General features: G+C 38.8%; 1 protein-coding gene and 1 long non-coding RNA gene across 3 annotated transcripts; both read right to left on the reverse strand.

The window, feature by feature from the left end:
• Positions 1-20,100: 20,100 nt before the first annotated feature.
• On the reverse strand, positions 20,101-27,966 carry LOC114820691 (uncharacterized). Of its 2 annotated transcripts, none has more exons than XM_029091859.2 (3): positions 27,637-27,966; positions 26,738-26,804; positions 20,101-21,853 (listed from the first exon to the last, which is right to left on the reverse strand). In XM_029091859.2, exon 3 carries the CDS (start codon positions 21,841-21,843, stop codon positions 20,827-20,829), a length of 1,017 nt encoding a protein of 338 aa, XP_028947692.1. In that variant the 5' UTR covers positions 21,844-21,853; positions 26,738-26,804; positions 27,637-27,966; the 3' UTR covers positions 20,101-20,826. The 2 variants fall into 2 exon arrangements, with proteins under 2 accessions (XP_028947692.1, XP_070667056.1); XM_070810955.1 differs by having other exon boundaries at positions 26,738-26,824; positions 27,637-27,912.
• Positions 27,967-57,372: 29,406 nt separating this feature from the next.
• Positions 57,373-58,522, reverse strand: LOC114820325 (uncharacterized). The gene is made up of 2 exons (XR_003767801.2): positions 58,322-58,522; positions 57,373-58,195 (listed from the first exon to the last, which is right to left on the reverse strand). It is a non-coding gene; the product is annotated as an uncharacterized lncRNA (long non-coding RNA).
• Between the last annotated feature and the right edge of the window lie 13,567 nt (positions 58,523-72,089).

Consider the following 72,089-nt stretch of genomic DNA (forward strand, 5'->3'; position numbering starts at 1 on the left):
GAAGTTAATTTTTCCCAGTAACCTCTGGAGTTGCACCTTGTTGGTGGGTGAAGGTGACTCCATTATTGCCCGAGATTTGTTCTTATCCACTTCTACACCTCTTTGATGCACCAGGAATCCCAAGAAGTTGCCCGCTCTTACTCCAAACGCATACTTCTTTGGATTCATCTTCAATTTGTGGATCCTCATCCTTGCTAATGTCTGTTTGAGATCTTCCAGATGCTGTTCTTCTGTCTTGGACTTCACCATTATGTCATCTATGTATACCTCCATACTCTGGCCAATCAGATCATGAAAGATGGCATTCATTGCCCTCTGGTAAGTTGCACCAGCGTTCTTGAGCCCGAATGGCATGATCAGATATTCATATGCCCCCACATGACCGGGACACCTAAAAGCTGTTTTATGTATATCTTCTGGAGCCATCTTTATCTGATTATACCCGGCATTCCCATCCATAAAAGATAGGACTTTATGCTTTGCTACTGCATCTATGGATAAATCGGCCATTGGCATGGGATACTCATCCTTTGGTGTAGCGCCATTAATATTTCTGTAATCCACACAACATCGTACCGCTTTTGTTATAGCTTTTAAAACGGGTACAATGTTGGCCAACCACTCCACATATTTGGCTGGTCTGATAAAGCCAGCTTTCACTAGCCTTTCAATCTCTTCTTTGACCTTTTCTTCTATCTCCTTTGACATCCTCCATGGTGCTTGCTTGACAGGTTTATATCCTTCCTTGATGGGCATTCTATGTTCCACCAAGGTTGGATCTAACCCTGGCATCTCGGTATAATGCCAAGCAAAACAGTTTTTGAATTCTTGTAAAAGACAAATAATCATTGCCCGATCATCAACCCCCAATAAACCACTGATCTGTATTGGTCTCGGATCCTCCTCTGTTCCTAAATTAATAACTTCCAGAGGATCCTGGACTTCTGGTGGTGGCTTATCTGGTTCTGTACACAAAAATTCGACCAGCTCCGGGCTTTCGGGCAAGTCGTCTAGCCCGTCTAGATCATATATGCACTCGGCCATTTGAATGGCCCTATCCAGTTCTTCTCTGCAAGATTCCTCCTTGCTTTCATGCTAGCTGGTTGAAGTTCCCACCTGCCATTCCTGCTCTTCCCTGTCTAAGAGCTCCCATTCTTGTCTTCTTCCCTTCCCATATATCAGCAGTCTTTTAATCAGGGATCTAACTGCCATTACCTGATCTCTCTTCTTTTGTTCAGTCATTGATGGTGTAGGGGATTTGGGAGGATACAAGGTCTATCCCACTCCTCTCTAGTAAGGAGCATTCCTTGTTCCAAAAGCTTTTGGGCCGTCACTTTGGTAGGGCGGCCGTTCTCGTCAGCTCCTGAACACTTCAAGATTCCTACATTGGGGTTGTAGAAACTTGCTTCCGTAACATTGGCGGTGAGGAGAAATGGCCGTGATTCGGCCTCTACCATCTCCCAAAAGCCTGGTCCTTCTGTGCCCGCTTCATGATAAACAGCCACTTGTTGATGAAGAGTAGACGGTATTGCCAAACTTTAGTGGATCCAATCTCTTCCGAGTAAGGCCCCATAAGTGGAAGTGAAGTCCACCACAAAGAATGCCAGCATTATCTGTTTAGATCCCAAATTCACTTCTAGAGGCAATATCCCATGAGTCCTGGTGATAGCGCCTGAGAAGCTAGAGACCGTGAGGTCTGTGGGAATAAGGTCCTCCGTGCCTCTTCCTATTTTCTTCATCTGCTTGGCTGGTAACACATTAACAGCTGCTCCTTCATCAATTATAATTCTTTTGAAGGGCACACCTTCTAAGTGAGCTGTAACATATATGGGTTTTAGATGATTGTCCAACGAGCTGTTCGGGCGGCTAAACACCATTTCGTCTGTGTAAATCCTTAGAGGACCACATTTGGATGCTTCTGAAGATTCAGCCTTGTCCGAGTTTTCTTCTTCAACTACATCTACATTGACATGTGCCATCATTGGCTCAGTTGTCAAGTAATCACCCTCCATAGTAGCGGGTTGATCAGGTCTGGCACCAAACGTGGCGGACAACACATATGTCATGTTGATATGGAAATTATTAGGCTCGGGCGGACTTTCTTTATTGCCCCCAATCTAGCCCATAAATTTGTCCAACCAGGCCATCGCATCAGCTGGAAGTAATGGTTCTGGTGCCCCCTCCTGTTGCTGTTGATTCATGCCCGCATACAGTGTTTGTTTTGGAACTTCACTAAAAGGATCCACCAATGGCAGGGAAGGTGGTCTCCTTTCAGATGAAATAGCTCCAGCACAAATAGGATCTGGCTTCCACCCAGGGGTTGGCACCATGATTAGATCTTCTTGAGCTCTCCTCAAGATCCTATACTTCCCAGGGTGTTGGCTCTGCGGCACGTGATCCCCCTCGCCTTCTGTCTTGCTGTTGGCCTTTTCTACCTCTTTCTTACTTCTCCAACGGAGCTGACTACTTCCCCCAGATGCTGTTTTCTCCAACTTTTGATTTTTGGAGGCTTCGGATGTTGTGGGGGTCTTCAGGGAATTCATGTAGGCTTTGTGCTGCCTTTGAACCCTCCTGACCATGGAGGCTCCCATCGGTTTGGTAGGCTGTCCGTTCTTCCCGACTACGTACCATTTTCGCCCGAGGTGGGCAGGATTTCCTTTTCTAACAGGATTGGTCATGCCATCAATCCTCTTGATTTCCCTCCCCATCTGGCCACATTGAGGATGATCTGCACCCCTTCGTATTTTGGCCTCCATGTCTTTTGCTTCTTCAGAAACTTCATGGTTTCGAAATACTTCTGACAAAGCTTTGGGTTAGGAATCACCTCCTAGTCGTTGAAAAACGCTCCAGGAAGTGTCCTTTTTTGTTGCCTGCTTAATCTTTTCGCGGGCTTCTCTTCTGACGTCTTCTTCCTTTCTCCTGATCAGTTCATGATCAATGAGGATTCCAGCCGGGGGAATTTCAAGCTCACACTCGCATTGGCACTTACTACACATAACCATCCCCTTGATTATGGCTGTTTTTGGATATCCGGGTGTTTTAATCACACCTACTGTAGGTTTTTCAGCCAATCTTTCCTCCTCTGGTTCCCATGTAATTCTTTCTTTTCCCTTCTCAACCCATGTCATATTGATCATATTTACAGGGGCTTCTGTGAAAGGAACTGCAGGTTTGGTCATCACCAACTCTTTTGGCTGGCTGGCTCTACGTCTCTTTCCTTCGGGAGGAACCAAGTCTGTATCATTTCTGGAGCTTGTGGAGGCTTTCCCCAATCTTTGTAACATTTGTAGTAACGTGGTTTGCACATCTTCTGGCATTTTAACATATATCTTCTGATCAAATGATTGGTCCCACTGGGCGTGCCAAAACTATGTTCGCGTCAGGAATTTCCGTCGGGGATGTTTCCTGGCCGACGAGCACACAGCTCCCCTGGAGGTTGGCGCCGGTTGAGGGCTGCTATCGGGCTTCTGCTTCGCTGTCGGGCTTTGTCGGGCAAGTTTTGTTGGGCAAGTCTCGTCGGGCAAGACTCTTCGGGCAAGGTTTGTCGGGCAAGGCTGAAAGAGAAGGACAGAGTTAACTTTGACAGGTGCCTTTGTGGGGCCTTAGGTGTAGGCCTTGAGGCTCACAATCAAGGTTAACTTCTTAGGTGCTCAGGCGTGCCACTGCTATCTTCAGCATGGCAGATGTAAAATGGATGTCGAGTTTTAGTTGTATATATGTATATATCCGAGAAACCGTGTTAGTTATAACAGGTGCCTTCGTGGGGCCTTAGGTGGAGGCCTTGAGGCTTCCCATAAATAACTAAACCAGTGCTCGAACACATCATATTTGTTCTCGTGATTGCCGAAGTTTTCTAACTATTATACTTCTGATTACCCGAGTCCAAGAAGTAGAATGAACCCAAATAGGTGCCTTTGTGGGGCCTTAGGTGTAGGCCTTGAGGCTTCCCATCAGAGTTCATTCTTATACTTAGACTCTCTAAATCGCAGAACAGAATGAATCCAAATGGATGCCTTTGTGGGGCCTTAGGTGTAGGCCTTGAGGCTTTCCATCAGAATCCACTCCATGCTCAAGCGTTATATGGTAATCATAACATAATAGAAATAAAACTAGAGGGTAGGTCGATTACTTGCGCCCCAAGTAACTTCGGATTTCTCGTTTATCAAGGACTGTCGTGGATGGGTTAAGTCCACATAAAGTTCTTTTTTATGCCTTGAGGCTAAGGACTTTTAACTGATCAGATTTACATGCCCGAGGGCTTAGGACTTGGATCTGGTTTGAACACTGAAGATATATTCAAATCGGATTCAAGTATTGAGAAAGCCTTTTAATAGTTATATTACTAGAAATAACTTGCATATAACTGGATGTATACAACATATTGAAAAGACAAAAACAAAGCAAAGAAGGTCGGGCAAGGTTAAACCTTATTGGGTAAGGCTGCTCGTCTTGTAGGTTCCTATCTTTGTAGTTTTGTCAAGGGTCTGAAAGCTTAGAGGGATAGAGAGAGAGATTACAAAAGATGAATCGATACTACAGCAAGGTTGAACAGGGTAGCAGAGCTATTACAAAGGTTTGGAGGGAGAGTTATCCCGCGAGGGATGAAGGCTTGTCCCGAGAGGGATGAAGGCTGACTACAGCTTTGTTTTGAAGGCAAATCTGGCTTTGAGCAGAGTTTGGGCTTGCATTTGTTTGTTTGATTGAGTGTCCCTATTCCTGGTTTTTCTTTCTTCTTATATAGACAACTCGGCTTGGCCTTCTGTAGCAGCAGCCTTGCCCGAATGCGGTTTGAGGGTGATGACTCATCAGCTATTTTACATGTAATGCCATCATAAAGTGCTTTATGGGCTGTGTAGCTGATCAGTCTACACCACTTGGCCTTTGGGTAGGTAAGCAAGTGGTCTTCATGAGCTGCACCAAGTCAGGAAAGCCCTTTTTCTGCCTTCTGGGCTTTGACTGGGTTCTGACTACCTTTCCCTTTGGTCCTCCTTTCGGGCCAGCTCCTTCCTTGAGCCCAAAGTTCAAGTTTTGATCCAAAAAGTATGTGTGTGTGTGTGTGTGTGTGTGTGTGTGTGTGTGTATGTCTATTAAAATAAAAAAAATAAAAATGGTGAGGTTAAGTGGAATTTCCTCGAAAATAATGTTCTGTTATATTTAGGTAACTGAACTTGAATTGAGTTTAAAATGAGAAATATATGAATGGTTTGAGATGTTTCAAGTGTATATTTTTATTTTTTAAGAGAATTAAGTTGACTGTTTTCTTGTCCAAACACTTGAAGTCTTGGTTGTTTTCCTAATCTCTTACATGACTATTATACAATAAGGTTATACAATCCATTATCAAATGGTGGTTGTTTATGTTTCTTGCCCAAAGGTGTAACATAAACGTGCATGAATGATGGACATGAAAGATTTGTCTATGAAAGAAGAGGTGAGAAAGGGGTCGAAGTTGATTGAGCACGTTGATACGAAACTGATGTTAGCTAATCCTTTGACAAAACCACTAGTTTTGGGAATTTTCAAGGTACATGTCGTAGACATGGGTGTTCATGATGATTTTGGTTTTGAGTAATTAGTATTATTTATGTTGATTACACGACTAGAAAAGTTCTCTTGATTCATGCTGTTTTCTTTGCATTGTGTCCGTAATTAGATTTTGACTGGTACTAGTAAAAAAACACTTTGCGCGACATACGTACATTCGTCGCGGTAAGGCAGTGACGTTAGGGTTTGCGCGACGAAGAAATAACGTGCGTCGTGCAAAGTGACTTTGCGCGACACACACCTACGTCGTGCAAAGTGACTTTGCGCGACGCGCGTAGTACGTCGTGCAAAGTCACTTTGTGCGACGCGCGTCCTACGTCGTGCAAAGATATTTTGTGCGACGCACATTCTAGGGCGTGCGTCGCGCAAACCCTTTTTTTTATTTAGTGAAAAATAATTTTTTTGTTTTAGTGAAAAATATTTGTTTTAATTTTTGATAAATATTGTAATGAAATTCTAAAGAATAATTAATTAACCAAGCAAAAGTATTTAATTATAAAATATATGAAAATGTGCATACCAGATGTCCAAACAAAAAAGAAAAAATTACAAGTGAACTAGGTTTAATACATCAGGCTACTAGGTATCGGCATGGCAAGATGGTTCTGAGGTCAAAGGTGGAGCAAGATGAGGTGATGGTAGCGAGATTTGGAGGCCGGACATTTGTATGGCTTGTACAAGTTCTTGCACCCTCCCGACACAGGTCTTCATCTGCGCCTTCATCTGCTCACCCTGGGCCCTCAGCTGCGCCTTCATCTGCTCACCCTGGACATTTGTATGGCTTGTACAAGTTCTTGCCCTGGGCCCTCAGTTGCGCCTTCATCTGCTCACCCTCGGCCCTCAGGTGCATCACTTCCACCTTCAATGCATCGACCAAAGGTCCTGAAGTCACTAGGTTTACTGCTGGATTTGCAAAAGGCAAAGGAATTGGACGCTGGACTTTATCAGTGTAATACACAGAAAAACCAAAACAATGCTTTAACTAGGAAATGAAACAATCTGCAATATAATGTTTCAACTACAAGGGTTTTCTTTAAATTCCGTACTAATGTAAGTTACCTCTGGTATGGATTGTCTATATTGTAAAATTGAAACTTAGCACAACTTGAGGGCCAGGTGAGACAATCAACCAGCAGTAGGAAATGCTTGTGATTTCATCAAGCGCTGATGCTGCCACAACCCATATCAAGAAGCCATGATATCCAAAGTTGCACTAACTATTGTTGTAGAAAGGAAGATCACAACTACCTATTCATCCAAAATACCATGTTGTCCTATTTTCCGAATTGGCGAATTTATCCTTTAGAAATAAGTAATAGTTGGAAAGTAGGTGAATCCTATAATCTCGTTTGGACCATTTAACCTGATAGGTTGTTTGCTAAACTAGTTTGTTTAAACTAAGATATAACCCTAAGAACAATACTGACAACAACAACAACAACGACAACAAAGCCTTTTCCCACTAAGTGGGGTCGGCTATATGAATCCTAGAACGCCATTGCGCGCGGTTTTGTGTCATATTCTCTGTTAGATCCAAGTACTCTAAGTCTTTTCTTAGGGTCTCTTCCAAAGTTTTCCTAGGTCTACCTCTACCCCTTCGGCCTTGAACCTCTATCCCGTAGTCACATCTTCGAACCGGAGCGTCCGTAGGCCTTCTTTGTACATGTCCAAACCCATTTTGTGTACGTGTTGATGCTTCACCACCCAACATTCTGTGCCTTACAGCATCGCCGGCCTTATTGCCGTCCTATAAAATTTTCCCTTGAGCTTTAGTGGCCTACGACGGTCACACAACACGCCGGAAGCACTTTTCCACTTCATCCATCCAGCTTGTATTCTATGGTTGAGATCTCCATCTAATTCTCCTTTCTTTTGCAAGATAGATCCTAGGTAGCGAAAACGGTCGCTCTTTGGTATTTCCTGATCTCGGATCCTCACCCCTAATTCATTTTGGCCTCCATTTGCAATGAACTTGCACTCCATATATTCTATCTTTGATCGGCTTAGGCGAAAACCTTTAGATTTCAACACTTCTCTCCAAAAGTTAAGCTTCGCATTTACCCCTCCTGAGTTTCATCTATCAACATTATATCGTGTGCGAAAAGCATACACTAAGGAATATCATCTTGAATATGTCCTGTTAACTCATCCATTACCAACGCAAAAAGGTAAGGACTTAAGGATTGTTGATGCACAAAATCAGTGAGAACTTTGGTACAACAGAAAGTATTAAGTTTGTGATATTCACTAGATTGCTCTGGTCATTAGTGTGGATAAGTATGTAAATGGATAGAGACATGAAAGCAAACACAAGATGTACGTGGTTCACCCAGATTGGCTACGTCCACGGAGTAGAGGAGTTCTCATTAATTGTGAAGGGTTTACGCAAGTACATAGGTTCAAGCTCTTTTTTAGTGAGTACAAGTGAATGATTTAGTACAAATGACATAGGTGCAAGCTCTCGTCTTCACTTGCCTTAACTGTCTCATAGGTAGATGTGGCATCTTCTCTGGAAGTACGCTTCCTCCATCCAGGGGTGGTATCTTTAACTGGTGGAGATGCACAAGGTAATGTATCAATTTCACTTGAAGCTTACTTGTAGTTTCAGGCTTGGTCAAGCGCGATACAAACCATGTAGTAGGAGTCCCCTAAGTCGCCGAGCTAGGGGATCTGCTGAAAGAGGTGACAGACAAGGTAAGCAATCAGAGCTCCTAGCAATTAGTCCCAGATCAGAAGTTTGATTTCGAGTTCCGGCTGATTGTTCTTATTCTCCCTATCTTGCAAGCAGCATGAAGGATAAAGAGAAGAAAAGGAGAATAGATGATACGAGATACTTTTGCTTTTGAAGAAGTAACTTTCCACAGGCTTATTCTTGAACTGGGCTGGAGGATTTTCTGGTGTCCTCAAGAGTATAAGGCCGACTGAAGAATTTGAGGGTCAAAACACGTCCATCAAATCTAGAGTACGTTTGACCCTGCTGATATGGGATACTTTTGCTGTTGGCAAAGTAGTGGATGTATCTGCACGTGTTCTGTTACGCTTGTCTCCACATGCTTCCTTGTATCCTTCTCACTTTCCCTATCTGTTCCTCAGGCAGATGTGGTATCTTCTCTGGAAGCATAAGATGTTGAAGATGGGTACTCGAGAGCAATGCCAGGTAAGTAATCAGGTAAGGGGTTCCAAGCAGTCAGTTCCTGACTGGAAGCTTGATTCCAAGTGCTGACTGATTGCTCTCTTTCTTCTTGTCTTACAGGTAAGAACAAGACCAAAGGAAAAGACAGGGAAAAAGCATGATATGGGGTACTCTTGCTTTTAACCCTGATGATATGAGATATTCTTGCTCTGGTATACCTTGTTTGCAGAGGTATTATCGGGGGGAAAGAAAGATGAATATTTCGAGAGGCTTCGTTGGGAGTGCCCCCTTAGATATGAGGAAGGGTTGAGCATTTTTGCAGGTCTGCCTGTCCGTTGAGGATGGAGGTCGACATATATAGGAGTTTCCCTAACAACAAGTAGTAATGATATTCCTTTACCCTGCTTGGTCATAGCATGGTAGTGGGAGCTGCCAGCTTCACGTGTGTCAGAGCACTTTGAAAAAATGGTATGTTGTTTCTGGAAAGCTGATGTTGCGTGTGAAGATTACAGACAAGCTTTATCCAAGGAGATCTGGCTCTCGAAGTTGAGAAAGCAACGCCACTTCGGTTTTCGTACAAGCAATCCTGTCGGGGATCTAGCTCTCGAGATTCGGAAAACGGTGCCTCTTCGATTTTTGAGAGAGCAATCCTGCTGGGAGTCTAGCTCTCGAGATTCGGAGAGCGGTGTCTCTTCTATTTTTGAGAAAGTAATCATGTTAGGAGTCTGGCTCTCGAGATTCGGAGGACGGTGCCTCTTCGATTTTGGAGCAAGCAATCTTGTTGGGAGTGTTTTCTCGAATGTAAGTAAAGGTTGGGCATGTTTGCTAGTCTACCTTGCCACAGAGCACAGAGGTTGACACACAAGGACTTTCCAATAATCCAGCAGCGGTGCTGTTCCTTTACCCTTGTAGGTAATAATATGGTAGCTAGACCTTCAAAATTTATGTGTATAAACTTTGTTAGTGCTGTTTCTTTGCTATTCTTTTACCCTTCTTGGTCATAGCGATGTAGTGGGAGCTGCAAGCTTCACGTGTCTAAACTCTGTCAGAGATCTTTGGCAAAGTTATCTGTGGTACCCATGAGCTGATGGTACGTGTGGAAAGTGGATGATTGAACAGTAAGATTCACGTGCTTTCTACTTCACCACAAATCTTCAACAAAATGCCCGTAATTTCAGCAAAGTTGAGTGTGCATGTGACAGGTGCTGACAAGGCTGAAAAAAGCAGGTGCCTCTTCGATTTCTGAGATCGGCCCTCTTGGTCTCTGAGTAGCCCAGCTTTTGAGAAAGCAGGCGCCTCTCCAATTTCTGAGATTGGCCTTCGTGGTCTTTGAGTAGCCCAGCTTTTGAGAAAGCAAACGCCTCTTCGATTTCTGAGATCGGCCCTCGTGGTCTCTGAGCAGCCTAGCTTTTGAGAAAGCAAACGCTTCTTCGATTTCTGGGCAGGCGCCTCTTCGATTTCTGAAGCTCCGTCGAGTGCAGATTTTTATAGAGGCTGGCATTAAGTTCCAAAGCACACTTGAATCTTCACCAGTACAAGCTCCCTTCTTGCACTTCTAAGATCTTGATTTGTCCAACCTCTTTTCTCTTCAACACCTTTGAAAATGTCTGGCCCCTTCGACCGTCGTTTTGACTTGAACCTCGTTGAAGAGGCAGCCACGCCTTCTCCAGACAACATATGACGCTCATCCTTCTTATCCCCTACTGGTCCGCTTACCGTTGGGGATTCCGTGATGAAGAATGATATGACTGATGCGGTGGTGGCCAAGAACCTTCTCACTACCAAAGATAACAGACTACTTTCCAAACGGTCTGATGAGTTGGCTGTTAAGGATTCTCTGGCTCTAAGTGTTCAATGTGCAGGTTTTGTGTCTAATATGGCCCAGCGCCTATTTGCTCGAACCCGCCAAGTTGAATCATTGGCGGCTGAAGTGATAAGTCTCAAACAGGAGATTAGAGGGCTCAAGCATGAGAATAAACAGTTGCACCGGTTCGCACATGACTATGCTACAAACATGAAGAGGAAGCTTGACCAGATGAAGGAATCTGATGGTCAGGTTTTACTTGATCATCAGCGGTTTGTGGGTTTGTTCCAAAGGCATTTATTGCCTTCGTCTTCTAGGGCTGTACCGCGTAATGAAGCTCCAAATGATCAACCTTCGATGCCTCCTCCTTCTAGGGTTCTGTCCAGTACTGAGGCTCCGAATGATCCCCCTCCGGTGCCTTCTCTTTCTGGGGCTCTACCGACTGCTGAGACTTCTCCTAAGCAACCTTTGTGAAAGCTCCCTCTTGTTTGTTTATTTTGACTCATGTATATGTACATATTTGTAACTTATCGAAGATATCAAGAAATAAGCTTTGCTTCATTTCAACGTATTGTGTTAAATACACCAAAGCCTTCTTCACTGAGTGGGGTCGGCTATATGAATCTTAGAACGCCATTGTGCTCGGTCCTGTGTCATGTCCTCCGTTAGATCCAAATACTCTTAAGTCTTTTCTTAGAGTCTTTTCCAAAGTGTTCCTAGGTCTTCCTCTACCCCTCCGGCCCTGATCATCTGTCCCGTGGTCGCATCTTCTAACCGGAGCGTCAGTAGGCCTTCTTTGCACATGTCCAAACCACCGTAACTGATTTTCTCTCAATTTTCCTACAATTTCGGCTACTCCTACTTTACCCCGGATATCCTAATTCCTAATCTTATCCTTTCTCGTGTGCCCACACATCCAACGAAGCATCCTCATCTCCGCTACACCCATTTTGTGTACGTGTTGATGCTTCACCGCCCAACATTCTGTGCCATACAGCATCGCCGGCCTTATTGCCGTCCTATAAAATTTTCCCTTAAGCTTCAGTGGCATACGGCGGTCACACAACACGCTGGATGCACTCTTCCACTTCATCCATCCAGCTTGTATTCTATGGTTGAGATCTCCATCTAATTCTCCGTTCTTTTGCAAGATAGATCCTAACTAACGAAAACGATCGCTCTTTGGTATTTCCTGATCTCCGATCCTCACCCCCAACTCATTTTGGCCTCCATTTGCACTGAACTTGCACTCCATATATTCTATCTTTGATCGGCTTAGGCGAAGACCTTTAGATTCTAACACTTCTCTCCAAAGGTTAAGCTTCGCATTTACCCCTTCCTGAGTTTCATCTATCAACACTATATCGTCTGCGAAAAGCATACACCAAGGAATATCATCTTGAATATGTCCTGTTAACTCATCCATTACCAACGCAAAAAGGTAAGGACTTAAGGATGAGCCTTGATGTAATCCTACAGTTATGGGGAAGCTTTCGGTTTGTCCTTTATGAGTTCTTACGGCAGTCTTTGCTCCTTCATACATATCCTTTATAGCTTGGATATATGCTACTCGTACTCCTTTCTTCTCTAAAATCCTCCAAAGAATGTCTCTTGGGACCCTATCATACGCTTTTTCCAAATCTATAAAGACCATGTGTAAATCCTTTTTCCCATCTCTATATCTTTCCATCAATCTTCGTAAGAGACAGATTGCCTCCATGGTTGAGCGCCCTGGCATGAAACCGAATTGGTTGTCCGAAACCCGTGTCTCTTGCCTCAATCTATGCTCAATGACTCTCTCCCAGAGCTTCATTGTATGGCTCATTAGCTTAATACCCCTATAGTTCATGCATTTTTGTACGTCGCCCTTATTCTTGTAGATAGGCACCAAAGTGCTCTTTCGCCACTCAATTGGCATCTTCTTCGTTTTCAAAATCATATTGAAAAGGTCAGTGAGCCATGCTATACCTGTCTCTCCCAAGACTTTCCACACTTCGATCGGTATATCATCTGGGCCCACTGCTTTTCTATGCTTCATCTTCTTCAAAGCTACAACCACTTCTTCCTTCCTGATTCGACGATAAAAGGAGTAGTTTCTACACTCTTCTGAGTTACTCAACTCCCCTAAAGAAGTACTCCTTTCATGTCCTTCATTGAAAAGATTATGAAAATAACCTCTCCATCTGTCTTTGACCGCATTCTCTGTAGCAAGAACCTTTCCATCCTCATCCTTGCAGCACCTCACTTGATTTAGGTCCCTTGTCTTCTTTTCCCTTGCTCTAGCTAGTTTATAGATATCCAACTCTCATTCTTTGGTATCTAGTCGCTTATACATGTCGTCATAAGCCGCTAACTTAGCTTCTCTCACAGCTTTCTTCGCCTCTTGCTTCGCTCTTCTATACCTTTCACCATTTTCATCGGTCCTGTCCTTGTATAAGGCTTTACAATATTCCTTCTTAGCCTTCACCTTTGTTTGTACCTCCTCATTCCACCACCAAGATTCCTTTTGGTGTGGGGCAAAGCCCTTGGACTCTCCTAATACCTCTTTTGCTACTTTTCGGATACAACTAGCCATGGAATCCCACCTTTGGCTAGCTTCCCCCTCTCTATCCCACCCACACTGGGTGATTACTTTCTCTTTGAAAATGGCTTGTTTTTCTCCTTTTAGATTCCACCATCTTGTCCTTGGGCACTTCCAAGTCTTGTTCTTTTTTCTCACTCTTTTGATATGTACATCCATCACCAACAAGCGATGTTGATTAGCCAAGCTCTCTCCCGGTATAACTTTGCAATCCTTACAAGTTATACAATCCCCTTTCCTCATTAGAAGAAAATCTATTTGTGTTTTTGACGACCCACTCTTGTAGGTGATCACATGTTCTTCTCTCTTCTTAAAGAAGGTGTTGACTAAGAAGAGATCATATGCAATTGCAAAATCCAAGATAACTTCCCCATCCTCGTTTCTCTCCCTAAAACCATGGCCACCATGAAAACCTCTATAGTTGCCTGTCTCCCTGCCCACGTGTCCATTTAAATCTCCTCCTATAAATAACTTCTCCGTCTAAGAACAATCAACAACAACAAAGCCTTTTCCCACTAAGTGGGGTCGGCAATATGAATCCTAGAACGCCATTGCGCTCGGTTTTCTGTCATGTCCTCCGTTAGATCCAAGTACTCTAAGTCTTTTCTTAGGGTCTCTTCCAAAGTTTTCCTAGGTCTTCCTCTACCCCTTCGGCCCTGAACCTCTGTCCCGTGGTCACATCTTTGAACCGGAGCGTCAGTAGGCCTTCTTTGCACATGTCCAAACCACCGTAACCGATTTTCTCTCCTCTTTCCTTGAATTTCGGCTACTCCTACTTTACCTCGGATATCCTCATTCCTAATCTTATCCTTTCTCGTGTGCCCACACATCCAACGAAGCATCCTCATCTCCACTACACCTATGTGTTGATTCTTCACCGCCCAACATTCTATGCCATACAGCATTGCCGGCCTTATTGCCGTCCTATAAAATTTTCCCTTGAGCTTCAGTGGCCTACGACAGTCACACAACACGCCGGATGCACTCTTCCACTTCATCCATCCAGCTTGTATTTTATGGGTGAGATTTCCATCAAATTCTCCGTTCTTTTGCAAGATAGATCCTAGGTAGCGAAAACGGTCGCTCTTTGGTATTTCCTGATCTCCGATCCTCACCCCTAACTCATTTTGGCCTCCGTTTGCACTAAACTTGCACTCCATATATTCTGTCTTTGATCGGCTTAGGCGAAGACCTTTAGATTCCAACACTTCTCTCCAAAGGTTAAGCTTCGCGTTTACCCCTTCTTGCGTTTCATCTATCAACACTATATCGTTTGCGAAAAACATACACCAAAAAATATCATCTTAAATATTAAGTTTGTGATCTTCGCTAGATTGCTCCGGTCATTAGTGTGGATAAGTATGTAAATGGATAGAGACAGGAAGCAAACACAAGATGTACGTGGTTCACCCAGATTGGCTACGTCTACGGAGTAAAGGAGTTCTCATTAATTGTGAAGGGTTTACACAGTATATAGGTTCAAGCTCTCATTTAGTGAGTACAAGTGAATGATTTAGTACAAATGACATTAGGAAATATTGTGGAAGAATGATCTTGTAATCACAAAACTTTTAAGTACCGAAGTGTGGTATCGTCTTCACTTGCCTTATCTGTCTCATAGGTAGATGTGACATCTTCTTTGGAAGTACTCTTCCTCCCTCCAGGGGTGGTATCTTTAACTGGTGGAGATGCACAAGGTAATGTATCAATTTCACTTGACGCTTACTTGTAGTTTCAGGCTTGGTCAAGCGCGATACAAACCATGTAGTAGGAGTCCCCCAAGTCGCCGAGCTAGGGGATCTGCTGAAAGAGGTGACAGACAAGGTAAGCAATCAGAGCTCCAAGCAATCAGTCCCAGATCAGAAGTTTAATTTCGAGTTCCGGCTGATTGTTATCCTTCTCCTTATCTTGCAGGTAGCATGAAGGATAAAGAGAAGAAAAGGAGAAAAGGTGATATGAGATACTTTTGCTTTTGAAGAAGTAACTTTCCACAGGCTTATTCTTGAACTGGGCTGGTGGGTTTTCTTGTTTCCGCCAGAGTATAAGGCCGACTGAAGAATTTGAGGGTCAAAACAAGTCCATCAAATCTAGAGTACGTTCGACCCTGCTGATATGGGATACTTTTGCTGTTGACAAAATAGTGGATGTATCGGCACGTGTTCTGTTGCGCTTGTCTCCTCATGCTTCCTTGTATCCTTCTCACTTGCCCCATTTGTTCCTCAGGCAGATGTGGTATCTTCTCGGGAAGTATAAGATGTTGAAGATGAGTACTCGAGAACAATGGGGTTCCAGACAGTCAGTTCCGAACTGGAAGCTTGATTCCAAGTGACGACTGATTGCTCTCTTTCTCCTTGTCTTGCAGGTAAGAACAAGGCCAAAGGAAAAGACACGGAAAAAGCATGATATGGGATATGATAGGGATTTTTACTACTCATGTGAACGGGCTTAAATCTCCTATTTTACTTGCAAGAATCACAAGGTTATTGTAGTATAAACGGATTTCACAAGGTCATCTCCACAGGGATTATTAAATAATTCGAACTAATCAGATTCCATTTAATTATTGTAAAGTAGAAATTGAAGTGATTGATTTTATAACCTAATTAAAATAAAAACGAAATTAATGAATTAAAATAAACAATCTGCAATATTAGAGCTAGAGAGAAGAAAACAGTTTTGAGAAAATCAAATTAAGAAAAGGATTGAAAACACCTTCAAGTAGAAAATCTTCAAAACCCTAGCACTTCTCTCTGTCTCCAATATTGCATAAAATAAAGCGTACTCTAAAACTGTAGACGGCCAAGCAATATATTTGCTAAGCCACCACACAAACCCTAGCCAACTAAAATTAATAAAAACCCTAAATAAAAATAGTAAAATTCGTCTAAAATCTGAACAGCCACGTTTTGGCCCATAAGCTGCTCCAAAACTGGCCCAATACAGCTAGATTTAATGTTTGGAATATTCTAAACACTTTTTCAGAAGTCCACGAACCCATCCGAGGTCATCTTGGGCTCCAAAAACGTCATTTAAGCCCAAAAACGTCATTTTCCAGCACTGCGCACTGCTTCTTTATTTCATCGCCAGAAAATAACCGTTTGGCGGAAAAATCCCAAATTTTGATACGATCAAGCTAAGTGACTCATGAACGTCCTCCAACTGGAATTACTCTAAAATTCGTCCATTTGGTCTTGTTTTGCTCCAGAGGAAGTCGAAAGTCCTATATTAAAAATACAATTCAAAGTATCAAAATTCTTCTAATATATTAACCAAAATATACTAAGATTAGGGTAAAATATATAATATAAAATCTACTCATCAAATACCCCCAAACTTAGCTTTTTGCTTGTCCTCAAGCAAAACAAGACTCAAACAAAAATAAAAACTTAACAAACTAACTAGCTAAAATTAACTGACAAAAATTTTCACCTTCAAAGTTGCAATCCATAGTAAATTTTAAAAACTAGAACATTTTTTCAAAAGTTCCAACTAATCCCACCACAGAGTCTAAGCCATTTAGAATCAATTAGAAAAGAATTCACAAACTTCCTTTGGTGTAAAGTGAACCAACATAATTAAGGAGACTCGACTAAAACCCTTACCTCTCGTCCTTATTTATTTCACACATAGTAACTTTAAATATAACTCTCTTTCTTTTTCTTTTTTTTTTCTTTTTCACTTTTTTTTTTTCAGTAATAGTAGTGGTCGTGCAATGTCGGTTTACTTAAGCTTTCGATCAAACCCATGTAGCGAGCTTTAGGTCAATGACTCCCAAACCACTAGGGCTTTAGGGCACTAGGTGTAGAACACCCCTAAGGACTTATTAACCCGAGCTGAAAAGGCTACGAAACCAACTAACCACCCTGCCCCATGCCAAAACTCTACCGTTTGACGCGACAATCACTGCTGATTAGGCAGGACTGGCCCGGTTACTAGGCAAAACCTCGGGTGAGACAATTATTACTTTTTTTTTTCACACTAATAACTGACTTTACTTAAAATAAAAATTAAAAATTAAAAATAAACTTAGACTAAAAACAAGTGTTTCAATCTCACTCCCCACAAACCATGTTGGTGTGATGTGCAAAGTTTAAAGTATAATTCATGAATTAGTGTCTAAGCAACGATAAATAGAAAAGACTCTACTATGGGATTAATCTTCACCATGTCCATTTGTTCTAACGTTTAAAATAATCTATGGATATTAACTTAAAAAGAATGAAAACTTTTAACTGACACAAAAATTAAAAACCAAAAATGTTATTTTCCCACCCCCAAACTTATTTTACACTTTGTCCTCAAGGTGTAGAAAATAAAAGAAATATGATAAAAATGAAATAAACTTAAACTAAAATATAATAATTATAAAAGTGAAAATGATTAACAAAACTAAAACAAAGAAAGATAGTACCTGGGCTTGACAATGAAGTGGCTGGTTGATAAATGAATGGCAATACAAAACGCCATGAACCCATGCATGGAGAACCGGCCCACAACCAAGGCCATGTGCACGGCACATGTGCACCAACTCCTAGCACCAACTTGTGAAAAGCATTGGATTCTCTTCTTGGAAATGTGAAAAGTGGCGTGCAGCTGGCGTCTATAGGATTATATAAAAGAAACTATGAGATATTTGAATGGCATTGGATGCTATGAGAGATTTGAATGGCATGCAGCTGGCATGTCGTGTGAAAAGTGGTGTGCGATGTCTCATGTCAGAAGAAGAAAAGTCCCTATCAGCCCTCAGTTGTTTTGTCAGTCATTACCACAGAGCCAACGGCTCTCTACCAATGCAAAACCATCCGTCTCGGGTAGTACGTGAAGCTGAAGATAGGCACACGTGTTGCGCATCCGTTCCACCACGCCTTAGGATTCCAAATAAAAGGTTTAGATCAACCCATTTGCCCATATCTCTCTCTTGCTCGCAGACCCCATTTTGCTAAAATGAAAGGACCTCTCTGTCTCTTGTTGGAAATGTGCCCTAAAACCAATCATGTGATGATGCTTTACGGACATTTCACATGTTAAACTAATCTAGTTTAATATAAAGGGCAAAGATTATTGTTTGAGCCGTCTCATATAAATGTTATATGCTTAAACGATAAAGTCCAAGGAATATGTGATTGGGAGAATGTAATCTAATGAAGTTAGATTCATGAGACCATTCTTTCGTAGACACATCCTAAATGTTCCTGATCATAGGATTGCCAATTGGGCATTGACAGTCCGTCAAGATCGGTACGTGCTATGTCTTCTCTCAGGGAGAGTGACTAGTCTCGAGTCATTGGTGTGTGTGACATCAAGACAAGTACGTAGGTGCTCAGTAGAGAATGAGTTCACTGAACGCGATCAACGAAGAGTTCTCATACTCATGTCACATGAGAACTCATGGTTGGGATAATGCAAAGTAGTCATTTGACCTGAGGCATCACAGTTGTCTTGTGGTTAAGTCCTTGATCTTTGATTATGTCAAAGTCACCCCATCGGGGTGTCCATGGCATCGTTGGAGTTAAGCCACTTAGCCATGGAGGCAAGTGAATGCGCAACAAGGGATCTCTAACCTTCAAACTGTTTGAGGGAGAATACTCTATGATATGATTTAGAATCTCTGGCCAGAGTATGAATGAGATTTAGAAAAGTCGTTCTAAATCACATTCAAGGTAATCATATAAGCACACGAATCACATTGGATAGTAGACATGAATAAATAAACTATCAAACCAAACAATGTGGTCAAGAGTATTGTATTAGAGAAAGACCGTATTGCATTTGTAATCCCAAACTGAATAGGTTTTCTCTACCTCTTCTGATTAGCTTGGGTAACCATGATATGCTGCAAGGTGTCACTCATGGTTTGTGGAAGCCCTAAACGTGTGTAATCACTAAAGGGATAATTGAAAGTAAGTTTCAATTCACAATCGATATAAAATGGTTTTAATCGCCCACTGCCTCGCTAAAAGGAACCTAATGGATCGCACACCGTGTAAGGTGGAGATTGAAGAAACAATGGAGATGAGTAAGAATGATTAAATGGTTTAATCATTTATTTATGGCAAGGATTAATTAATATGTTAATTAATCAAACGAATAAGTTCGTTAAAGACCTCGGGATAGTTTTGGACATTAAGGCCCAATGGGCTTCGAACGTCAAGCCCATTGACTTAAGTTGTATGACAACTTAATGAATAATAATTCACAAAGGCCTAATTAGCCCAAAAATACCCTAGGGCCGGCCATGATGCTAAGGGTAGTGAACTTGGACTTATTTACAAGTTTGCCACTCAAATGAATAAAGGTATAAATATGACTTTATAGCCTAAAATTCATTAGGGTTTGTTTTAGAGAAAATTGGAGAGAACATGTCTCTCCCTTTCTCTCTAAAGAGGCCGGCCCCTTGGAGGGTGCATCTTGCAATCCCACTACTCCAAGGTCACTCATTTCTTCTCCAATCTCTCCTTGGTGAAGAGACTTAGAGGTTCTCAATTTTGGGAACTTGGAGAAACCTATTCTTCCATCCAAATCCATAGATTTAAGATGCAAGGAATGAAGGCCCTCTCTTTGGGTGATTAGCCTTTGCTTATGCAAAGAGGAATCTACAAAGGTATAAATTTCAACTCACTTTGTTTTGAGTTGATTCATGGTTCACCAATCTACTAGGCTTTGAATTTCATGGTTAATGTTTTGTTTTTAAGTGCATGCAAGCATGATTCCGCCTTTAATTGTTAATTGCATGCTTATTGATGTTGCTTAAATGAACATGTTTTCACAAAATATTCCTTCATCTCTCTCATTTTTCTCTCCTTTCCCCAATTCATCTCTGCATCTCCTCTTCATTGCTCTAAAAAACACAAGATCCTTCTTCCTCCCATTTTTTTTTTCATTTCTCTCGGAACTCTTCCCATGTACCTCGACGCAAACCCGTAGCCTTAGCCATGCAACCACACTCTTTTCTGCAACAACCCAAAACAATTGCGGTCATGGGAATGTAGACACATTTCAGCTCCACTCGTCCCACAGAGGTAAACATCACCCCTAACCTGGTGTAATCCATCTGATGATTTTGATTTTTTTTTTTTATACAGAAAAGAAACAAACTAACAGAGGCTTGGCTGATTTGTGTAAGGGATGTCGGATCCGCAGAAGTCATAATGGGCAAAAGGAAAAACAGCACTCAATTAGCTCAGATCCGAAACACAAAAAGGTAAACTCACAACCCTCCATAACTGATCTCTTACTGCATGTCTCATATAACTTCACCGCATGTGTAAAATCTGTACATCTCGTTAGGGTGCAAAGGTTCTCGAACTGGAGCTGAACAATAGCAAGGACAAAACAAACATTGAAGACATCGCGGACCCGAGTCATGCAGAGGTAAAAATTTTATTTGCCACCAGTGATGACCCCAAATGCTGCTAAAAGCATGATTCAATTGAATTTTGCGCGCTTAATGGATATTTAGGGCCCTTCGAGTCCAAATGCAACCTGCAAAAAAAAAAAAAAAAAAAAAAAAACGCAGATTAAAAATCTAATTCGAGTAAATCCCAAAATAAAATACTGATTAACGAAAAACAATTGTTGTTTTTGTGTTTTTCAATTTTCTGATTTTTTTGTTTTGTTTTTGTTTTTTTTTTTTGTGATAAAGACTAGAAGGAAGAAAATAAAATGAACGAAAATAAAAAGAAAAGAGTTTAGAAAAATTGGGTTGCCTCCCAATAAGCGCTGTAGTTAATGTCTATAGCTAGACGTAGAGGAATGAATTGATAATCACGTCACTTGTTCTCTTATAATCAACCACTCCTTGATAGCATCATACAACAACAGTAGGTACGGAATGAGATGATGTTTGTCAATTATGTGTTTCAGGGAAGTGGTTGAATCCTTCATATTAGCCCTTCTATGTGAATGAAATGTTGTAATAAAATAGAATCCCTTCCAGCAATGTTTACGTCTTCGTCGAACTGACTTAAACCTTGTATTTGACACCCACAATTTCTGCATTGGCCGAATTTCTTGACGAAGAATTAGGTTGCCATTAAGCTTTTTCTTTGTTTCCTTGTGGATCTTTGCCTGTTTGCAGGACTCATCTGGCATTTCTTTGAATTTGATGGGTTGTGTAGGTGCACTGTCCGTTACCGCCTCTAAAATTTTCTGATCAGTAAGCAGCTGTCCTATATTTAGATTTGTCAGAGTATTCATGCATTCTTGCTGCTTAGCGGGTCGCCTTGGAGTCTCGGGATAGTGCATGAGTGGCACACAGACTTTTGTAGGAGTAGATTCTATGGAATTTTCAAGGTCATCATGCGCTGTTTCCTCCTTTGGACGTGAATAACAGACAGATGGCTCCTCAATTCCTGCACCAACCTCTTGATCATCATAGCTTTTCCCACGGTTTACTGCTTGAATTTGAAATCCTTCATTTGTTATTTCAATGTATAAGTCAGTTAATTCCAACAATTTAGCGAGCTTGTCCTCCACCGAAAGCTCTTGTGGCACATTAAGCTGCTCGAAATATTGCCCAAGATGCTCTTTCAAACTTTTAGTGTAGAACTCTGAATGGGGATTATTCCAGTTCCATTTTGAATCGATTCTCATATATATATACTCTTGGACATAATCTGGAAAATATTTCCTCTCAGGACATTGTAAAATATCATGGGTCCTTGAGTTGCAAAGAGCACAAACTGTAGGCTTAAATCCATAATAACCATTTTCTGCTAATGACACCCAAAGAGGTGGTCCACCGGGTGTTAGATTGAATTCAGGGGGCACTGCAAATTCCATTGTTGCATTGCTAAAAAAAAACAAATTGTAACTTACCAACCAAACAAAATTAGCAATTAAATAAAAAGATATATACAAAAATAATTAACCAAGAGTTGTAATATGAGAAAAGTAACGAATTGAAAATCTGATTAGTAGGAATTATTTTAAATAATCCCCGGCAACGGCGCCATTTTCTTGATAGGGATTTTTACTACTCATGTGAACGGGCTTAAATCTCCTATTTTACTTACAAGAATCACAAGGTTATTGTAGTATAAACGGATTTCGCAAGGTCATCTCCACAGGGATTATTAAATAATTCGAACTAATCAGATTCCATTTAATTATTGTAAAGTAGAAATTGAAGTGATTGATTTTATAACCTAATTAAAATAAAAACGAAATTAATGAATTAAAATAAACAATCTGCAATATTAGAGCTAGAGAGAAGAAAACAGTTTTGAGAAAATCAAATTAAGAAAAGGATTGAAAACACCTTCAAGTAGAAAATCTTCAAAACCCTAGCACTTCTCTCTGTCTCCAATATTGCATAAAATAAAGCGTACTCTAAAACTGTAGACGGCCAAGCAATATATTTGCTAAGCCACCACACAAACCCTAGCCAACTAAAATTAATAAAAACCTTAAATAAAAATAGTAAAATTCGTCTAAAATCTGAGCAGCCACGTTTTGGCCTATAAGCTGCTCCAAAACTGGCCCAATACAGCTAGATTTAATGTTTGGAATATTCTGAACACTTTTCCAGAAGGCCACGAACCCATCCGAGGTCATCTTGGGCTCCAAAAACGTCATTTAAGCCCAAAAATGTCATTTTCCAACACTGCGCACTGCTTCTTTATTTCATCCCCAGAAAATAACCGCTTGGCGGAAAAATCCCAAATTTTGATACAATCAAGCTAAGTGACTCACGAACGTCCTCCAACTGGAATTACTCCAAAATTCGTCCATTTGGTCTTGTTTTGCTCCAGAGGAAGTCGAAAGTCCTATATTGAAAATACAATTCAAAGTATCAAAATTCTTCCAATATATTAACCAAAATATACTAAGATTAGGGTAAAATATATAATATAAAATCTACTCATCAGGATACTCTTGCTTTTAACCCTGATGATATGAGATATTCTTGTTCTGGTGTAGCTTGTTTGCAGAGGTATTCTTGGGGGGAAAGAAAGCTGAGTATTTCGAGAAGCTTCGTTGGGAGTGCCCTCTCAGATATGAGGAAGGGTTGAGCATTTTTGCAGGTCTGCCTGTCCGTTGAGGATGGAGGTCGGCATATATAGGAGTCTCCCTAACAAGAAGGAGTAATACTATTCTTTTACCCTGCTTGGTCATAGCACGGTAGTGGGAGCTGCCAGCTTCACGTGTTTTAACTCTGTCAGAGCGCTTTGAAAAATTGGTCTGTGGTATCTGGAAAGCTGATGTTACGTGTGAAGATTACAGACAAGCTTTATCCAAGGAGATATGTCTCTCGAAGTTGAGAAAGCGGTGTGAGGATTACAGACAAGCTTTATCTAAGGGGCTCTCGAAGTTGAGAAAGCGGTGCCTCTTCGGTTTTCGAACAAGCAATCCTGTCGGGGATCTGTCTCTCGAGATTCGGAGAACGGTGCCTCTTCGATTTTTGAGAAAGCAATCCTGCTAGGAGTCTGGCTCTCGAGATTCGGAGAGCGGTGTCTCATCGCTTTTTGAGAAAGTAATCATGTTGGGAGTCTGGCTCTCGAGATTCGGAGGACGGTGCCTCTTCGATCTTGAAGCAAGCAATCTTGTTGGGAGTGTTTTCTCAAATGTGAGTAAAGGTTAGGCCTGTTTGCTAGTTTACCTTGCCACGGAGCACGAAGGTTGACCCACAGGGACTTCCCAATTATCCAGCAGTGGTCCTGTTCCTTTATCCTTGTGGGTAATAATATGGTAGCTAGACCTTCAAAATTTATATGTCTAAACTTTGTTAGTGCTGTTTCTTTGCTATTCTTTTACCCTTCTTGGTCATAGCGATGTAATGGGAGCTGCAAGCTTCACGTGTCTAAACTTTGTCAGAGATTTTTGGCAAAGTTATCTGTGGTACCCGTGAGCTGATGTTGCGTGTGGAAAGTGAATGATTGAACAGTAACATTCACGTGCTTTCTACTTCACTAGAAATCTTCGACAGAATGCCCGTAATTTCCGCAAAGTTGAGTGTGCATGTGACAGGTGCTGACAAGGCTGAAAAAGCAGGTGCCTCTTCGATTTCTGAGATCGGCCCTCGTGGTCTCTGAGCAGCCCAGCTTTTGAGAAAGCAAGCGCCTCTTCGATTTCTGCGATCGACCTTCATGGCCTTTGAGCAGCCCAGCTTTTGAGAAAGCAAACGCCTCTTCGATTCCTGAGATCAGCCCTCATGGTCTCTGAACAGCCCAGCTTTTGAGAAAGCAAACGCCTTTTCGATTTCTGAGCAGGCGCCTCTTCGATTTCTGAAGCTCCATCGAGTGCAGATTTTTATAGAGGCTGGTATTAAGTTCCAAAGCACACTTGAATCTCCACCAGTAGAAGCTCCCTTCTTGCATTTCTAAGATCTTGATTTGTCCGACCTCTTTTCTCTTCAACACCTTTGAAAATGTCTGGCCCTTCCGACCGTCGTTTTGACTTGAACCTTGTTGAAGAGGCAGCCACGCCATCTCCAGACAACATATGGCGCCCATCCTTCTTATCCCCTACTGGTCCTCTTACCGTTGGGGATTCCGTGATGAAGAATGATATGACCGCTGCGGTGGTGGCCAGGAACCTTCTCACTCCCAAAGATAACAAACTACTTTCCAAACAGTCTGATGAGTTGGCTGTTAAGGATTCTCTGGCTCTCAGTGTTCAGTGTGCAGGTTCTGTGTCTAATATGGCCCAACGCCTATTTGCTCGTACCCGCCAAGTTGAATCATTGGCGGCTGAAGTGATGAGTCTCAAACAGGGGATTAGAGGGCTCAAGCATGAGAATAAACAGTTGCACCGGCTCGCACATGACTATGCTACAAACATGAAGAGGAAGCTTGACCAGATGAAGGAATCTGATGGTCAAATTTTACATGATCATCAGAGGTTTGTGGGTTTGTTCCAAAGGCATTTGTTACCTTCGTCTTTTAAGGCTGTACCGCGTAATGAAGCTCCAAATGATCAACCTCCGATGCCTCCTCCTTCTAGGGTGCTGTTCAGTGATGAGGCTTCGAATGATCCCCCTCCGGTGCCTTCTCTTTCTGGGGCTCTGCCGACTGCTGAGACTTCTCCTAATCAACCTTTGTGAAGGCTCCCTCTTGTTTGTTTATTTTGACTCGTGTATATGTACATATTTGTAACTTCTTAGAAATATCAATAAATAAGCTTTGTTTCATTTCAATGTATTGTGTTAAATACACCAAAGCCTTCTTCACTAAGTTCTTTGAATTTTTCTTTTGTTGAAGCTTGTATGTTGAAGCTTTGTGAGTGGAGCATGTAGGTTGAGGTAGTGTTCCCTTAATTTCCCGAGTGGGGAAAACTTCTCGATTGGAGACTTGAAAAATCCAAGTCACTGAGTCGGGTCGGCTATCTGAATCTTAGAATGCCATTGTGCTCGATCCTGTGTCATGTCCTCCGTTAGATCCAAGTACTCTAAGTCTTTTCTTAGAGTATCTTCCAAAGTTTTCCTATGTCTTCCTCTACCCCTTCGGCCCTGAACCTCTGTCCCGTAGTCGCATCTTCTAACCAGAGTGTCAGTAGGCCTTCTTTGCACATGTCCAAACCACCGTAACCGATTTTCTCTAAGTTTTCCTTCAATTTCGGCTACTCCTACTTTACCTCGGATATCCTCATTCCTAATCTTATCCTTTCTCGTGTGCCCACACATCCAACGAAGCATCCTCATCTCCGCTACACCCATTTTGTGTACGTGTTGATGCTTCACCGCCCAACATTCTGTGCCATACACATATCACATAAATAACAGACCTAGCCAATTTTTTAGAATTTCCCCCATGTTCTCACCGCCCAACATTCTGTACATATCAAAAGAGTGAGAAAAAAGAACAAGACTTGGAAGTGCCCAAAGACTAGATGGTGGAATCTAAAAGGAGAAAAACAAGTCATTTTCAAAGAGCAAGTAATCACCCAGTGTGTGTGGGATAGAGAGGGGGAAGCTAGCTAAATGTGGGATTCCATGGCTAACTGTATCCGAAAAGTAGCAAAAGAGGTATTAGGAGAGTCCAAGGGCTTTACTCCACACCGAAAGGAATCTTGGTGGTGGAATGAGGAGGTACAAACAAAGGTGAAGGCTAAGAAGGAATGTTGTAAAGCCTTATACAAGGATAGGACTGATGAAAATGGTGAAAGGTATAGAAGAGCGAAGCAAGAGGCGAAGAAAGCTGTGAGAGAAGCTAAGTTAGCGGCTTATGACGATATGTATAAGCGACTAGATACCAAAGAAGGAGAGTTGTGGCACATAAACACATTCCCACTACATTATGAAATTTTAAAACTGGTCCCGCAAAACACACCTAGCCAATTTTTTAGAATTTCCCAACAGCCACCAAAACAAGAGAATATTTGATAATTCTTATCTATCGATTTTTAATTGAGTTTAAAAAAAAAAAGAATACATAAATGACTCCAAAATGTTCGGCCTTAATATATTCTATTTCGGTACCAATGGCTCCATCATGTCCAAAATCATTTAAGAATAATTTCTGAAATAAACTTGGTGCACAAATGTGATTTCTGATAGCACCATACCCATATATGAGAACCAAACATGGCTAGGATTTCTGTTCATAACTCTCTATTTTTGTTTTGCGACTAGTTGCCTCCTAAGTTTCTATCTAAATTTCCCGAGAAACTAATGACATGCTCATCAATTTTAAACATAGCGATGATAAAAGATAAACCGATAAGAAAAAATACTTACCGTGAGATTCCAAGGTCTTTCTGGTTCCGCACAAATTCTATCAAACAGAACTCCTGTTGGTATATACCTGCAAGAAGCTCTTGCAACCTATGAAAGCATCCAGCGCTATTAATCCACGAATCTAACAAATAGAACTAACACGAATCTACAAAAACAAATAAACCTAACACGAATCTACGAAAACAAATAAAACAAACAAGAATCTAACAACTTATGAAAGCATCCAGCGCTATTAATCCACTCTTTCCTCCCTCAAACACCAAGTGAGGTTTGGAAAAGCAACAAACAAGGCACAGAGCTATCTCCACGGCCCAATACTAGGAAGGTTTGCATTAGAATGTCTCAGATTATACAAATAGAAACTGCTCTTATGCACAGAACTCAACCATGTTTTCAATAATGATTCTTTTGAGTCACCATTTTGTTAAATTACACAAATCATTCATTTCTGTTTCTAAATGAAGCCTTACGTTCACAACAATTAGGAACATCTGACAACTTATTGGATCAATAGCTCTAACACTAAAGTTGCAGGGAAGAAAGCTTTCTCTTTTTTTTTAATTCGTTTTTATATTTCAAAACGACAACTCTCTTTCTAGATTATGCAAATACTAAAAGCATAAAACATGGCCATAAGAAGTTGCTGCAGTTCCAACAAGGCAGTATTCAAAGTGTGAAACTGAGTGTGTATAAGCAACAAACATCATAAAAAGAAACTGCTTTTATGCTCTTACAGAAGGAAATAGGTTTTTCAAGAGATAAATTTGTGACAAAATCCCTAAATAACAAAAATCCATTTCTTCGAAAAAGGAAACTTAACCCCGAGCAATTTGGTAACAGATAAATTTGTGACAAAAACCCTAAATAACAAAAACCCATCGAAAATAAAAAACCTTTACCTTGATTTTGGGACTTAATTCGCGTCTGCTTCGAGATTCCCGTGGCGGCCTGTCGTTTGGGTTCAAGATTTTTCAACAAGAAACACAGGTCTTTTGGGTTCAACGACCTAAGAGGAAAGACAGGATTTGGGGTCTACGGGGAAAGAAAGAGGGAAAGAAAGAGAGGGAGATTTGGGGTCTACAGGGAAAGAAAGAGGTAGATTTGGGGATTTATGTGAGAAACTGAGATTTGGGAGGGAGGGTTCAAGTTTGGGTTCGATTTTTTGTCCAAAGTTTGGGAAAATTGAAAAAAAAGCGCCTATTTATTCCAATTGGACTGCCAAATTTATCACAACTTGCGCGAGGTACATATACAATTTGACGTCGTGCAAATTGGTTTTGCGCGACGATCAAATTAATAGGTCGCACAAATTATTTTATCAAAAAAAAAATTTATTATAAAAATTACTGAATAAGTGACCTTCCTCCTTTCAAATTCAATTTTTTTTTACATGAACCCCACAATAATATATTTATCTAACAAAAACCCACAATAATTTTTTCTACATATATATCATTCAATTTCTTAAGTGTTATAAGTACAAAATAAATAAATTAAAATATACGTAGTAAATATATATACCATTGAAGTTGATGGGATACGCATTGTACGAAACTAGTTTCAACGATCCAACTGTCAAACTTGTTTTGTATATGCTTCGAGATCACATATGCCAAAAATCGCAAAAAACAAATATTCAGAGATCAAGTAACAAGACAAAACTTTTCAATGGGTATAAACGAAAAATCACAATTTAACGGTTATTTTAAGTCCGATTTTGATGATTTTTTACAGCTACACTCTTTAACCCTATATGAATACAATCAACCAATCCGATCGTCAATTTAAAACATTCACACAAGTGGATACCACAAAATATTATGTTATACTTAATGAAAGTATAAATAAACTCCAATTTTTTGTGAATCTAATGTTTTGATGGGATACGCATTCTACGAAACTAGTTTCAACGATCCAACTGTCAAATTGTTTGTATATGCTTTAAGATCGCATACGCCAAAAATCATAAAAAACAAACATTCATAGATCAAGTAACGGGACAAACCTTTTCGACGGCTATAAACGAAAAATCACAATTTAATGGTTATTTTAAGTCCGATTTTGATGATTTTTTACCCTACACTCTTTAACCCTATATGAATACAATCAACCAATTCGATCGTCAATTTAAAACATTGACACAAGTGGATACCAAAATCAACCAAAGATGTTTTGCGCGACGTACGTGTATGTGCATTGCGCAAAGCTGTTTTGGGCGATGTACGTGCACGTGCGTTGCGCAAAACATCTTTGCGCGACGCATGTCGTCGTAGCGCAAAGTTGACTTTGCGTGACTCATGTTTACGTGCATCGCGCAAAGTTGTCAAAAAAGCGAGAAAGCATTATTTATTTGGCTCCAAGATCTTGCACGACGCACAAAACGTCGCGCAAAGGACGTTTGCGCGATGGACAAAGTTCTGCGTCGCGCAAAGCTGTTTTGTGTGTTGTCATCCTTCGTGGCACAAAGTACCATTGCGCAAACGTCCTTTGCGTGACGTTTTGTGTTTAGGGTCGCGCAAACATACTTTGCATGATGAAATTTGCTGCGTCGCGCAAACATGTTCTTCTACTAGTAGGCTCTTGCGAATCATAAATTGTCAAACCATTTTGGGATGAGGGAACCTTTTATGGAAAGTATACCTATGTCAAGGTCCTCTTCAAAGCTTTGTTTGTTTACAACTGGGGCGAGCTAGTTATATTTCTTTTTAGGTGGTAAAGTTTTGACCGTGAACCATTATGTAGAAATAGAATCCATGGTGCTGGATGCTGTTTTTGTCTTTTACTTGTTCACAAATGGAAGTTTTAGGGCACAACAGTAATGCGTATTGGGGAAGAATTGGGGATCAGTTTGACGGAAGATGGAGGTTTTAGCGAAGGGGAAGGTTCGACAGAGAAGAGAGGTTTGTAGAACTATTCGGGTTATAATCGACGGAAAGGTTGGAGGAAGGGGTGGGTGGGTGTTTGACAGAGGAGAAAGGGACTCGAGGGTGAGATTTACAGCGATGGCAAGAAGGTAGGAAGATGAGAGGTTATGTTTGGTCACGGGTTGAATGGGAAACTTAGTGTTTGGTTACAAATGTAGAGAGAAAGTATAGATGACAGGTGTTTCAAGATTATTGGACCACATAAGAAGTGAGTAAAATTTGGGTACTCCCTTGCGAGTACCCAAGTCTTATCTATTTGGGTGCGAGTTTTAAAGACAGGTGTTGGACAATTATTGGGCCACCTAATAAGTCAGTAAATATTAGGTACTGACACTTTACCCAAGTATTACCCAAGGATTGACCCACCACTTCTCTTCTGGTCTTTATCTTTCTGCTCCACTTGTTTGTTTATCCATTTCCCCATTTTTTTCTCTTCTGTCCCTACCTATTTTTTGAGGTTTATTAACCCATTTCTCTCTTTTGTTTTTCTTTTTTTTATTTATTCTTGTATATATTTTTATTTTCTCTTTTAAGACTCTTACTGTATTTATCTTAAATTCTCACATTGTTTAACTTTTTAAAAACAATGTAACTATTGTTTAATGCTTATTTTATGATAATTTAAATCCATCTAGGCTCCTGCCTAGATCTCGCCTAGGCACCTAACTACTAGGTCCTAGTCCGCTGTTTGACTAGAGCCTAACATTTTTTAGGATCTAATCCTAGCCGATTTCAGTTTTTTACATTGGCTTTGATGTTATTGCTTACAACCGCTTTGGTGGAGAGACTATTTTTCGCTATGAATATTGACTTAAAACTTTGCACTCTCCAATGTGAAAGCAACCGCTTCGATTTAATGTTGCACTCTTTTGAATTTCGCCCCTTCCCTCGGCAAATCCTGGCTTCATCACTGCCTTGACCAGTAGAAGAAAAACTCCTTGGCCAAACAAATGCTTGTTTTCATTGTGTCTCAGAGAAATTTATTCCTAAAGTGGAACCTGTTGGTTTGTTGAAATGTGGGAGTAGAGAAAACCAATGCTAGTTTTCACTATGTCTTGTGTCACTACAAGATTTTAGTTTATTTTCTTTCAAGCTTATATTTGACAATGTTTATGTTAATTCAGAATTTGTGATGTGCAATTAAATGACAAATCATTGTTCCAAAGAGCATATTGGTTAAGTCTGTTATGCAAGGAGCTTGAAAGGTTAGTGTCCAGTGGTTGAAGATGAACTTGGAAGTTCAATCTATGAAGGTACACTGGGTAAATGTGTGGGAGGAAATAAATGTGATATAAGTTGTAAATTACTTGCTTGGAATGTGTATGAAATGTATATCAATTGCATCATAAGTTATGATTTTGAGAATTGTGATTCCAGGGTGCATTCGGTATCATTACATGCATTGTTTTTTAGAGTTCAAGCCTTAAACGATTACTGGTAGATGTGTATAAGATGTTGGTTGCGTAAGAAACTTAAGGTGATCACTAAGGAATGATTTGTCATGGACATGTTGCTTCAAACGATAACTAGTTAACGTCCATGTGGGAGAATGTAAGAATCCTATGTGGACTCAACTAGTTAGGATAAAGGAGAAGTAATAGGTTGGTAATACAAATCAAATAGAGTTTGAATACGTGTAAAGCTACATCCTATAATTGAGGAATACACTTCCAACGTGTGTTTGAAAATAAGAACTAATCACAACTACTCCATACACGTTTGGGATTGGGTGCAATGGGTGAATAACCAACCCTCCACGACAGTTATGCTGCACAAATGTGTTTTCCTGAAACTACTGATATGGTACTACTATGGCTGCTTCGACAGGTTTGTCTTCGACCCTTATTTCTGATTGTGGTCTATGGTTAATGTTAGAATAGGATTTGTTTCAACATATGATGCTCTTCAAAATCAAGGTACTTGGGTTCTTGTTCCCTCTCCTCTAGATATAAATGTCATTGGCCATAAATGGGTGTACAAGTTAAAAGAAATTTTGATGGCACCATTTCCAGGTACAAAGCTAGATTTGTTGCCCAAGGTTTTAGTCAAGAGAAGGGATTAGACTATACAAGAACCTTTAGTCTAGTAGTTCGACACATTGGCATTAGATTAATCCTAGCATTAGTAACTACACATAAGTGGTCATTTCGACAACATGATGTGAAAAATGTCTTTTTACATGGAGATTTACATGAGGAGGTTTATATGAAGCAGCCTCCAATGTTTATTGATCCCAAAATGTTCTACACATGTATGCAAATTAGTAAAGTCATTGTATGGGTTAAACAAGCACCCCGAGTGTGGAATGATAAGTGTGAGGATTAAGGAGAGAGATGATCAGAACGCTGCGTTTTGGGAGTGTAGACTCGCAAGTCGCAACCCAATTGCCATGCTCTTTTGATAAGTGTAAACTGTAAAGTCTCAAGACTCGAGAGGAATGAAAAGCGCACGGAAACTAACAGGATATTTGGGTGGGTTCAACATGTTCCGGGGCTCCGTCCCGTCCAAGATAACAAATCACAACATTCAATGCTCCATTACGTTGAATGAGGAAAGTAAACTTTTATATGGCTTGTTATATTAAAACCACACATCTTGTTGAATACACTCAATATACTTAATACATTCAACACTTGCTTTTTCAATTAAAAATTATCTTAATGCACCCCACATACTTCCTCATAATACCCTCACACCCCATACTTTCAACATACACCTTATTTTCTACATGCAATCCACATTTTCTACATACACCTCACATTTTCTACGAAGGGTCAGAAATGGTGGTTGCTGGTGAAGATGCTTGCCGGAGTGGCGTGATGTGAGAATTACTTGACACACAAATTAAACCCTCTTTTTAACAATTGTAGTATAGATGTAAGTAGGGTATCGTTCTAAACCGGGGATTAGGAGGGCTTGCTAAAACCTCTAAACTGACTCAAAAACAAAAAGAAACAAAGTTAAAAATGTAAACCAAAGACTTTTAAAACAAGAAAGTAAAAGGGGGATTTGGGTTTGGTGAAGTTGAAAGTAAAACAAATAAACTAAAACTTAAATAGATTTTTAAGTAGGCAGATTATAAAATGAATTTGAGAAATAAGATGATGGATGGATTAGTTAGAGGTCCGTTCTTCACACATGACACACTTGTACATGAATCGATTTCCAATTGTTTTTCAATAAACTATGATGCTCAACACCCCAGATTGACCGTGATGCACAAATTAACCCTCAGATTTTCCTTTATTATTGAATTGGATGAATGCATGCGACAATCCAAATTATTCTCTAAAAGTCCCCTATATGAATGCATAATAGAGATACAATCAGAGATCATTACGTTCAATGAAAATCATAAGTGTTGACGAGGCAATTGTAACTATGAATGCATGATACGTTTGTCAAGAATTCAATTAACGCGATTGTGACAAGCAACCTTCACTACTCATGAATATAAACTTGTAACAATTAGGTGAAACTCATTTATATTCTAGCATCTAATTCATGTATGAAAACTAAGTATGCATCCTTAATAAACATACAAGAATCAGTTATGAAGAAAATAGATAATTGAATTGCAATCACAACTTATCAAATCACAATTGGAAGAAATCAATTCATATCACAAGCATGTTCATGGCTTCAAACTTCCCCCTAACTAAATAGGGGTTTAGTTCCTCATGTTCACAAAACAAAGATAAATAGAATTATACATTGAAAACAAAAGAAAGAAAACACCTAAACGTTCCAACGATCCATGTTGGATAGCAAGCACGTACAAGAACTTTCCTCTTCTTCTTTGTTGCAACACAAGGTTGGAGTGATGTTTTGAAGGGTTGGTTATGTGGAGGAATGGATGGGAAGGAGTTTAGATATGTAGGGAAAGGCAAGGCAAGGCTTGGAGAATGGTTAATTTCTGGATGATTTGAATGAGGTTGCTGCCATGGTATTTATAGGAAAAGGATGGACTTGTTTAACACAAAATTCTAGTGGAATTGAGTAGGTGAGCACGGCAAGAGTGGGAATTGTTGGTGGGTTAGGTATTGAGTCATCCATTCACATGTCATGGTGAGTTAAGCATTGCATCATCCACTCACATGGCATGGTGATTTAAGCATTGCATCATCACTCAAATTTCTGGTGAAAGTGAATCAATGCCCACGGCATTGAAGAATTTCTTGGTTTTGAGTGAAGTTTTGGTCAATCCTTCTAGAAATTTATCCCTTCTTGCAACTTGTATTTGTTTCACCAGATTTTTAGCATGTTCATAGCCTCTTTTGTCTTCAAATTCGTCCCTCCTCATGCCTCCATGCTTGCACAATCCAATCTTGGCCCAAAAATGCTCTAGAATGTTCCAAATTGCTCATTTTTGCATACTTTGACAATAAAACCTGAAATTGCACGAAAATGACTTTAAACACTAAACTAACTAAGGAAAAATAACATAAATGCATGAGAACAAGCCAATTAAGTCGCATAAAAATGCTCCTATCATGGCGAGTAAGGATGGTGGTGATGTTGTTAGTGTTGTTGCAAAGGAGAAGGACATGAGAGATGAGAGAATGACAAGTGTTGAGGGAAGAGAGTTCGAGAGAGTCCAAGAGTGTGGCGACAAGGACACGCGACAGAGAGGGGAAGAGTTTAAGTGTGGGTCCCACTAAACAAAAATCTGAAAAGAAAAATGATAAAATAATAAGAAAGAAAATATCTGGGATAGTGAATTTACTAAATTACCCTTCACTTCGTAGTTCCGTAAAATCTTCATCGTAACTCCAAATTCGATTTCGTTTGAGCCCACGTGTTCACAGCGACAAGTACTACACAAATATGGTAAAATAGTAGCTCATCTATGTCACAAAATGATGGTCAACATCCTTGCCTCTATGGGAATTTTGGTCATTTCACACATTTAATATTAAATAATGTAAAAATTAGGATGGGTCCTAATGTGTTCCCTTGGAGTTATTTTGCCTTCTTTATTTTACTTCCCCTATGACTACAATAGTCATGGTCCTAAACTCCCACAGCCTCTTGAAACTTAGTTGAATTGTGTTGTACACATCAAACAATTTGGAAAGCATGTGGTAATTGTTCACTATATAGTTTACAATAAACTAAGTGAACCATTTAATTAGGGACACAAAGTTGAAGTCCTAGCCCAGTTTCCATACAGTGAAGTAGTTTAACACCTCAACACTCAATGTTTCAACATCATCATTAGTCCATAGTGATGGACTATTGTTCCTTAACAACTATCTTGGTCTTAACAAGATTACAAAAATTCAAGAGTTGTTCAAGGCAACTCTCATTTCTTCATACAACAATTTGTAAGTGAAGAATCATGGATTTGCCCATGCCGTTGTGAATACTTCTCTAGTTCCTTGTTCATTTAACAAAGGAAGAAGCACTAGTGTTTGTGTTAACTAAGAGTTGTTCAAAGCAACTCTTATTTCTTCATACAACGATTTGTGAGTGGAGAATTAGTCATAAAGTATCCATGTCTTTGTGCTAACTTCTTAAGTTTATTTTTTCATTTAACAAAGGAATAAGTACATGTAGTTGTTTTATCCTTTTTATTTTAGACATATCTAACATGTTCTTCCAATGATACATTATCAATAGGAAGATGGTGAGGATATGATTGCTTGGGTACATTGACAATCCATTTAAAACAATCTATAGATTGTGGAAACTAAAGCCTTTGGCTTTTCGTTGTCAAGTTTTGGATAGTGTGTTTGGAATTATATTTGTAAACAATACACAACAAATATAAATTGATTGATTTTAGGCCATTTGATCTGGGTCTTCAAATCAAATAGCACCTCCCACTATTTTGGCAAATTCCATATCCTTTAGGGGTGGGTTCGGTTTGGTTCGGCTATTGGTCGAAATTGGAAACCAATCCGAAGTTACTGTTTGGTTCAGTTTTTGTTTGGTTTTTTTGGGTTCGGTTTTTTTTGTTTCGTTTTTTTTTGTTTCAGTTCGATTTCAGTCCATTTCGGTTTTTTTCATGATTTTTTTTTTAATTTGGATATTGGTAAGGAAACAAATCTGCAATAACACTGCACATACTCATCAAACCACTATCTTCGTCTACAAATCACAACAACAATTATACTCATTTAGCTAAAATTTCAATAACTAACAACCCCATAGCACAAAAATCGAACAAAATCTGCAAACTGGCTTACTCTTTTTCTTTGGGGTTTCACTCGGCAAGTGTGGGCAAATTTAGGGTTTGCAGGACTTGTGGGGTGCTATTGATGCAACAAAATACGAAGAGGAAGAAAAAAAAAAAGAGGATATTAGAGAGTAAAATAAAATGAAGGTCCGGCTAGGGAGGAAAAAAAGAAGAAGAGAAGAATGAAGATGTGGCTAGAGTCCAAGAGAAGGAAATGAAAGAGAGAGACAGAAAAGAAAAAGAAAGAAAGAAGATGGAGAGATGGTAAGGTGCGGCTAGGGTGAAAGAAAAGAAGGAGGAGAAATAATAGGTTAGGGTTTAGAGTTGCTAAAGGCTTTTTTTAATATTTTGGGCTTTAAGTTTGGCAACACATTAGGCTTAGCACATTTGGGCTTACAAATTCGGTTTAGAAAATAATACCCAAAACAAATAATTAAATAACTAAAATAAAAAATATAAATTTAATTAATTTGGTACGGTTCGGTTTGGTTTCTAGACCATTGAAATTGAAACCGAACCAAAAGAATTCGGTTCGGTTCAGTTTTTTTTTTGTCTCTGTTTGGTGTTTAGTACCTTTTTTTTTCGGTTTTTGGTTTTTTGAACCCACCCCTAATACTTCAACCGAAATTCAAGAATTTTGGAGGAAACTCTTGATAGGGTATGGTAGACTCACCATTACCAAGCCCATCTCACAAAGGTATAATGTTGGTTAACATTAATAAGAGAGTGACATTTGCTCATTTACATCTCTTGTAAGTACCCACCTCACAATCATATGATATTGGCGTCATTGCACTTAATTAAGTCGTTCACACCATGCAAGTTTGTGTAGGGGTTCAACAATAATATGATGTTGGTCATTCTTGTTGCCTACCTTCACAACATCATGTATGCATATAATACTCTCATGTGTGTAAGCACATACTTATTACTCCCTATGATAGGGTAAAGTCGGTGTATGAGTCACAAACGATTAGAGCCTATCACGGTGGAAGGCCACAAAAGAGTGTTCAAAACACTCTCACGCTTGTCAACTTAATATCGGTTTGGTTGAGGGTTTTAGGTCTCATCACATTTAACATTAATTTGAATCTAATTAAAACTATTTGGTCCTATCACAACTATTGGTCCATGTGATTGCGTTAGTACACATGATACTTCCACTATTTATGTAAAACAGGTTTTGAAGCAAGAGTATATGGTACTACTAATGAAAGCTTTGCATTCTTTGATGGACTATATAGTTGCCGTAGAGCCTTACGATGACTAAGAACCTTTGATTTGATCCAACACAAGCCTTGTATTGGATCTCGTCTAGGGATGGTGATTGATTTTAGTTACGTGTTTAATCACATTTAAGCATGTTTCCCTATTGGGCGTTGGACCCAACTACTCCAATTTGCATGCATATCAAATAAAACATAAAAGGAGTACTTTAAAGTAAAAAAGAGCTTATTCTCTTTTACAACACATTTGATCAAATGAAATTACAACCAAAATCTAATGTACACATTTTCATGGTTCAAACAAGTTTGAGAGATGACCAATCACATAGCTCAATTATCGTAGGCTTAGGTTCATAATCACTTTTTTAATTAATCACACACTTAACTAATTAAACTAGAATGAAACAATGTCATTTGGCTTTTGTGTCCATAGAATTTATTTAAATGGAGTTAAAAGAAATGAAAATCTAATTCTCCTTTAAAGAGGGAAAACCATTTTTATTTCTAGCTAATTTTGGCCAAAATTCAATAACCTCAACTTTTGGGCTATTATGCAAAACACAATATTTTGGGGTCACTTTGTAAAAACATAAGAGTCCACAACTGGAAATAAACAATTTCAACAATTACGAAAAAACTTCATTAAGGGAAAAAAAACATTTTGTCCTTTAGTGGGCCTGTATGCAAAACATAAATTTTTGGGTCAAAGTGCAAATACACAAAAATATCAAAACTTTATGTAATTATAAGAAGGTTTTTTAGCCAAAATGGTCCTTGAGATTGTTGGAAATGTGCCCTAAAGCCAATCATATGATGATACTTTACAGACATTTCACATGTTAAATTAATCTAGTTTAATATAAAGGGCGAAGATTATCGTTTAAAACCGCCTCATATAAATGTTATATACTTAAACGATAAATCCAAGGAATATGGAATTTGGAGAATGTGATCTAAAAAAGTTAGAATCATGAGACTATTCTTTTTCGTATACATATCCTAAACGTTCCTGATCTTAGGATTGCCAATTGGGCATTGACAATCCGTTAAGATTAGTACGTGCTATGTCTTCTCTTAGGGAAAGTGACTGGTCTCAAGTCATTGGTGCGACTGACACCAAGACAAGCATGTAGGTGCTTAATGGAGAATGAGTCCACCAAATGCGATCAACAAGGAGTTCTCATACTCATGTCACATGAGAACTCATGGTTGGGATAATGCAAAGAAGTCATTTGACATGAGGCATCATAGTTGTCTTGTGGTTAGGTCCTTGATCTTTGACTATCTCAAAGTCACTCCGTCAAAGGGTGTCCACGGCATAGTTAGGGTTAAGCCACTTAGTCATGGAGGCAAGTGCATGCACAACAAGGGATCTGTAACCTTCAATCCATTTGAGGGAGAATACTCTATGATATGATTAAGAATTTCTGACCAGAGTATGAATGAGATTTAGGAAGTCATTCCAAATCACATTCAAGGTAATCATATAAGTAAAAAAATCACATTGGATAGTAGACATGAATAAACTATTTGTTGAGCTATATATTTTAACAAACAAAATATATTAGCAAGTGTTATTAAAAACATGGAGACTTAAGAGAAAAATAAAAAATAAAAAAATATTCTACACTCGCACGTACGTGGACTATGACAAGTCTGATGGAGTTTTGTTATCTAAGTGGCAACCAAGTACAAAGAACATGTGTGTCTAGAACTCTCCAAAAACCCCCCACGTTCTCCACTCAAGTGATGGCTTTCTCTCAGCATCTCCACACCCTAGGAAAATAGCATCCCACTAGCTTCAATTGCCATGTCCACCGTTCACCTATAAAAAGGCATCAAACCAAAGCAAAGTGGAGAACAGAAACAGAGAGGAGAGACTCTGTAGAAATTGTGAGAGAAATTGAGAGGAAAGAAGTAACGAAGTACTGCAGAAGAGAAGACGAAGTAATTCCATTACCGGCGATTGAGAAGCAAACTACAAGAAACAATCAGAAGGTACAAAACTATGTTTCTCTTCATTTTCTCTCCAGTAAATTTATTTTGCAGGCAAACGTTGTCATTAAAAACCTTGGTCGGCAACAACAATTTATGCTAGCAACCTTTGATGTTAGACAAAAACCCAAACGGAAATGGCAATCGTACCACGTCTCCAACCGACATCTCCGGTGATTTTCCAGATGGAGTCTGTGCACTATGCAACTTGAAGGAAATAGATTTGATGATGCAATGTTGCATCAAACCCCAACAAAACACATAAGGAACTACGAGTGACTTGATCCCTCAACGAGGGTATGTAGGCAATCTAGGGCTCTACCTAGACGCAGTCACAAAATCAAATAAACACTCAAATCCCCAAGTTACGATTTATTCATATTAGAATCAAAGGGTATTCCTTTCCAAAGGAAGGGTTATAATTAATAGGCACGTAGCCTAGAATGGGTCGAACTCGAATTAATAAAACCCTCTTCAAAAAATGAACGAGGGTGAAATCGTGTCGAGTGAATTATTTGTTTACATATTGTGTACAATATTTGCTCAACATAATTTTTGGCATGCCCAGTGGGACCCATTTTTCCTTTCATCTCTAATTTTGAAGATAATTAATGTGCTATGTTTTTTGTTTTTAACAGGAAACATGGCGCCACAAGTTACTGTTTACTTCCATGGACTCCCTGCTGCTGAATCCAAACTTGGACATGGAAGGCATGCTGGTCACCAAATCTCCTTCACCATCAATGAAGCACCAACTATCTGCAACATGGTGAAGGCTAAGATAACAACAAAGACAAGCAAGGTGGCTGTCAAAGTCATCAAAGTTGGGTCGAAGAAATGTCCATCCAAGAACGCCTTAAGGAATGCAAGTAAGAGAGTGGCACGAGCTCTTAGGAAGAAGATCGTTAGGGAGCGTGTACTTGAAGATAACGAAAGCATCTCAAGGGAGCTTCTTGGCGTTGTTTCATTTAAGAACACCAAGGTGCCACGACGCAAGATCATCAAAGTGACATCATCACCGCCTATCAAGGTTCCCATCATCACTCAAATCATGATCGGAACAATCCCGATCACTTTACCTACAACGGAATCGGTCATGATGACCTCTATCGAGGAAAATGAAGAAATCTTGCCAATAGTGTCTGTAAATGTTCAACAAAAGGCCAAGGCCTATAAAGTTGTCGAGGAAGGTAACAACATTCAATTCGAGGGGCCTATCACACTTGCAAGGGCCCGAGTATTGACAATCCACTCTCGAGAGAGTTCATCTTCCCTTAAAGACACTCTTGGAGGAAACGAATATTTTTCCCAAGAAGAGATTCCTAGAGTAATGACACAATTCCAAAGGTTGGAGATAAATTAAGACACTGAATCTGAGAACACGCAAGTTTTGATGACTGGGGCATCAAATACAGAAGAACAATTGCTAGAAATGCAATGAAAACTAGCAGAAATGGCAGCTTTGGTAGCTGATAAGGAAGCTGGAATTGCGACTTTAGCAGCTCAGTTAGCCGCTCAAGCTAGCATAAATAATGCTGGAGAAAGAGCTAGGAAAGAAACAGAAGGAGAAAGTTCCGGTAGCCAACTCACGCATCAAGATATTAATGCAATTTTCGCTGAAAAGATTAGTGAATTTCAAATGTCTTTAACGACACCAATTCTCGGATACCAGAAGCCTTATCCAGCTCACTATGACACAGTGCCATTTCCCCAAGGATATAAAAATCGAGCTTTGATAAATTTGATGGTTTAAGTGGTTCTCCTCAAGAACACTTAGCTCATTTTTACTCAAAGGGTCTGCTTATTGGTTCGGCAATTTGTTCAGTCACTCAAAGGGTCTGCTTTCACATGGTACACTCAGTTAGAGCCCGGATCTATTATAACATGGGATGATATGAAAAGAGCTTTTCTAGCTCAATTCGTCAGTTCAAAGAAGAAGGTCACGTTAATGGATTTAGCTTAAACAATACAAAGGCTCGGAGAAAGCGTGAGCGAATTCATCACAAGATAGAGGAGCCTTAACCTACAATGCATGGAAAAGATTTCTAAATTTTCGGTAGTGCAAATATGTTACAATAACCTCATCCCTAAGATTGCAACATTTGTAGGAATTGCGGAGCCTTGAACTTTCGACGAGATGGTATCCAAAGCAAGCAATGTGGAGAAGTAGATGTCCCGGAAAAAAGTGATTGGAAAAATGATTCAAGACTTAGAAAAGAAGTCTGACATCAAGAAAGGAGATAACAAAAGAATGCCGAAGAAGGGAGATTCTATGGCGACATTTGTCAAAGTAGACAAGAAAAGTGACAATGTAAAAAGAAAAGAAGAAACCAAGGGGACGAGGAGGCTTTCACTTAAGGAAAGAAAAGAAGTTAAATATAGTTTCGGTGATGAAGATGTTGGAACTATCTTTGATGAACTCCTTGCAGCAAAGATGATCACGCTTCTTGAACCAAAGCGTCCCGCTGAAGTAAATAAGACCGATGATCCAAAGTATTGTCGGTATCATCGACTCATCAACCATACGATAGAGGATTGTTATATCCTTAAGGATATAAGTCAAGAAAAAATCAACAAGCATGAGATCGAGGTAGATTCATGCTCAAAACATTAGACGGCAACATCCACTATGATCGAAGGAAAATCAACACCCTCCGCTCCATTACCAGAAGGGGCAATCCCTGTAGGATTCCATGTTGATAATAAAACCACAGTTGTCCATGCTTATCCTGACATGCCTCATTCCAGAAATCCAAAAATTCGAACTCTGTACGAGCTCATGACGGTACCAAGTTTTGATGTTTGGGAAGATTCGTCAGAGTCATCACTTGAGTTCGAAGACGAGTGGCAAACCATCAATGAAAAGAAGGTGAAAAAGATTGCTAAACGTATTTCTTCCATAAAGCTATCAAAAGGAAAATTATGGAGTGGACCATCCTCAAAAGATGGAAAGAAAAAGAAAAATACTCAAAGAAGGCCTAAAGTCTTTCAAGATGATGAGTACAAGTAGCCTTTCAGAGCACCAATAACCCTTGGAGACTACCTCCCTCCAAAACTTTTTAAGGGTAAGGGAAGCCAGGAAGAAATTGGAAATTGTCGCATGACCTCATGTGAAATCCACAACAATGATGAGGTAGATGAAATAACTTTACGTTATGGCCAAAGGATCCCATCTGCGGACAAGAAAGAGGGTAAAAAAGCAATTGATTCAGTCGAACATGCCGATAAACCAAATGCAAGACAAGTTCCAGTCACTACCACTGCAGAGCTTGTAGTAGAAATTTCAGTCTCAACCACAAAAGCAAGTACCTCTAAGAGACATGCAAAAGATGTAATACAGTCCCAAGATGGCAAATATGACATCGTCAACCATCTTAAACGCATTCCATCTCTTCTTAGTGTGTATGATGCTCTGAAAATGTCAAATGAGCTTAGAGAAGCACTCATTACGGCTTTGACAAATCCTGAAGTATTTGAATCAAACTTCAAATTTGCAGAAGTGGATACAACGTCGCCAAAGTATTGCGCTTGCTGCCTCGCAAGCATCACATTTGATGAAAATGACTTTATAATTGGAAACGAGTATCATAATTGGCCCTTGTACGTCAGTGGACTGGTGGGAGATATATCAATAAATCGGATCTTGCATGATTATGGATCAGCAGTAAACTTACTTCCTCTTCAAACACTTCGAGCCTTGCGGATGAATGTTTGTCAACTAACACCATCAATGCTAACTATTCAAGGCTTCAATCAAGTTGGACAAAAAGCAATGGGAACGATAGCCTTACAAATGGAGATATGAGAGTTGTACTCCGACGCCCTTTTCCACATAATCGATGCTAACACATCTTACAATGTTTTATTAGGGCGTCCGTGGCTTCATACATATGGTGTTGTTCCTTCTACACTCCATCAGTGCTTCAAGTTTTTGATAAATGGAGAAGTTAAGACAGTTCTAGCGGACATCGACCCATTTAGGGGTGAAGAAGTGAATTATGCAGATGCAAAATTCTACAAACAGTCAAAGGTCACTTTTTTCATAACCAATAAAAGATAAAGTAGTGCAGAAGGAATCACAATCACTAGGTGTGTAAAAGGAAAAGCCGTCAAGGCTAGTCAAAATTGCGAGTTCTAAAACTCCAAAATCTAGAAAAGTAGTTCTCAATCGCTCGTTAAAAGATCGAAGAGAACCTGAAAAGAAAGCAATGGAACAAATCCAAAATGCATTTGAAGCACTCGTGACCAGCTACACGAAGCCTCCGCGCACAATTAACCAATCAATTCCTGGAGACAATTTAATAGTCTCAACAAATTTACAAAGGAATAATGGTTGACATGGTCAAATTATTTCGTTCAAAAGAAATGAGTTCTCGTCAAAAGTTCCATTAAAGATAAAAGCAAAGAGGCACAAAGCTAAAAAAAGAGTGCTATCAATGTCACGGTGCACCAAGGAAATGGAATGCTCAAACCATTTGTCTCGGAAACCAAGAATCATGAGTTTGAAGGCTTTACTAATCTCGAGAAACCAATGTTGACTGAAGAACAATCCAACAGCAAGCCACCTCGAGTCTCGGTCTTCCAACGCCTTGGTAAAATCACCAACTCTCAGCTTAAGAAATCTCATAAAAGCAAAAAGTGGAGAGTTAAAAGCGAAAAGGTGAAGATAAACCAAGGCAAAAATAATGATCCACAAGAAGAGGAACAAGAAATTGTTCAAGTTAACATGATCGGTAGCAAAGAAAGAAGCAAGGAGTCTGATAATGAGCCAATTGAGCCTACTAGACAGTTCCCCACTTGCTTTCCTGTCAAAAAGAAAAATGGGCAAAGTTGTATTTGCGCAAGCTTCAGAACCCAAAACAATGCACCGCCACTTCTAAGCGAAGCTTATGAAATGGATGAGGAATCAAGAATAGAAGAAGAGGTTTATAACGTTGCTTAAGTAAACTGTGTCACCAGTGAAAATGAAAAAGATGAGAATGGTGATAACTCAACCGAGTTTATTAACAACGCTCAACCGGCACCACCTCAAATAGAAGATAGGGGGCAAGCCACTGTGGATGAACTTCGAGAAATCAATCACGGAACAGATGACGAGCCAAAGCCTATATTTGTAAGTGCCCTACTAACACCGAAAGAGTTAGAAGATTACAAATGTCTTCTCCAAGATTATCGCGATGTGTTTGCATGGGGCTATCAAGATATGCCTGGTTTAGACACTAAGGTGGTAGTTCATAGATTGGCTGTATCATAAGAAAGGCGTTATGTTAAATAGGCACCACGACGTTTTCGACCTAAGCTTGAAGTACAAATTAAGGCTGAAATTGGCAAACTGATAGACATTGGGTTTATCAGGGAAGTGCAGTACCCTGCATGGCTCGCCAGTATCGTACTGGTAAAGAAGAAAAATGGACAAATTCGTGTCTGCATAGATTTCAGAGATCTTAATAACGCATGTCCAAAAGACGAGTTCCTGCTTCCAATAACTGAATTATTGGTAGACGCCATAACAGGTTTTGAGGCTCTATCTTTCATGGATGGATTCTCAGGGTATAATCAAATTAAAATGGCACCTGAAGACGAAGAACTTACAGCATTCCGCACTCTGAAAGGAATCTACTACTACACTGTAATGCCGTTTGGACTAAAAAATGCAGGAGCCACTTACCAAAGAGCCATGACAATCATTTTCAGTGATATGTTACATAGTGATGCGAAATATATAAGCACACAAATTAAACCCTCTTTTTGACAATTGTAGTATAGATATAAGTAGGGTATCGTTCTAGGCCGGGGATTAGGAGGGCTTGCTAAAACCTCTAAATTAATTCAAAAATATTAAATAAGACTCAAGGACACAAAATTAGGCTAAAAACTCTAATAACTCGAAACACACTTAAAATGACTCAAAATAATGAAAACAATTAAATTAAACACTAGGAACTGAAATGGACGGAAATTAAATTAAAAGACTAACAATAAAGAAAACTAACTAAATAATATAATTTAATAATGGATGGGTGTTTGGTTTTGATGAAAAGTAAATTAAACTTAATTAAATTACAGAATTGATAAAAACATAAAATTAAGGTAAAATGATAAATGACGGACTAGCTAGAGGGTTCTTCTCCACACATGACACATATGCAACCTAAATTGATTTTCAGTTGTTCTTTCAATAAATTGTGAATCTCAATACTCCAGATTAACCGTGAACAGCACTTTTTTAATCTTCAAGTTTTCCTTAAGTTATTGAATTGGACGGGAAAACGCATACAACAATTCAAAACATTCTTCAAAAGTCCCCTACGTGAAAAGCACAATAGAGATACAATCAAAGATCATTAAACTTTGTGAAAACTATAAGCATTGACGAGGCATTCGTAACTATGAAAAGCATGATACTCTTGCCAAGAATTTACTTAACGTGATTGTGACTAGCAACCTTTACTACTTGTGAAAATAAGTTCATAACGATTAGGTGAAATTCACTTATATTCTAGCATCAAATTCATGCATGTAAATTAAGCGTGCACTCTCAACCAACATACACAAATCAGTTTTTATACGAACGGATAAGTAAATTGAAATCACAACTTATGAAATCACAACCGAAGGTAATCAATTCATATTACAAATATATTCATGGCTTTGAATTAACCTCTAGCCAAAATAAGTTTAATTACACATTATTAAAACATAAATAAAAGAGAAGTTTGGAAAGATTAAACCGAAAAATAAGGGAGTTTGCTGTCTGTCCGTGCCTCGCGCCACGTGCTTTTTCTGACCTCCCTGTCTCTCGGTCCTCACCTCTCCAGCTGCTTGACAGTCCTCAAGACTGCACAGCAGCCTTCCTCTCTCAATCCTTCGTTCCCCAGTCTGCGCCACGTGCTGCCAAGGCAGCACCTTATTTCTCCTGACTTCTCCACGAGCTGCCCAAGCAGCTCTCCTCCTGACTTCTGGCCTCGGGCTGCGCAAGGCAGCGTCCCTCTTGGTTCAGCTGCCAAATGGCAGCCTTGCTTTGTACTTCTCTCCGTCCTCCCTCTAGCTCTCGCTGACTCCCTTCTCGAGCTGCCCAAAGGGCAGCTCCCCCTTTTCCTTCTATCTCTCCCCGCGTGCTTCTTTTTGTTTTCTGTTTTTCTATTCCCTCTTTTCCCGCATACTCCTGCCTTCCACTCCTCACGTTTCCACCTTGGATTCTTTCCTTTCTTTGTTCAACTCTTTCTTTCCACCGTTTTCTTTCTTTTTTTTTTTCTACAAAACAAAACCATCATGATGATGTTTCAAACATCATCACGACTTATCATTATTAAATATAATTTTTAATTTAATTTAAAAGCTGATCTACACAGACAGTTTTGACGAATTTATTACATAAAATTTCACTTGTTCTATTTTTATTTTCTTTGCATAAACAAATCCTATAAACACAAAAATAACGTAAATAGCTCAAAAATATAAGAAACTAACTAAGAAAAGACGAGTGAATTTGAAGTAAAAATATATATAAATATGATCCGATCAAATACCCCCATACTTAGCTTTTGCTAGTCCTCGAGCAAAACAAAGAAAACATGAAAAAGTACTAACATGAAAAACATTAGCTTCCCTCTATGTGACCCTCATAGAATTTCATTCAAGAAAACAAATCATCAAGAACCATAGCTAGCACCAAACAAACTAATCCAAGTTCATTTTCCTTATTCAAATATTAGCAGTAATCTTTGAATCATCCTTGAAGTGTAGTGTGTGAGATAGCCATGCTAATGCAATTTCAAAATTTTTATATTTTTAAAATCATCATATGCAAACTAGCGACATTCTCACGGGATATGCACTCAATCACACATGTGTTTAGTTTTAATGTGTTTCGCTCAAAGAATCAAATGTGAAATTTCTACCATAAGCTTGCATAAAGATCACTTCTCCACAGTCATAATTGCAAAACTTAAATCAAGAGGACTTTTATTGGATGTAATGAGGCTTAGGGATAGGGTTATTGAAACGAAAGAATAGGACACACAAATTCCAAGCTACATTGCAAGCAATTTTTCTCTTTAGATTTATAAGAACTCAATTCTCCAGCAATTCTTCTAGCACCTCCAATCACACCCTTAAACTGAAACTTGAACAACTTTTTATTTTCTTTGTGTACAATTTTTCTTTTTCTTTTTCTTTTCTTCTCTTTTTTTTTTTTTTTTTTTTTTTCTTTTTTTTTTTTTTTTTTTTTTTAAATACAAACATGAAATACCCCCACACTTATTCTTTTTGCCAAACACCTTCAAAGTACTTCACAAACGTTTCTCATAAGATAATTTCGCATTGCTCGCTTGGAAAGGGTAAGGAAAAATGTTTCAGGTATAAGGGTAGACATATCTGGTGATAAGAAATAAAAGGCTCAATATACACGGCTCAAATTGGCAATCTAATGATATCATTTTTCTTTGGGAAACATGGTTATTTGGGCCATGGTGGTAAACCTAATGCCTCTATCATTTCCAAGTTCATGCAATCAATGACAAACATTTCGAAAGATCGTTACGCAAGTTCTAGAGATGTATCTCACATAAGTTCATCACACATGAAAGAATAGGAGTGTATGAAAAATGCACACACTTTCAATCGGCTCAAAAACTCACATATGATGTATATGGTCACTAAATTCACATATGAAGCTTTAAGTCATACTTTAGTTTCACATTAACAAGGCTATGTGCATTTGGTTTTTCAAAGATGGTCAAACATGTACAAAACTAACAAGAGAATTAGGAATTTCACCAAACACATGTTAACTAAGTTCTTGATGATCATGGTTCAAATTTTTGATCCAATTATATCATTGGGTCGGGAAACTAACAAAAAATCTAATTCAAAACAATAAGGGAAACAAGACAATATTTTTGGATTTTTTAAATTTTCCGATTTTTTTTTTTTTTTTATAGAGAAAACAAAACTAAAAAAAATAAAAAATAAAAAGCAACAACACAGAAACAAATGAAATTCTAGAGATTTCTACCCCCACACTTAAACTTGACATTGTCCCCAATGTCAGAAAACACTATAATGCAAAAATAAATAAAATAAACAAAATAATAAAAAAAAAACAAAATAAAGCAATTGGACTGAAAACTTCCCTAATTTGCAGTAAAATCAAGCGATGACCCTCAAGCTAAAATTCTGCAATCAACTTCAAGGGTGGAAATAACCAAAAGTTCCTGCAAAGAAAAGGAAAAATTCAGTTAAGTACGCAAGAAAATTAATTAAAAAAAATATTGCAAACGAAAAATTGAAAATTACGATAAAAGATAATGAATAAAACTAATAAGTAATCATTGGTCGTGCTTGTTGACTTTCCACAGCTTTCCTCTTGAACAGGGTGACACTTAGCTTTTTACTTGCAAGTGATGATTTGATGATATTGTACGGCGAAGCTTTGCTCTTTGGTGATGTTGCAGTTCCTTATTTGTTCTCCAAGCAGATGTGGCAGCTTCTCTAGTTCCTCAGTTCGGACTCCTTCCGCTGGGATGATTGTGCAAGCTGCATTCTTCTCTGCTTGTTTCTTCTGCACAACGGGCAGGCACGAGGGAAAGGTGTTGGTCCTTATTTCTTTCTTCAATCTTTCCAAGTGCCCACCTCTTGCTTTCTTTCTCCTTGTCCCTAGCTGAATTGTCTCCACATGCTTCGAGGTATCATTTTCACTTCCCTTACTGTCCCCCAGGCAGATGTGGTAGACGAAGAGAAAGCATAAAATGATGAAGATGAGTACTCGAGAGCAAGGCTAGGTAAGCAATCAGGAAAGGGTTCCAGGCAGTTGGCTCCAGATTGGAAGATTGATACCAAATGCTGGCTGATTGCTCTCTTTCTCCTTGTCGGAAAACAAAGACAAGGAGAAGGACATGGAGAAAGCATGATATGAGATACTCTTGCTTTCAACCTTTATGATATGAAATACTTTTGCTTTGAATGGGTTGTTCGCAGGAGTATCCCAAGGAATGAGGAACACAGAGTGACTCGAGAGAATTCTTTGGGAATGCATTTTCGGAGATGAAGAGGTGTTGAGAGGGTGTGCTGAGAGAGTGTGCTTTTGCTGTGGAAGGCGAAAGTAGAAACTTATAGGACTTGTCTTCACAACCGGAACTGTTCTCTCACTTAGTGTCGGCAGCCGGTGGATGGGTGAAGAATACAAATTACGCGCTTTCTGACAAAGCTGCCCGTAATTTCCGCAAAGCAGATTCCTCATTGATATCTAGAATCGGCGCTTCGAGCTCTGAGCATCGTCGATTGTAGAGGTAGCATGTGACACGTGCGGATAAATCTGGAAAAGAAGATTTGCCCGTGGGTTGAAGCCCAGCTTTTGAGAAAGCTAGCGTGTCTTTAACTGTTGAATTTCCCTCTTCGATTTCTGAATTGGTGCTTCGACAAACTGCCCGAGATTTCCGCAAAGCAATTTGCGTGTGACAAGTGACGACACGTCTGGACAATTGATCCTTTGAAATCCGGGGTTCGGCTCGTGGTTTCTGAGCAAGCCCAGCCTTTAAGAAATGAAACGCCTCTTTTGAGAAAAGAATCCGGCTTTTGAGAAAGGAACCCCGACTCTTCGATTTGCGAGAGGACGCTGCTCTGAGGAGCGCCTCTTCGATTTCTTCTTTTTATAGAGGCGTTAAGCTTGTTCCACAACACACTTGAGCTCCCCCTAGTAAACACTCCCATCTTGCACTTGTTTAATCTTGATCAGTCCAACTCTCTTCTTTCTTCACCACCTCTGAAAAATGTCTGGCCCTTCCGATCGTCGTTTTGACTTGAACCGTGGTGAAGAGGCAGCTCCGCCTTCACCAGACAACATATGGCGGCCATCCTTCATATCCCCTACCGGTCCCCTTACCGTGGGGGATTCGATGATGAAAAATGACATGACCGCTGCGGTGGTGGCCCGAAACCTTGTCACTCCCAGAGATAACAGACTGCTCGCAAGGCGGTCTGATGAATTGGCGGTCAAGGAGTCTCTGGCTCTCAGTGTGCAGTGTGCGGGTTCCGTATCCAACATGGCCCAACGCCTATATGCCCGAACCCGTCACGTTGAATCCTTGGTGGCTGAAATACAGAGTCTCAAGCAAGAGATTAAAGGGCTCAAGCATGAGAATAAGGAATTGCACAAGCTCGCACACAGCTATGCCACCAGCATGAAGAGGAAGATTGACCAGATGCAGGACACCGATGGTCAAATTTTACTTGATCATCGGAGGTTTGTGGGTTTGTTCCAACCGCATCTGCCTTCGTCTTCTGGGGCGGCACCGCGCAGTGAAGCTCCAACTGATCAACCTCTGCCGCCTCCTCCTTCTGTGGCCCCGCCGACTGCTGAAGCCCCGCCTACTACTGAAGCACCACCCGACCAATGAATACTATTAGTTTACATCATTGTAAAATTTTAATTTTAATTTTTTTTTTTTTTTTTTTTTTTTTTTTTTTTTTTCATTAATTTTAAATTTTATCTTTTTTTTTTTTTTTTCATTAATTTTAAATTTTATCTTTTTTTTTTTTTTTTTTTTTTTTATTTTTTTTTATGTAAATTAATGTAAAGAGACTTTGGTTAACCTTCCCCCACACTTAAACTAAGTAATACAAACTCACAGAAATCAACCAAATAACACAACTAACTAAACAAAACAAAATGAAAGCAGTAAAGATAAGGGTGTAAAAATGCAAATCTGATTGGGTTAGCGATTCCAAAGTCTCCCTTCGTTGAATGCTTGGGTTGCCTCCCAAGAAGCGCTTGATTTAACGTCTTTAGCCGGACGCATCTTTCCTTTAAATTTCCCTCAGCTCCATTTGTGCCTAAAATCAAAGAAAGAAAAATAAATCAAATATCAAAAGTAAAATACACAAACACCAATATAAACATAAACAAAAACAAAAATAAAAGGATTAGCAAAGTTACTAATCCCCGGCAACGGCGCCAAAATTTGATGCGAAATATATAAGCACACAAATTAAACCCTCTTTTTGACAATTGTAGTATAGATATAAGTAGGGTATCGTTCTAGGCCGGGGATTAGGAGGGCTTGCTAAAACCTCTAAATTAATTCAAAAATATTAAATAAGACTCAAGGACACAAAATTAGGCTAAAAACTCTAATAACTCGAAACACACTTAAAATGACTCAAAATAATGAAAACAATTAAATTAAACACTAGGAACTGAAATGGACGGAAATTAAATTAAAAGACTAACAATAAAGAAAACTAACTAAATAATATAATTTAATAATGGATGGGTGTTTGGTTTTGATGAAAAGTAAATTAAACTTAATTAAATTACAGAATTGATAAAAACATAAAATTAAGGTAAAATGATAAATGACGGACTAGCTAGAGGGTTCTTCTCCACACATGACACATATGCAACCTAAATTGATTTTCAGTTGTTCTTTCAATAAATTGTGAATCTCAATACTCCAGATTAACCGTGAACAGCACTTTTTTAATCTTCAAGTTTTCCTTAAGTTATTGAATTGGACGGGAAAACGCATACAACAATTCAAAACATTCTTCAAAAGTCCCCTACGTGAAAAGCACAATAGAGATACAATCAAAGATCATTAAACTTTGTGAAAACTATAAGCATTGACGAGGCATTCGTAACTATGAAAAGCATGATACTCTTGCCAAGAATTTACTTAACGTGATTGTGACTAGCAACCTTTACTACTTGTGAAAATAAGTTCATAACGATTAGGTGAAATTCACTTATATTCTAGCATCAAATTCATGCATGTAAATTAAGCGTGCACTCTCAACCAACATACACAAATCAGTTTTTATACGAACGGATAAGTAAATTGAAATCACAACTTATGAAATCACAACCGAAGGTAATCAATTCATATTACAAATATATTCATGGCTTTGAATTAACCTCTAGCCAAAATAAGTTTAATTACACATTATTAAAACATAAATAAAAGAGAAGTTTGGAAAGATTAAACCGAAAAATAAGGGAGTTTGCTGTCTGTCCGTGCCTCGCGCCACGTGCTTTTTCTGACCTCCCTGTCTCTCGGTCCTCACCTCTCCAGCTGCTTGACAGTCCTCAAGACTGCACAGCAGCCTTCCTCTCTCAATCCTTCGTTCCCCAGTCTGCGCCACGTGCTGCCAAGGCAACACCTTATTTCTCCTGACTTCTCCACGAGCTGCCCAAGCAGCTCTCCTCCTGACTTCTGGCCTCGGGCTGCGCAAGGCAGCGTCCCTCTTGGTTCAGCTGCCAAATGGCAGCCTTGCTTTGTACTTCTCTCCGTCCTCCCTCTAGCTCTCGCTGACTCCCTTCTCGAGCTGCCCAAAGGGCAGCTCCCCCTTTTCCTTCTATCTCTCCCCGCGTGCTTCTTTTTGTTTTCTGTTTTTCTATTCCCTCTTTTCCCGCATACTCCTGCCTTCCACTCCTCACGTTTCCACCTTGGATTCTTTCCTTTCTTTGTTCAACTCTTTCTTTCCACCGTTTTCTTTCTTTTTTTTTTTCTACAAAACAAAACCATCATGATGATGTTTCAAACATCATCACGACTTATCATTATTAAATATAATTTTTAATTTAATTTAAAAGCTGATCTACACAGACAGTTTTGACGAATTTATTACATAAAATTTCACTTGTTCTATTTTTATTTTCTTTGCATAAACAAATCCTATAAACACAAAAATAACGTAAATAGCTCAAAAATATAAGAAACTAACTAAGAAAAGACGAGTGAATTTGAAGTAAAAATATATATAAATATGATCCGATCACATAGCACCATCGAATGTTATGTGGACGATCTTGTCATCAAAACAAGAAAAAAGGAACATCATTTGAACGACTTAAAGAAAGTCTTTGACAGACTCCGAAAACATCAATTAAAGATGAATCCTTTGAAATGCGCATTTGGAGTGACATCTGGTAAATTTCTTGGCTTTGTGGTAAGGTATCGAGGAATCGAAGTTGACCCTTAAAAAATCAAGGCAATCATGGAAATGCCTCATCCTTGAAACCTGTGAGAGCTACGAGGACTACAAGGAAGATTGGCATACATCAGGAGATTATTCTCAAACTTATCTGGGAGATGTCAACCATTCACAAGGCTGATGAAAAAGGATGTGCCTTTCATGTGGGATGACGCATGTCAAAACGCTCTCAGCAGCATTAATGAATATCTTTTGAAACCCCTGGTGCTGATGGCTCCAATTAAAGGGAAACCCTTAATTTTGTATATTGCAGCATTTGAACGCTCACTAGGGGCAATGCTTGCAAAAAACAATGAAGAAGGAAAAGAAAATGCGCTCTATTATTTAAGTCGAACGCTTGTAGGGGCAGAGCAAAATTACACCCCTATTGAGAAGGTTTGCTTGGCTTTAGTTTTCGTTGTACAAAAACTACGACATTACTTACTGTCACACAACATTACTTTGATATCTAAAGCGGACCCACTCAGATACTTGATGTCAAAACCAATGCCATCCGGTCATCTTGCAAAATGTTCTTTACTACTATCGGAATTTGAAATCAAGTATGTCTCTCAAAAAGCTATAAAGGGATAAGCATTAGCTGATTTCTTAGCAACTCATCCTGTTCCCGACAACATGGAGTTACCAAGCGATTTGCCGGGATGAAGAAGTATTCTCGACATACGTTTCTCAATGGCAACTTTACTTTAACGGAGCGGCAAGGAAAAAAGGCGTGGGGGCAGGTATTGTGTTCATCACACCATGTGGAGGCCTAATCCCGTATTCATTTTCGCTCATGGAGTTATGTTCAAACAATGTGGCAGAATACGAGGCACTAATCATTGGACTTGAAATTGCACTCAAACTACATGTTGATTGCCTCTTCAAGCTTATGGTGATTCACAACTAATCATCAAGCAAATGAATGGTCAATATGCTATGAAAATGAAAATCTAACCTTGTATCAGGAAAGAGCAAAACACTTGGTGTCACAATTCCAAGAAATCAACATTGCTCATATTCCAAGGTCTGAAAATAACAAAGTCGATGCATTGGCAAAGCTAGCAGCATCTTTAACTCTCCCTGAGGAACGAGAAGTTAAAATTACAGTGGGAGAACAACATTTACTTCCTTCAACACTAGAGTGGATTGAAGAAAACCATGAAGTCAACGCGGTTACAGTCCTGGAAGTAGATGAATGTTCTGATTGGCGGCAATCTTTAATTGACTATCTTCAATATGGAAAACTACCAACTGATCCCAGATGAAGAGTTGATGTATAAAGAAGGGCCAACTGATTTGTGTATCTGAATGACAGATTGTACAAAAGGTCTTTTGACGGAATATTGTTAAGGTGTTTATCAAAAGAAGAAGCGGCCAATGCTCTCTCTGAAACTCATGCCGGTATTTGTGGAGCCCATCAATCTGGACCTAAGCTTGCAGCTCAATTGAAAAGACTTGGTATTACTGGCCTACAATGGTTCAAGACGCAATGAAACATGTGAAGTCATGTTGGGCATGTCAAATACATGGAGACTTCAAGCACCAAAATCCATTGCCCCTTCATCCGACCATCTTGTCTTGGCCATTTAATGCATGGGGTTTAGATGTGATAGGCATGATAACCACAAAATCATCCCTCCAACATCAATACATCTTAGCAGGCATGGAGTATTTCTCAAAGTGGGCTGAGGCAATACCGTTAAAAGAAGTGAAAGCGGAAGACGTTGCAAATTTTATAAAGAAAAACATAATCTATCGCTACGGAGTCCCATCCAAAATAATCTCAGACAATGCTCTTTACTTCAAGTGTAGGGCCATGGTCAATCTTTGCACAAAGTACAACATTCAACAAGCCTTTTCTGCAAGTTACAACCCAACCGCCAACGGTCAAGCAGAGGCTTTAAACAAAGTGTTGTGCAACATCCTAAAAAAATGGTGGCAAAGAACAAAAGAGATTGGCATGAACGCCTTCCTGAAGCATTATGGGCCTATAGGACCACCGTCTGTACATCCACCCAATGTACTCCATATAGTCTGGTGTATGGATCAGAAGTTGTGCTACTCTTGGAAATTCAACTACCTTCCTTAAGAGTAGCCATACAACTGACAAATCTCGAAGAAAATGTAAAAATCAGGTTAGCGGAACTTGAAGCACTTGATGAAAAACGACTTGCAGTGCAACAAAGACTTGAAGTCTATCTTGAGTGGCAGGTGCATTCAACAAAAAGGTTAAGTATAGATCGTTCTCTGTTGGAGATTTATCTTAACCGTCCGAAGACCCGTCGTCATCACCAGAAAGATGCAAGGAAAATTTGAAGCCAAATGGGAAGGATTGTATGTTGTCACCAAAGTCTTCACCAAAGGTGCCTACGAACTCTCTAACGCCAATGGGAAATGCATATACCCATGCGTTAATGGAAAGTTCATGAAGAAGTTCTACACATAAACAATGTGAAACGAACTCCAAGAGGGAAACAAGTGCAGAGGAAGCAAGTCAAGATAAATCATTTCCTCTGAACTACGTATGACTTGATCCCTCAAAAAGGGTATGTAGGCAGCCTAGCATTAAAGTTGGGTGCAGTCATAAAAAAATATAAAAACAAAAATAATTCCCAAAATTAAGGGATAAACTACGTTTGGCTTGATCCTTTCACAAGGTACGTAGGTAGTCTAGTTTTATTACTAGATACAGCCGTAAAAAAACACTTTCCCGAAAACAAGTGATGAACTACGTTTGGCTTGATCCCATCACAGGGTACGTAGGCAATCTGATCCCAAAAATTAGATACACCCATAACTCATAAAAAATTATATATTTTTCCCCTAACAGAATTAGCACTTGTTCGAATTGTCATATGCTAAAATTTGTCTGAACTCTTCCCAGACGAGAGTTTAAGGACAAAGCATACGTGATTTTCACTTATGTAGGGTGAAGAAAAAAGTTTGATGCACTGAAAACAATAAATTGTCATGCATGCAGCAATTGTACTTAAAGTTTAAAGCAGTAGCTATGTTTGACTAATGACACAACTATCTACAAGGAAACGTGCCATGTAAACTAAAAGTTAAAAGCGACGGCCATGTTTGAAAAATGGTACATCTATATTTGTAGAAACATGCTGCAGAAAATAAAAAAAAAAAAAAAAAAAAAAAAAAAGCCCTTTTAAACATAAAGGAAAAGACGACTTCATTACAAGATTACCAATTAAAGCATTTCTATATATATATATATAGAGGTAAAGGTACGGCATGCTGAAGTTAAACACGGCACGTAAACTGAGCAAGGGAGATGGGTAAAGGAATATGGTTTGAATAAAATAAAAAATTCAAATAAATCTCAAACGTTATGGTTCAATCCCATTATTATCAACCAAGTTTGCTCAAAAGAGTCTGCGAAAAAAGAGGAAAGGCCAACATAAATATCCCAAAATAGCAGGAGTGTAAAACAGAAGGAAAACCACATGAATCCCTACTCCGGTTTACTGCAAAAGTGGAGCAGGGAAGCAATCGAGTTCAAAAATCTTTCTTCTGCAGATTTGTTCAAAGCTTTAGCACGCCCAACGTCTGGGAGAAGCCCTTCATTCGCGTCAATCCAGGACTGACGAAGTTCTACATCCAATTTCTTTTTTTTCACTCAATTGAAGCTTTAAGGTCACTCACTCGATGCTTGACAGAAACTCTTCCGGAATCATACTGCTGACGAAGAACACGAACGACCTCATCTGCTTCTTTTCCACCAATGGTACTGCATGTGGATAAACTGCTATACACTAATGTTCTTAGAATTCCTGGGCAACTCAAGTGACTAAAAAAATCTACTCGGATGTCAAACCACTGTCAAATCAAAACATAAATGGAACTAGAGAAGAGAAAAAAATTTCAAGCCTCGCACATGTCAAAGCCATTTCCACGCACGATGCTTGAGCGGGCAACTGTTGAGCTATATATTTTCACAAACAAAATATTTTAGCAAGTCTTATTAAAAACAGGGAGACTTAAGAGAAAAATAAAAAATAAAAAAATATTCTACACTTGCACGTACGTGGACTATGACAAGTCTGATGGAGTTTTGTTATCTATGTGGCAACCAAGTACAGAGATCATGTGTGTCTAGAACTCTCCAAAAACCCCCCACGTTCTCCACTCAAGTGATGGCTTTCTCTCAGCATCTCCACACCCCAGGAAAATAGCATCCCACTAGCTTTAACTGCCATGTCCACCTTTCGCCTATAAAAAGGCATCAAACCAAAGCAAAGAGGACAACAGAAACAGAGAGGAGAGACTCTACACAAATTGTGAGAGAAATTGAGAGGAAAGAAGTAACGAAGTACTGTAGAAGAGAAGATGAAGTAATTCCATTACCGGCGATTGAGAAGCAAATTACAAGCAACAATCAGAAGGTACAAAACTATGTTTCTCTTCATTTTCTCTCTAGTAAATTTATTTTGCAGGCAAACGTTGTTGTTAAAAACCTTGGTCGGCAACAACAATTTATGCTAGCAACCGTCGATGTTAGACAAAAACCCAAACGGAAATGGCAATCGTACCACGTCTCCAACCGACATCTCCGGTGATTTTCCAGATGGAGTCTGTGCACTATGAAACTTGAAGGAAATAGATTTGATGATGCAATGTTGCATAGTGGCGGTCTTCCCAGAAATCCATGCATTATGCGGCTTAAAGAAGATGGGTTTGGTGATGCTGTGTTGCATAAAACCAAAAGAACCCGAAGGTCTAGATGGAGTCCGTGCACTACGCAACTTGAAGGAAATAGATTTGATGATGCAATGTTGCATAGTGGCGGTCTTCCAGAAGAAATCCATGCATCATGCGGCTTGAAGGAGATGGGTTTAATGATGCTGTGTCGCATAAAACCAGAAGAACCCAAAGGAAGTCGCGTCATTGTAGAAAGAGACCAACAACCAAAGCTGCCATGTTGCTGACACCTTCGACTTCTCCACAATCCTTCGCCGTCATCAACACCCTTCAACTGATGCCCTCCAAAATCAGTTGTCACGGTCTCTCCCGATGATTGCAACAGCTTGGCGTGGAAGAATAAGAAGTGGTCCCTGCTTATTAAAGAGAAACTGAAGATGCTTGGAGAGTTTGCATCAAATTCAACGAAGGAAAATGGTGCAGCAAAAGCAAAGTAGAACACCTGCAAAGGAAAGAACTTGAAGCAAATCACGTAGACTTCCCACTTGCAAGCCATTTTTCAAAGAAAGTAACAATAAGCTTCAAGTATGGAGGAATAAGGTTGCAGAGAAGAAAGACAGCAACTAACCCGTCTCCATTATTTGTGGCGCCTCGGTTCACTTGCCACTAAAACTCTACAAAGGAGCAACCCGACCACCGCCGTCATTGTCTTGAAGTTAAGGAAAAATTGTCTTGGAAAGGAAGGATGTATTGCTGGCATAGAACACCAAAAAATGGTGCGGGCTGCTGTTTAAGTTACTAGGAAAAGAAGACGATGTAGATGCTATCTGTGATCACAGAAGATTAAGTTAGAAGACAAAGCATCCAGCAAGGAAGAGAAAAGGTGGAGTGCTACTACGGATAAAATACTCCCCAAATAAACTAGAAATGTTGCTCCACATGGAGATTAAATGAAAAAGGAAGAAAGTCAATGGCCTTTTCATTTGTTTTATTCATATAGGAGTTTATTAATTTTTGGCTCTGAGAACAAGAAGTATGGAGACTATGTCCTCAAAAACCTGTCCTTCATGAGATCACCAAATATGCATAAACTTGTCAGCAAAAGTTGAACACGACTCAAAGAATTTGACACGTTGCTGCTACTCCATTCTTCGAAGACGTTCCAGGAAAAAGCAGGAACAAAGAAATAGTCATGTTCATCACGTGGGAGTCTACTCACATAAAGGAAAAGTAAGGTCGATTGAAATTAGAAGTCCCATTGGAACTTGGAGACCTTTAAAGACAAATAAAGAAAAGTGTGAAGCTTGCTGTCAGAAAACTTGAGTCAAATTGGTTCAGAGTCCCATGGTTAAATGGAGGTGAAAGTTCAAAAAAAAATACATATATATATAAAAAAGAAGGGGAAATGGATGCCAAAGGAACCTGCACCTCACGTGAAGAGGAAGGAAGTTTGTTGAACTTTCAAAGTCCTATTGGAACTTGGAAACTTTAAAAGTCACACGAAAAAAAGAAAAAAACAAAGGGGAGTTTGCTGTCAAAAATTTGGAGTCCCACTTTGCCTTTAAGTCTCAGCCACAAAAGAGAGAAAATTGTACCTCATGTGGGAGTACTCACATGAAGAAAAAAGGAGGTTGTTGAAATTAGAAATTCTATTGGAACTTGAAGCCATAAAATCACATAAAAAAAAAGAGAAAACAAGCATGCTGTCAGATTAAAAGAAAAACTTGGGTCATGGGCAAATTGGTTCAAAATCCCATGACAAATGGGTTTGAAAATTCAAAAGGAAATTATAAAAAAAGGAGAAGCTACTTCTTAACGAATTCCATCAAAAGCTTTTTTGTGCTAAGACTTTGACGCCATGTGATATCCCATCTGGATTTGGAAAAATCAAAGTGTACAAGGAAAAAAATAAGAAGATTGCTACGTACAATTCCCTCAAATTAAAATGGGAAGGCTATCCATGAACCCAAAAAGAAAAAAAGAGTAGCTCTTCCATATTACTCATATGGGTTTTATGAATATGGCATCCATCAAAGTTAAAATTATTCAAGAAGTCTGAGATGCATGGCACGGAGACAAAGTCAAATACCAAAGTAATAGTGGGTTCATCACAAATATTCCCATTAAATTTACAAGATACAAATGGCACGAAGCCATATCAAGTATTAAATAGCACAAAACCGCAACGAGTCTTAAAATATTACGAACTACGCCGGTTTGATTCCATTAAGGATACGTAGGCAGTTTGATATTAAATTTTAGACGCAATCAAGAAATCAAGACGAATGTCTGGTTTATATAAGCTAAATTCACTTCTGCTGCTTTGAACAGAACCCTTGTGGGATAAATCACGTGAAGGAACAGAGGAAATATTTTTTTTATTCCAAGCATGATTCTCTACAGATTTGTCAGAAGAAAGAAGCTGCAAAGGAGAGGTAAAATTAAACATGGAGTAAGAAATGGTACCAAGCTAGAGTCAAATGCCAAAATATTAGTGGGTTTATCAGAAATAAACCTGTTAATTTTACTCTATGCTCAAGCGGCACAAAACCACTTTAAATGGGATAAAGCTGCCTCAAACGACTAAAAGTCGATTCAATGGCATGAAGCCGTATTAAATTCTGATGGCACGAAGCTGCGACAAAACCCAATGTCCTAAAGCCGTATCAAATATCAAATGGCACGATGCCGAAGAAAAAGTCAAATATCAAATGGCATGAAGCCGCAACAGAATCTCAAGTGGCACGAAGCTATGTTAACTGGCACAAAGCCGTATCAAATTTCAGAATGGCATAAAACCATATCAAATTTATAAATCACTCCAATGGCTTAAAGTCCTCGCCTGCGTAAGTTTAAATTGCATGAGGCATTAAAAGCTCCAATGGCTCAAAGTCCTCGCCTGCATGAGCTAAAACTGCACAAGGCATCAGTTGCTTCTTGCCTATACGAGCTGAAACTGCACAAGGCATCAAACCCTAACAAAACACATAAGAAACTACGAGTGACTTGATCCCTCAACGAGGGTACGTAGGCAATCTAGGGCTCTACCTAGACGTAGTCACAAAATCAAATAAACACCTAAATCCCCAAGTTACGATTTATTCATATTAGAATCAAAGGGTATTCCTTTCCAAAGGAAGGGTTATAATTAATAGGCGCGTAGCCTAGAATGAGGTGAACTCGAATTAATAAAACCCTCTTCAAAAAATGAACGAGGGTGAAATTATGTCAAGTGAATTATTTGTTTACATATTGTGTACAATTTTTGCTCAACACTATCAAACCAAACAATGTGGTCAAGAGTATTGTATTAGAGAAAGACCGTATCGCATTGTAATCATTTACTGAATAGGTTCTCTACCTCTTCTGTTTAGCTTGGGTAGCCATGATATACTGCTAGGTGTCACTCTTGGTTTGTGGAAGCCCTAAAGGTGTATAATCACTAAAGGGAGAATGGAAAGTATGTTTCAATTCACAATCGATTTGAAGAGTTCTAATCGCCCACTTCCTCGCTAAAAGGAACCTAATGGATCGTACACTGTGTAAGGTAGAGATTGAAGAAACAATGGAGATGGGTAAGGATAATTAAATGGTTTAATTATTTATGGCTAGGATTAATTAATATGTTAATTAATCAAACGAATAAGTTCGTATTAGACCTCGAGTTAGTTTTGGGCCTCAATAAACCCATCAAGGCCGGCCATAAGAGCTGGGGTAGTGAACTTGGCTTAATTGCAAGTTTGCCACTCAAATGTGAGATGGTATAAATGCATCTTTATAGCCATTTCATCATTAGGGGTTTTCTTTGAGGATATCGGAGAGAACACAAGCTCTTCTTTCTCTCTAAGAGGTCAGCCACCCTAGAGGAAAATAGCTAGCAATCTTTCTTCCTCTAGGTCACTCATCTCTTCCTCAATGCTCTCCTTGGTGTGGAGACTTAGAGGTTCCCTATTTTGGGAACTTGGAGAATCCATTCCTTCATCCATCCAAGAAGTCATGGAGCCAAGAAGCAAAGTTCCTCCATCCACATCCATGGAGTCAAGGAGCAAGGAGACTAAGGAAAGAAGGCCCTCAAATGGGTGAATATCCTTTGCTAAGCAAAGAGGTGCTTCAAAGGTATAAAAGTTTCCCAACTCTTTTCTTTAAGATTTGAGTTGAGTATTGGTTCACCACAATTACTAGGCCTTGAATTTCATGGGTAAAGTTTTGTTTTTGAGTGCATACAAGCATGATTCCGCCTTTTAATTGTTAATTGTATGCATAGATGTTACTCAAATGAACTAGTTTTCCCAAATATTTCCTTCAAGTGGTATCAGAGCCTAGGTTTAGTAGTTGGTGAATCCTTTTGGGTTTTGTAGCTCATAGTCTTTGATTTGAATGTTGTAATTGTTACAAGCTTTATTCTTACCTCTTTGAATGTAAATTTTGCTTGAAAATTTATCATCTCAATTGTTGTAGATGTAGTTCATATGAGCATGAATTTTGGAGTTGGAGCTAAAAGTTGGTGCCATGTTTATGGGGAAATTCGGCCATATCAAAATGGAGGATTTTTGGGTTCATGTTTGTCTTGTTAAAAGTGTTTTAAAGTGACTTTTTGAACCCCTAAGTACCTTAGGATTTTACCCTCTTTTGAATAGTGAAAATTTGAGTTTTATTGAGTGAAATCATTCATGGAGCTCTTATGGGTTTCCATGGATGTTCTTCAATGTTCTTGCTTTATTTTTGTTCTTTATACCAAGAACAAAAAGGTTTGTTGTTTTGATTCAAAAAGGTGTTTGGTTGTTTATTTGTTTTTGTTAGTGATGGATGGTATAAATTTTTAAACATTACCCATACCTATTTTACCATTCACACCATACCAATCACTTACAACTTTCAATCACCTTTCAAACAAACAAATCAACTCACACACACCATCACTCACACTACCTTGACCGGCCACCCTTATAATGGGGGTACTTTTGGGGCTTTTATGCAATTACATAAAGTTTTGATAATTTTGTGTATTTGCACTTTTGATCTGAAAGTTTATGTTTTTACGTAAAGGCCTAAAATCACTAAAGGACAAATTGTTTTGCTCCTTTAATGAAGTTTTTGCATTTGTTGAAATTTTTGGGTTCTAGTTGTAATTACATGAAGTAGGGAACTTTTGTGTTTTTACAAAGTGACCTCAAAAGTTTATGTTTTGCAATATAGCCCAATAGTTGAGGTTATTGCATTTTAGCCCAAATTAGTAGAGAACAAAATAGTTTTGTATCTTTAAATGAGAATTGGATTTTCATTTCATTTAGCTCCATCTAAATCAATTCTATGGATACAAAAACCAAATGACAATGTTGCATTCAAGTTTAATTAGTTAAAGCATTAATTAATTAAAGAAAGGGTGATTATGAACCTAAGCCTATGATAATTGAGTTATGTGAAAGGCTGTCTCTCAAATTTGTTTGAACCATGGGAATGTGTAGATTAGATTTTGGTTGTAATTTGATATGATCAAATGTTGTAAAAGAGAATAAGCTCTTCTTTGCTTTAAAGTAATTTGTTTTGATCAAATATTGTAAAAGAGCATAAGCTCTTCTTTACTTTGAAGTACTCCTTCCTTGTTTTATTTGATATGCATGAAATTGGAGTAGTAGGGTCCAACGCCCAATAAGAAAACACGCCTTAATGTGATTAAACGTGTAACTAAAATCAATCACCATCCCTAGACCGAGATCCAACACTAGGCTCGTGTTGGATCGAATCAAAGGCTCATAGTCATCCTAAGGTCTTTAGGCAACTATATAGTCCATCAATGAATGCGAAGCTTATGTTAGTAGTACCATATACTCTTGCTTTAAAAACCATTTTACAAGCATAGTGGGAGTATCATATACTATTAAATCAATCACATGGACCAATAGTTGTAATAGGACCAAATTGTTTTAATAAGATTAAAATGCATGTTTATATGTGATGAGACCTAAAACCCTCAACCAAACCGTTATTAAGTTGACAAACGTGAGAGTGCTTTGAACACTCTTTCGTGGCCTTCCACCGTGGTAGGCTCTGATTGTTTGTGACTCATACACCGACTTCACCCTATCATGGGGGAGTACAAATTATGTGCTTACGCTCAAGAGGAGTTCTATACGCATACATGATGTTGTGAAGGTAGGCAATGAGAATGATCAACATCATATCATTGTGAGGTTGTTCTTGAACCCCCTACCCAAACTTGCATGGTGGGAAAGACTTAACTAAGTGCAATGGAGCCAACATCATATCATTGTGAGGCATCATTCTCTAGAGGCCAAATAAGATGGTGATAGGAGCATATTTATGCGACTTAGTTAGCTTGTTTTCTTGCATTTTCATAGTTTGTTTGTGTTTATTATAGTGTTTTAAGCTATTTTCGTGTGTTTGTAGGTCCATATGACAAAGTTGGCAAGAAAGTGCAATTTGGAGCATTTTGAGGCAGTTTTGGGCACCAAATGGATAGCTTATGAATGGAGCAAGATGGATGGACGAATTTGAAGTTCAAGAGGCTAGGAATGTGCTGAAAAGAGTGAAGAAATAAATCCAAGTCAAGGAAGATAAGAAATCAGCTCAAAAGAAGGAACATTATCCAAAATCTTATCCAACCTTATCTTATCTTATCCTATCCTAATCCTATCCTAACTTAATTCCAGTTGCAAAGGGGATTTATTTTCAGATTAAAACACATTAAAATAGGTTTCTAGAAGCCCTTATCCACTCCTACAAAGGTGTTGCACCTTATCCCTTGTTTTTCTAGAAATCAGCCACAAAACAACCTTTCTAGAAGGCCTTATCCCTTGTCCTACAAAAGTGACGCCCCAAACCTTTCTAGAACTTCTAGAAACCTGATTATTCCTTTCCCCCTTGGTTTCTAAAAGCCTTAGCCTTTTCCTTCAAGGATTGTGTGTTATTATCCTATACAAATTAGGCCTTTAAATCCTTTTCCTTTGCTACATAGGGGTTGCGAATTTCAGCCTATAAATACCATCCTTTGCTGCACCATTTAGTAACCACCCTCTACCATATTTTCACTACACCATTCACCCAAACATCCCTCTTGTGTCGTGAGTTTGCAAAGGAGAAGGAAGGAGACTCTTGGAGCCGTGCATGCCATTCAAGGAGCTTGGATTGTTGGAGCATTTCTAGGTGTTTTCTATCTTTATGTCAATGTTTAAATTTATTTATCTTTGTTTATTTGCGAACATGAGGAACTAATTTCTTTGTAGTTAGAGGGGAATTCAAAGCCATGATCATATGTTTTATATAACTTGATTTCCTCCAGTTATGATTTCATAAATCGTGAATGTGGTTTACTTATCTATTTGATTGATAACATGTTTATGTATGTTGATTGAGGGTCGACACTTAGTTTGCATGCATGAATTTGATGCTAGAGTATAAGGGAATTTCACCTAATCGTTATTAACTTATATTCATAAGTAGTAAAAGTCGCTAGTCACGATTGTGTTAAGTAAATCCTTGGCAAGAGTAACATGCGTATTCCATAGTTATGAATGCCTCTTCAATGCTTATGATTTCCATTGAACTTAATGATCTTTGATATGTGTCTCTATCATGCGTATTCCATAGTTAGGGTCCTTGATAAGAATAATTTGGTTGTAATGCGTATTCCATTCAATTCAATGAATCTAGGGAAATCTGAGAATTAATTGGTGCAATCTAGTTAATTTGGGGCGTTGTCATTCATGGTTTGTTGAAAGAGTAACTGGAAATCAAGTCGTATGCATATGTTTCATGTGTGGAGAAGGAACCCTCTAACTAGCCTTTCACCATTCTATTTCATCAATTTCGTGAGTCTTTAAAGTTTGTTTACAAAGTTTATGTTTTAAAAATTCAATTTCGTCAAAACCAAACCCCTTGCTTTTAAGTCTTGTTTTTAGAGTCAAAACTTGTTTCCTTTAAGTCTTTTGAGTCTTTTAAGTTTTATTTTTGTCCAAATCACTTGTTAGGTCTAGAATTGAGTCTTTTTTATTGTTATTTGATGTTTTGAGTGTTTTAAGTTAGTTTTGAGTTTATAGAGTCTAGTTTAGTGTTTTTTATCTTATATTTGTTGATTAGCATCCCTAGTTAATCCCCGGTCTAGAACGATCCCTACTTGCATCATTACTACAATTGTCATTAATAGGGTTTAATTTGTGTGTCAACTTAATTTTCACATCAAATGGGTACTTACATGAGATGTAAATGAGTAAGTGTACTCTCATTATCATTGATGCTAGCCAACATCATATCATTGTTAGGTGGGCTTGGTAATAGTGAGCCTCCTATACCCTACTAATAGCTTCCTCCAAAACTCTCGAATTCTGATGAGGGATATGGAATTTGCAAAAAATAGTGGGTGGTGCTATTTGATTTAAAGACCCAGATCAAATAGTTTAAAATTAATCAATTTATATTTGTTATATATTTATTTACCGATATATTTGCAAACGTTATCCAAAACTTGACAAAGAAAAGTTGAAGGCTTTAGTTTCTGGACTTGGTACCACAATCCCATAGATAGTCTTGAATGGATTGTATATGTACCTGGGTAGTCTCATCCTCACAATCTTCCTATTGATAATGTATCATTAGAAGAACATGTTAGATAAGTCTATCATAAAGAGGACACTTTTAGTGTCATAATTCTTCCATTACAAATAGTTGTATGAAGAAATAAGAGTTGCTTTGAACAACCCTTAGTTAACACAAACACTAGGGCTTGTTTCTTTGTTAAATGAACAAGGAACTTGAGAAGTAAGCATGGACACTTTATGTGCCATGATTCTTCACTTACAAATTGTTGTATGAAGAAATGAGAGTTGCCTTGAACAAATTCTTGGAAGTTTGTAATCATGTTTAGAGCATAATGGTTAACTGACAAAAATAGTCCATCAACATGGACTTATGATGATTTTGAATCATAGTGTTGAAGTGTTAAACCACTTCAGGAGACGAAAACTAGGCAAGGACTTCACCTTTGAGTCCCTATCCAAATGGTTCACTAAGTTTATTGTAAATTATATAGTGAACAATAACCACACGCCTTCCAAATCTTTTGATGTGTATAACACAATTGAAATAAGTTTCAAGAGAGATAGTGGAAGTTTAAGGGATCATGACTATTGTAGTCAATGGAGAAGTCAAATGAAGAAGGCAAAATAACTCCAAGAGAACAAACTTTCTTTATGAAAGGATGGACATTGGAAGGGTTATTTGCAAGAAATGTCTTGCAAGTGTCAAGAACACACCTTTTTAAGGTGTTGTAAATTGTTCTTGAAAAGTTCAAAACAATTGGTTTTTACTACTTGAATGCTTGATTTGGTATTAGTAACTATGTTTTACAATCGTTGTAAAAGCGTGGCTAATAAAAAGTAGAAGATTAATGAGAGAAGAGAAAGTACTTCACATTCGGAACGTGAATAATATAAATCTCTGTGAATGTAGATAGTACTTACTTCCTCATATGAATTACCAAAGAAATTGGGAAAATAAAGATTGTCTTTACATTCCAATTTGAATAAGGAACTTAATTCCGTCACTATAAGAGATGGATGAATGTTTTGTTTGACAAAACATTGTTCTTTATTAATGAATGATTGGATTATTGTAATCTAATTGATTGTCTCTATAGTAGAGATGATGTGTAATGACCCGTCCCCAATTATTACAATTTTATAAAGTGAATTTACGAAAATGCTCTTCAAGGCAAATGCATTGACTTTTGTTGATTGCCTTGTCCAGTTATGTAAAATTCATTTTCTTGGTGTATCCTCGTAGTACTTGTTGCAACGGATGCATGGGCGCAAACAGATAGTGATTTGGAGTTATAACGAAGGAGATATTAATGTTTAAAGTCAGGGGCATTTTAGTAAATTGGTTATTTTCTAGAAAGCTCCAGATTTTTGGAGCTTAATCTGGAATTAAAGAAAGAAGAAATGGACTATTGGGAGAAAAGATAAAGGAGAGAAAGGAAGGGGATGTGAGAGTAATCGGAAAAGGAGAGAGGAATGAGTGACCAACAAGAGAATAGAGAAAGGAGGGAAATGAGGGAGGAGGAGAAGGAGGGGAATAGAATCGATTCTCCTTTGACCCAACAACCCTGCTCAACCCGGTGGTGATTCCGGTGATTTCAAGGTGAATTGACCGTTGCTATAACCTAGGATGAATCCCACAACATCCCTTCTTCACATTCCACCCAAAAATCGAAGGAATTGGGCTCTAAATTATGAAGTTTAAAGCCGCTGGCTCCGATGGCAACCCGTGAGTCTTTAGGCAGTGATTCGCCATTCCTGAATGCAATCTCATCGATCCCCACCATCAAACAACTCCCCCTGAGCCCAAGAACAAAGCCCAAGCCTTGGTTGGAGCGTTGGAGTGAGTTTGGAGGTCAAATCAAAATACACCCAAACCTAGGGTTCAAGTGGGTTTTCATGAAATTGAGGCTCTTCCCAGCCAAATTGGCCTTAGTCACAGGTATGAAAGTTGCTTTACTCACTGAGATCTTCATTTTTGTGAAGTTTGAGAATTTTAAGAAATAGTTGAATTTTCCGGCGAGTTGGGGAGGCTGACCTCCACCTACGGCAGTGCGTGGACCGAGACATCCCCTGACCTTCCTAGGCTAAATTTCTTTACTTACTGAGATCTTCATTTTTGTGAAGTTTGAGAATTCTTAGAAAGAGTTAAATTTTTCGGCGAGTTGGGACGGCCGACCTCCACCTACGGCGGTGCGTGGGCTGAGACTTCTCCTGACCTTCCTAGGCTAAATTTGAATACCTTGATTCCATTGGTGAAGTCTGATTGACAAATTTCCGTCATTTGAACGTAGTTTAATTAAGGTCCGCTGCTTGATTATTATAGCAATCGATGATTCGACCGTTGGATCGTCCCCAAACTTTGATACGTTATAATGTGTAATATTTGAGGATATTAGAAACTTACAGATCGGGAATCCAACGTATGGAGCTTCCCGAATAGGGTATGTAAGTTACATGTTCTATTGATAAGAATTCTAAGACATGATTGGATAATTGTTCTAGGTTCGTGATGCCTTGATGTTTGTGCTAGGGAATTGTGAGTGGGTTTTTGGTTTTCTATATATATATATATATATATATACACGTATATATGCTTTATATTTCCCCATAAACTGCTTTGAAACGAGCATATTCTTTTAAATGCCATGTCATGCTTGCATTTCATTTTATTATATGCATTGGTATGTATATCCATACTATTTTATGATGCTACGGAGGCCAGGTAAGTTTTAGGTGAGTAATGTATGATGTTAGTGGTTGCATTGTTATGATTATACATAGATGCATTCAGAGCTCATTATCCTACACCCCGGTGTTAGTGCTCCCGCCCGTGGCCAGGGCACAGTCCTTCACGTGATGTTCACCTCTCGCACAACACGCTCATCTTGGATCCAAGTTTGGTGCACAACCCTGTCATATAGACCACATTAAGTGGTTCCGACTTGTAGGTGACCCGCGATTATACGCACAGCCTTCACATGATCGTAACACTTGAGCGTACTTATTTACACCCAACCCTGTCGTACAGACCACAATAGGTGGTTCCAACTTATGTCAGGCATATTTAATGAGCTATAGGTTTAGCCGTATAGGTCACGTTAGGTGACTCTGGTTGACATATCATTATACATTGATTTATTTCACCTGGCTTACTTATTTCATTGCTAAGATACTTGACATGGCATAAACTCGATTTTCACAACTCTCGAGCATGATTTCTATATATGTATGTATTATTATTTTCTGGGAAATTATACGGGTTTTACGACGAGGGGTTATAATGTTTTCAAAAGGTTTTTATTAAAAACTTTATTTTCAGGCCCACTCACCCTTATTTTTTGTGCCCCTCCAGGTTTTAGCTGCTGAAAGTCCGTATCGACGAGGATTCTTGGCAAATCTCAGTACCTCTAAGGGTATGATCCTTACCCACACTACTATACCTTACTTATGCTCTGGCGTCGTGTGTGAAATGGGCTCATTTCCACTCACAGCGTACTCTTATCTTTAGGCACTTTTAGGTTTAAATTTATTCACATTTTCCACATCACTATACTTTATGGCTTCGTCACCTTCTAGGTGTCGGCCAGCACAGCTTGATTCGAAGTCCTAGTGGACATTCTGGGTCGGGGTGTGTCATGATGTGGTAGTGTTAACTGTTTAGAATACAACGATGCTTAAAACCCAAAAGTTTGCAAGGTAGTGACTAATTGTGACACCTCTAGAACATAAATTACAATTTGGTCATGGATGGATTCTTTGGATTGTTAGATCCGGATCCAATGCCTTCTTGTTAAAATTGTATAAAGGTGAAATGTTCAAATCCTTATTCTTTTGAAAAGAAGAAAGAATCACAAAGTTGTTGAGGTTAATTCACTTTGATGTTAGGGGCACTTGTCCACAACATAATACTACTTATGTTGTATGACATTCACTGAAGATCGCTCTCGGTTGGACTATCGTTTATTTTGAATAAACACAAGTCCAAATACTTTGCAAAAGGTTTCAAAGAATTCAAGAATGTAAGTTGATGAGTAAGACGTCTAAAGTATTTACCTCCTTAGATTTGATCCAAGGAAAAATAACACTTTAAAAGAGTTTCCTTGAAAGATATCAAGGAAAGTAGCATCAAATACCCATATATAGGATATATACTTCTAAGACAATATGATTGTCAATTAGAAGATCTTCCAAAATTTTCATGACTCCATAGGATCTAGTTGGAAAGAAAGACAAGTCTTAAGCGTGTTAAGATTTGGGGTTATGTGCTAATAAGCAATATTTGTTTGAGAACAATCTTGTGGGATATCCTTAAATCAACCTTTGGATATCACTTCTATAAACCAACTAACAAATGTTATTTGTTGGGTAGTTCATTGTAATCATACAATAGAATTTGCCTAAGATGGAGCAAATGAATGAGAGATAGAACTCGAAGAATGGGTTCTTTGAGAGACAAGATGATAATCAATAAATATAAACAATCTAGTTCCTACACCACTAGCTCCAAGGGAGTCGAGAAGGATTTATAAACCGTCTTAGTTGAATGGTTTGAACTTTATGACTATGTCATTGAGTTACACCTCTTAATTTGAAAGAAATAAGAATGAAAATCTTTATGACTACATTAAGTGTATATATGACATATACTCAAGGAAATGGTACAATACCATTTGACCCGAAATAGTGAAACCTTCACGACTAATTGGTAGCTTAAGGTGGCAACAATCAACGAGATTGGTTGACTTGGAAGAAACCAACTTTGACGTAGTCTTGGTTTCTGTTAATTCGAAGATTGCTAGCTACAACTAAACGGTGATTCAATGTTTGGACATAATATGGGTTTCCAAAACCATTATCAAGATAGTCTTGATAATATATGTCTAAGACTAGGAATCATAAGACGTGTAAGTTGTAGAGATCCATCCATCATGAATCTTAGCAAGCTAGTGGGAGCTATAAGTGTCTTATGAGAGAAAGATCAAATCGATTGATTTTTCATAAAGATGTAAATGAATCTTTTGTTTACTAGGTTTACAAAAGATTAGTGGGAGTTAATCATATTCCTAAATTTGAACATATATATGATATATTAATTTTAGAAATGAAAGGAATTCTTCTTCATTAAAGTTATGACTTTAAACATTCTATAACGATAGAATGTATATGGGAGACATAGTCTATATACAAGGGATGGAAATCTATAATGATAGATTTCAAGATATAATTGGATTATCTCAATCCTAATTGATAGACGATAGATGTAGGAAGTTTCTCGAATGATAAACTGTAAATCAAAGGACAATTCCAGTCAGATTGGGAGTTGCTCTTCTAAAAGGGAATGTACCATTTTGACTCCCAAAGAAGCATAAAGCATAAATAGAATCCTTTATGTATACGGAGAAAGGTGATTTACGTATTTCATATTGTATGAAAAACATTGATATGAGTTGTGCCAAGATAGGTACAAGACGATATCAGTGCAAGCCCAGGATCAAAACCATGGCAACTGTCAAGTGAGTCCTTAAGTATTTAAGAAATATTAAAGGATAGATTCCTCAAGAATGAGGAAGAATTAGAGTAACACAATGGAAGAGTAAATGTATTAGATTATGAATCTAATATCGTATCCATCATTGGATGTCTCTTCATTTTGAATGAAGAGATAATTGGATATCTCTTTATTATGACTAAAGAGATATTTGGGTGGAAACGTTAAAAGTAATGACTTTAGTGTATTCCATCATGCAAAATATATCGCCATATAGAAGCTTACAACAATGTTGTTTGGATGGGAAAATTCATTTAAGAACTCTCCCTTCGGTTCTAACCAGAAAGTGTCTC

This window comes from Malus domestica, chromosome 13, assembly GCF_042453785.1.
Source record: "Malus domestica chromosome 13, GDT2T_hap1".
Classification (NCBI taxonomy): domain Eukaryota; kingdom Viridiplantae; phylum Streptophyta; class Magnoliopsida; order Rosales; family Rosaceae; genus Malus; species Malus domestica.

Excerpts from the sequence above, each read along its gene's own strand:
- LOC114820691 (XM_029091859.2), bottom strand. The coding sequence starts at position 21,843 with ATGGAATTTGCAGTGCCCCCTGAATTCAATCTAACACCCGGTGGACCA.